General features: G+C 40.9%; 1 protein-coding gene across 1 annotated transcript; it reads left to right on the plus strand.

Annotated features, from left to right (window-relative positions):
- The first annotated feature begins 4161 nt into the window (after positions 1–4161).
- Positions 4162–58635, plus strand: Atad5 (ATPase family AAA domain containing 5). The gene is made up of 23 exons (XM_036194422.1): positions 4162–4588; positions 11234–13116; positions 15934–16042; positions 18638–18799; positions 20514–20640; positions 23173–23254; positions 29586–29770; positions 31832–31986; positions 33254–33413; positions 34187–34375; positions 36773–36869; positions 37326–37405; positions 37825–37964; positions 39145–39295; positions 44791–44967; positions 45315–45451; positions 46690–46783; positions 48180–48244; positions 50174–50354; positions 53149–53327; positions 55214–56061; positions 56838–56996; positions 57285–58635. Exons 1-23 carry the CDS (start codon positions 4523–4525, stop codon positions 57361–57363), a joined length of 5505 nt encoding a protein of 1834 aa, XP_036050315.1. The 5' UTR covers positions 4162–4522; the 3' UTR covers positions 57364–58635.
- The last annotated feature ends 431 nt before the right edge of the window (positions 58636–59066 follow it).

A 59066-nucleotide genomic window follows, 5' to 3' on the forward strand; every position in this document is an offset into this window, starting at 1 on the left:
AGCAGTGCTGGCCAGATAGCACTGGGACAGACTCGGAGATAGAAACAAAGGGGCTCTTTAACAACAAACAGAGGACTGTTGCTTGGAAGATAGGACTGCAAGCTGTAGGAGAAGATAAAGATTAAAGAGAAGGAACTGGAGAGATGCCTCCATGGTGAAGAGCATTAGCTGATTTGATTTGACTCCCAGCACCCACATGGCACCTCACAACCATCTGTAACTCCAGTTCCAGAGGATCTGATGCCCTCTTCTTGCCTCCACAGGTACATACACACACACACACACACACACACACACACACACACACACACACACAAAACACTCATATACATAAAATAAAAGCAAATAACAGATCTTAAAACAAAATCCATTACAGGAGAGCAGGAAAGACTGGAGAGCTGACACAGTGATTAAGAGCACTGACTGATCTTCCAGAGGACCCCAATTCAATCCCCAGTACCCAAATGGTAGCCCATTACTGTCTATAACTCCAGTCCTGGGAATCTGATGGCCTCTTCTGGCTTTTGTGTGCACCAGGTACACACATAGTGCACAGATATACATGCAGAGAAAGCACTCACACACATAAAATAAATTTTTTGCCGGGCAGTGGTGGTACATGCCTTTAATCCCAGCACTCAGGAGGCAGAGCCAGGCAGATCTCTGTGAGTTTGAGGCCAGCCTGGGCTACCAAGTGAGTTCCAGGAAAGGTGCAAAGCTACATAGAGAAACCCTGTCTCAAAAAAAACCAAAAAAAATTTTTTTTTTAGAAAGAGTAAGGACAGGGGCTGGAGAGATGGCTCAGAGGTTAAGAGCACCGACTGTTCTTCCAGAGGTCCTGAGTTGAGTTCAGTTCCCAGCACCCACATGGTGGCTCACACCACCCGTAATGAGATCTGGCGCTCTCTTCTGTATACATAATAATAATAAATAAATCTTAAAAAAAAAAAAAAGAGTAAGGACCTACTGGGGCAGGAGTGCACACCCTTATTCCCAACACTTGGGAGGCAGAGGCAGGCCAGGCAGATCTCTGAGTTATAGGCCAGCCAGGGATACAGACCTAGTTTCACAACAGCCAAGGCTACACAGAAAATCCCTGTCTCAAAAAACCCATGTTAAAAAAAAAAAAAAAAAAAAAAAAAAAAAGCAAAGGCCTAAGAGTTCAGGATAAGGAGTATTGCCTTAGCCAGGCATGTTGACATGCCTGTAATTCCAGTATTCAGAATGCCAAAGTAGAAGGATCAGTTGAGGCCAGCCTGGGCTGCATGGAATTCCAGGCTAGTCTATCTGAACCACCCAGTAAATTCCTGTTTCAAACAGCCAAGAGCTTTGCTACTAATGTAGCTCAGTGATAGAGGCTTGACTAGTGCCTTAATTACTGTGAAAAGACATCGTGACTAAGGCAACTCTTATTGCATTTAATTGAGGGCGTGCTTACTGTTTCAGAGGGTTATTTCATGATCATCTCGGCAGGGAAATGGGGCAGCAGGCAGATATGGCACTGGAGCAGTATCTCAGAGCTCATCTCTGATCCATAAGTTGCAGGCAGAGAGTGAGACTGGGCCTGGAGTGGGTTTTTTAAAATTACAAAGCCCACCCCCAGTGACACACCTCCTCTAACAAGGCCATACCTCCTAATCCTTCCCAAACAGTTCCACTCTACACATAATTAAGAATAGTAATGATAAAAAAAAAAAAAGTTGGTTATGGTAGCACACACCTTTAATTGCAGCACTCAGGAGTCAAAGGCCAGTGGATTTCCGTGAGTTCAAGGCCAGCTGATATATTTATATATATATATATTGAGTTCCAGGGCAGCTAGGACTACATAGATCCTGTTTCAAAAACAACAACAAACAAAAAACCCACCACCAAAAGGAAACATCTCTAAGTTATAATCTCTCTCTCTCTCTCTCTCTCTCTTTCAAGCAGGCTTGGCTGTCCTGGAATTCACTCTGCAGACCAGGCTGGCCTCAAACCCATGGAGAACCACCTGCCTCTGCTTCCCAGCTACTTTCTCGTTTGCATTGACCACTAGGAAAGGAAAATATAAAAGTGCATAGTTGTAAAGGCTGGATCATATGGCTGGCTATACAGAAGCTCACACTCACACCCAAAATGTTTAAAGAGCAAAGGGGTCAAAAACAGCAATGAGGCCTCTACTTGCTTTCCCAGTCAAGGCAACACATACGTAAACAAAAATGTGTGGCATGATGCATCAGGTACAGTGAGAGCTCTGAAACCTTACATTTAAACCACACAATTGTGACTGAGGTGGAGGAAGTAGATGTGCAGAGATTTTTGAGAAAGTTTCTTAGCAAAAGCAACCCCTAAGCTGGATCTTGTGGTTCTTTCAGGGTTGGCTACCAGTGTCTTTCTATCAAATAATAGAAAGGAATTTAAAGTTAGAATTACAAATAGGAGAAACACTGGAGAATGAGAGTATGCAGAAAGACTATCAGAGTGGGAAATTGGGAAGCAGATGGAAGAGGCGGTGTAACTGCTCATGTTAACAGAAGGAAGTTGCATCCTAATCTACAGAGAGGAACCACTCACAAGTGGGCCAACTACCACACTGAAGATGCCTGAGAAATTCAGGCTGGAAGAACCCAGATATATATATTTGAGATAGCATCTCATGGAGTCTAGGCTAGCTTCAAGCTAGCCATGCAATGGAGGATAATCTTGAACTTTGCACTTCCTAAATGCTGTGACTACAGGTGTGTGCCACCATACCCGACTAGCCCCAGATAATGCTTAGCCATTCTATTTTTATTTTTTATTTTTCTTAAACTTTTATTTATTTATTATATATACAGTGTTCTGCTTGCATGTGTCCTTGGAGGCCAGAAGAGGGCACCAGACCTAATTGCAAGTAGTTGTGAGCCACCATGTGGTTGCTGGGAATCGAACTCAGAACCTCTGGAAGAGTAGTCGGTGCTCTTAACCATTGAGCCAGCCCAATGCTTACCATTTTAAAAAACACATATATATGTATTTATTTATTTTTATGTATATGGATGCACCACCATTTTTGACTCCATAATAAAAATTTTGAGATTTATCTTTGTTGTTCATATATTACTAGTTATCTTTATTATTATTAGACAGAATTTCACGTGTACCTCTGGCTGATCTGGAAGTATGGATTTAGCCCAGGCTAGCTTACAACTCATGCTACCTCAGCTTCCCAAGTGGTAAGATTACAGACGTGTGCTATTGTGCTTACCTTTTGGGGGTTTAGTTTTGTTTCAATGTTATTATTTTTAGGGGGCTGGAGAAATGGCTCAATGGCTAAGAGCACTGGCTGCTCTTGCCAGGAACCTGGGTTCAAGTCCCAGCTCATGGCTCATAGTGATCTCTAACTTCAGCTCCAAGGGATCTGATGCCCTCTTCTGACCCTCATGGGACCAGGTGCACACTTGTTGAATATTCATACAATAAAAAATAAATAGATTTTTAAAAAGTTATTATTTTTAAAGATTTTATTTATTTATTTATTGTTTGTTTGTTTATTATTTGTGTGTGGGGGGGGGTGAGTGTGTCTTTGTGTCTTAGCACTCTTAAGCACTGTGCCGTTTCTCCACCACCGTGCTTGACGTTTTACTTCTGTGCTTTTGTTTTTGTATTATTTATTTATTTTTTCAGAGCTGAGGACTGAACCTAGGCAAGCGCTCTACCACTGAGCTAATTCCCCAACCCCTTGTGCTTTTATTTTTAATTTATTTATTTTTCTTTTTTTAAACGCCTCTCTCCCCGCTCCCCTCCCCCCAACAGGGGTTCTCTGTAGCTTTGGAGCCTGTCCTGGAACTTGCTCTGTGAATCAGGCTGGCCTCGAACTCACAGAGATCCACCTGCCTCTGCCTCCCGAGTGCTGGGATTAAAGGCGTGAGCCACCACCGCCCGGCCAAAAATATAATTTTAAAGTCTAAGTCTTAATTCGGCCACCAAATGACTAGGTAACCTTAGGCAAATCACGTCCTTAATAGTCAAACACCGGATCGTCTGTCTCCGAAATTCCAGTAGGATTCCAGGGTAGAACTGGTTCCGTCACCTGCTGATTCGCCAAACGAAGTAGTTTGGTCTTCCTGGCTCACCGTAGGCGCAGCCTCCCGAAGCAGTCATAGGCTCCGCCCCCTGCGTTCCGGACGGCGCGAAAACCCAATTGACAAGAACTCCCGCCGAAGCCCCAAGGCCTGACCAGGTTCGGTGTGCGGCGCCCACTGCGGCCCGGGGCTCGAACGCTTAGCCCGGAGCGTCTGCCTCGGGGGCACCGTACACTGTTCAGCCGCCCCGCCGTGGGCCTGCGCTCGCGCTTTCTCGACGTCTCAGTCTAAGCCTGGCTTGACGGCCCTGGGCCCAGCCTCGCACTCGCGTCTGGCTGGTGGGTTCTCGGGGACCCGGGACGGACCCCGCGGTCCCGTAGCTTGCTCCCACTGGATCGGCCGCTTCTATGGCCTCCAGCCAGGCTGGGCCGGACCGCTGGAGGTCCTAGGATCCGGGGCTCTGGGAGGCAGGGATCATGGTGGGGGTCCTGACCATGGCGGCGGCTGCAGCTCCCCCTCCAGTAAAGGACTACGAGATTGAGGTGAGGTGGAGGATCTGTCAAATTCCTGTGTTGGGGAGTTTTGGCGTGGAGGTGGTGGGAGTCCTGTTGGCTTCTGGACGGGAAAGGAGTGATGTGTTGATCCACAGCTATAGTTTTGTGCGGGATGGTTGTTGCCTCGGTGTGTAATGGTAAGCCCTCATTGGAATTTTAAGAAGATTTCGGGTTCACTGTGAGCCAGGATTTAAAAAGCACAGTTCTCGGGTCCTGAAACATTGGTGGATGACATGTCACCGAGGATCTCACGTTCAAGTTCTTTGTTCGTGATGTGGAATCATAGAAAGGCGAAGAAGATAAAGCTTTAAGTTCAGTTAGTCTGTACAAATACCTGTCCTAGGAATTCCATTTAGAATGTCACTTAAGAATCAAGTCGGTTTCTCGTGGCTGCAGAGCTTAATGTAATCTAAGTTAAGAGTCTCTGTGGCACGTTAGGTGTTCTGTATTTACCATGTTTCAGAGAATACACTAAGCTGGGGACAGTGCTTAATGTGGGAAGCCTTGGGTTCCAGAAGAAAAAATACACCCTGCAACCATAATGATATTCTATGCCGTTAAGTAATGGCTAGGATCTTATAGTATACTTATGGCTGATATCTATATGTAGATACAGAAATACCCAAGCTGAATTTGGATCTACTGATCCTTTTGTAACCATTTTCCAAGTGCTGGGATTACAGGCTTGTGCCTCTCCACAGCTGCTATTTTTAAAAGTTATTTATTTTTATTTTATATGCATTGGTGTTTTGCCAACATGTGTGTCTGTATGTATGATGGTGTCAGATCCCCTGGAGCTGGAGTTACAGACAATGGTGATCTGCCATGTAGGTGCTGGGAATTGAACCTGGGTCCTCTGTGAGAGTAGCCAGTGAGTGCTCTTAACCTCTGAGCCATCTTTCCAGCCCCTCCTATGTTTTTTTAATACACCACGTCTCAGACTAGCATTCTAATTAATGTGTTCGGGTGCTTTTGAAGTGAGTTAAGATGTGTGTTCACTTTAATTCTCTTTTTGTTGTTTTTTGTTTTGTTTTTTTTTTTTCATGGCAGGGTTTCTCTGTGTAGTTCTGGCTGTCCTGGAACTCACTCTGTAGACCAGACTGGCCTGGCACTCACAGAGATCCTTATGCCTCTGCCTCCTGAATGCTGGGATTGAAGGCTTATATCACCACCATTGGCTTGTTTTTATTTCTTGTTACATTTAACGATTTATTTATTTTTATTTTATGTGCATTGATGTTTTCCCCATATGTATGTCTGTGTGAGGGGGTCAAATTCCCTGGTGCTGGAGTTACAGACAGCTGTGAGCTGCTGTGTGGGTGCTGGGAATTACACCTAGGTCCTCTGGAAGAGCAGATAATGCTCTTAACCTCTGAGCCATCTCTCCAGCCCCATCATATGAGTATTTTTACTTTCTACTACTCTTCAGTCATTGTTGTGCCCTGATTATGGCACAAGAAATTACTGATTATTTCATTTCAGATCCTGTGTTTACAAGATCCATCAGCCATGCTTCTTCCCAGGGGAAGTTGCTAGTTTGTGTGTTCACTGCTCCAGAGTCACAGTTCTTTTGGGGTAGATCCTACTCACATAGTCACATAAAGCCATGTGAACAAACAAGAAAGGAGAATGAAAAGAAAAAAAAAAAGAGAGAAAAAGGAAGTTTCCTATCATTTTTCTCTTTAATTCGTTCAAAAGAAATTCTAACTCTTAATTTTTAGAATCAAGTAACTGTTTTCTGCTGAAGAATATATACATTATTTGCTAAATCAAGTGAATTATTTAGCTTGTCTCAGGTGTAAAGGTCTTTGGGCACTGAATTATTTGATTTTGGGATGGTCAGGTTTATCAATCTTTGGTTTGTGGTTTCTGCTTTTGGTACCCTTCTTATAATGTCTATTTTATAATAATGATATTTACTCTTTAATATGGTAAGGGCTTTTTTTTTTAACATATCTTTACATAATGACCCTATGATAAGGTGAAAGATGATTGAATTCCAGGACAGAGCTACAGTGAGACTTTGTCTCTCAGAACAACAAATAATAATAATAAGTAAAATAAAGATGTGGGCCACCATACCTGATCTATGGGAAAATCTTACATCTGGTCTGAGTGGTGCACACCCTTAATACTAGCACTCTGGGGGCAGATGCCAGTGGATCTCTGTGAGTTTGAGGTGTGCCTGGTCTACATATCAATTTCTAGGACAACCAGGGATATGTAGAGAGACAGTGTCTCAATAAAACAAAACAATTGAAAAACAGACCAAATTAATTTTGTTTGAGGCAGGGTCTTGCTGAGTAGCCCAGACAGGCCGATCTCAAATTCACCATCCACCTGCCTCAGCCTGCTTGTACTGGGATCAGAGGCATGCATCACCACACCCAGTTCATTAAGTTACACTTAAAAATAAAAAGTAATTTACTTAAGATTTCCATACTAGTAGATGTCAGGGCTGATACTTAAACTTCGATCTGACTTGAGTGTCTGTTGTGTGGTGCCTCTGACACCATCTCAAAGCTTTATAGAAAATAATAATAGATCTTTTCTAATTCACTTATTATTTTAACCTATATAGTTTTGCTTGTATTTTACCTCATTTATCTACATGCTCAGAATTTGTCCCACTATCATTTCTTACTCTTTTGCCTGTTAATTTGAATGTTATTTTTATCACTTAAATTATTTTTAAAAATTATTTTGCTACATTTGTTTATTTATTGTATGTGCAGGGGTCAGCATATGTGTGAAGGTCAGAGGGCAATTTATGGGAAGAAGTGCCCCCCTTTTTACCATGATCCTGGGGCTCAAACTAGGTCATTGGGCTCGGCAGCATGTCCCTTTGCCTGCTGGGCCGTATCAAGGATGCCCTGTATGAATTCTTAGGCGGCCTTGTCTGGTTTCGCTCTTCTGACACGCTCCGTTGAGCTTCTGCCTACTTGTGCAGCATCAGTACTATGCTTTTAACCAGACAGCTTTGTTAATTCATTTGAATTTTCTCAAAATAAAAATCTCCTTACTGTCTTTAAAAGCAGTATTTTGTTATTTTGGCAGATGTATTTTATCCAATGAACTGAGAAGTTAAAGATTGAGAGTAGGATGGAAATATGGCTGAGAAGTAAGTTTATTAGTGTTGTAAGGCTTGGGCTTGGGTAAAGCAGAAGACAGGAAGGTTGAGGGCTGGAGCAGTAGCTCTGTTGGCAGAGTGCATGTCCCAGCAGGGGGTCGGGTGTGTATGGAAGCTAATGGAGTTGTTCTTTTTTTTGAGACAATCTCATTATACAGACCAGGCTGGCCTCAGACTCAGAGACATCTGCCTGCCTCTGTCTCCTGAATGCTGGGATTAAAAACATGAGTGACCACGCCCAGCCAGTAATTAACTTTGTAACCAATACAGTGTATGCATTTTCAGTTATGCAAGTTACCGATGCATTTTCTAGCTAACTCACTTTCATCTTTTTGTTTTTATATACATATGTCTTAGTCACACTTTTTTTTTTTTTTTTTTGCTATCAAGAGATACAGTGGCCAAGGCAGCTTTTTTCTTTTCTTTTCTTTTTTTTTTTTTTTTTTTTTGGTTTTTCGAGACAGGGTTTCTCTGTGTAGCTTTGCGCCTTTTTCCTGGAACTCACTTTGTAGACCAGGCTGGCCTCGAACTCACAGAGATCTGCCTGGCTCTGCCTCCCAAGTGCTGGGATTACAGGCGTGCGTCACCACCGCCAAGGCAGCTTTTAAAAAGAAAACATTTAATTGTGGCTTCTTTACAGTTTCAGAGGTTTAGCCATTATCATGGCAAGGAGTATGGCAATACTCATGGTGCTTGGAGCAGTAGCTGAGAGTTACATCCTGATCTGCAGGCCAAGAGAGAGAGAGAGACTGGGCCAGGCATGGGCTTTTGAAACCTCAAGGCCCACCCCCAGTGATACACTTTCTCCAAATAATTCAAATATATGAGCCTGTAGGGCCATTTTTACTCCAACCACCACAACATATTTGCTTAATTTAGTGGATTTCTAGGTCAGGTTTAAGGATCTTTGTAAGTAGTTTATGTTATTTAGACTTATTTCTTTGAGTTCTCATTCCTGTAGCCCAGGCTGGCCTGAAACTCTTTGCAACCTAGGAGGGCTTCCCACTCACTGTAGTTCTCCTGCCTCAGTTTCCAAGGCCCTGGAACTATAGGTATGAGTCACCATGCCCAGCTTTTGTTTATACTTAAAACCTACAATACACACGGAAACAAAATGAGAAATAATGTCTTTCTAAAGACAGGCTTAGTCATTCTACTCTAATAAACCCAGAAAAGTAAGATATTTCCTTACTCCAGTAGCAAAGTTGATTCAGGCCATTCACACGTAGTCAAGAAAACAAATACCGGTCACAGAAAATTAGACCAGTTAATTTGCCCATGCTACCCTACAGGTTTCACAATTGAAATCACCTGTACTCTTAAGATAAACCCATGAAACCTTTAGAAGATACAGGTATGGCCAAAAATGGGATCACTGTTGTTAGTGAGTCAGCAGCTGGATGAGTCCAGTCACCAAAAGTCTGTTTGCTCTAGGGATATAGAAAGCAGCATTAAATCTAAGTGTTGATCCATGTTCAAGTATTTCTAGAAGTTGGTTATTTTTTTTTTCTTTTTTTCTTTTTTTTTTTTGGTTTTTCGAGACAGGGTTTCTCTGAAGCTTTGGAGCCTGTCCTGGAACTCACTTTGTAGACCAGGCTGGCCTTGAACTCTCAGAGATCCACCTGCCTTTCCCTCCCGACTGTTGGGATTACAGGCTTGTGCCACCACCGCCCGGCATTTTTTTCTATTTTTGACATTGTTTTTTTTGTTTGTTTGGTTTTGTTTTTTCAAAAAGTGTCTTATGTAGATGTGACTGTCTTCAAGTTCAATAAATCCACCTTGAGCTTCTGCTGCTCCTGCCTCTACCTCCTCAGTGCTGGGATTGCAGGCACGTGCCACCATGCCTGGTTTTACTTCGTGGTGGGAACCAAATCCAGGGTTTTGTGCGTGCCTAGGCAGTTATTCTCCCCAGCCTTAGTGCTGGCGATGAAAACTACACTTTTATTGATAGTATCACCTGGTTAGTGATTGTCCACCCTGAGCAGTATGCTCTCTTCCTAGCATCCAGTGCCTTGCCCGGTCTTCGTCAGCCATACGTGGGTGCATTGTAATCTCTGTTTAGCTCGCCTGGGTGTAGATATCATTGCTGACTGCAAGTGACTAACACAAATATGACCATCCTTAGTGTTATAAGCACCTTAATTCTGTGAGGGTAATGGCTACTGCAGGAGATAGTTAATGACTTGTAGAAAATTAAAACAGTAGACTTGTGGCAAGTATTCTTTTGGTGGTCCCGGGCTTCTTAAATAACTATTTCTTAGAGATACTTAGAATGGTGTATTTATTTTTAACCAAAAAAGTAAAACAGAATGGATTGTTTGTTTGTAGGGGCCCTACCCTGTGTTCGGTTCCACATTTTTATGTATTCATTATAGATTCTGTGAGATAGATGATGCTTTCTAAGGTTAAAGAGGGTAGATAGGGCATGGTGATTCACATCTTTAGTCTCAGCATTTGAGAGGCAGAGGCAGGCAGATTTCTTAAGTTTGAGGCCAGCCTGGTCTACATAGTGAGTTGCAGGGCAACTGGGGCTATATAGAAATATACTGCCTCAAAACAAACAAACAAACAAACAAATAAATAAAATAACCAGAGGAGAGTAGAAATTTGTGCTTTCTTATGAGTTTAGTTTTGTTTCAATATAAATTTTTTGTTTGTTTTCTTTGAGCTAGAGTCTCCCTTATATTCCCTAGCCTGGAGCTTGCTATGTAGACTAGGCTGGCCTCAAACTCATAGAGATCTGCCAGCCTCAGATTCCCAAGTGCTGATCAGTATACACTTTGTTGTTGTTTTTGGTTCATTTGTTTTTGAGGCAGGGTCTGGCTACCTGTCCAGTAGCCCTGACTGGCCTGGAACTCTCTCTGTTGACCAAGCTGGCCTCCAACTCACAGAGATCTGCCTGTGGCTCTTGAATGCTGGGATTAGAGGCATGAACCACCACACCTAGCAATACAAACTTACTGAAGTATAGTATATATACATATGGTATAAAGTATACAAATTGGGAATGTAACTTGATACAACATAAAATTTGATTGTAGGTTTAACATTAAAGGTCATTTTCTTTCTAATGTGTCACTTTTCACCTAAAGTAGCCTTCCTGAGCTGGAGAGATGGCTCAGTGGTAAGAATGTTTCCATATACAAGTATATGACCTGAGTTCAAATGCCCAGCAAGTCAGGTATGACTGTACAGGCCTATAACTCCAGTGATATGTGGAAGCAAAGTCAGGAGGATTGCTGGGACCTGCCAGCCACCAACCTAGCTCCAGGTATAATGAGAGACCCTGTCCCAAGGGAATAGGCTGAAAGTGATAGAGAAGGACCCCTGACATCTTTCTGCAGCCTCTGCATGCATCCTTGTACACAGATGTGTGCATATGTCACACACACTCACATGTATACACACAAATAAAGTAGTCCTAGCTGTTAAATCTGTGTTGACAGTTGATATTTCATATTGTTTTCTTGAAATAAATGTGTCCCCCCTTTTTAAATTGCTAGCCATGCAAAAAGCGGAGGACAGACGATGACAGCTCTTCCTGTGAGACAATCACCAAGTATTTATCACCAGTAGGAAAGACTGGAGACAGAGTCTTCTCGCCGCCAAAAGCCAGTAATATTCTTCATTATTTTAGAAAGACTTCACCCTCAAATGAGAAGTCGACAAAAGAGGGCAAGATAAAGCCATCTCCATCACTGCTTGTTGACAACAGCAAAGACTGTAAAACACCTTTGGAAGTGCTCTCAAATGTGGAAGTTAAGAAGAAAGGAAAGAGAGTTAATTTATCTCATCAACTGAATGATATAAAAATTGAGTCGTCGGTGGGAATTAGTGGTGATCGTGAGGAGGACTGCAGTTTAAGTGATTTTGTGGAAAGCAGCACTGATGTTTTCCTTTACAAAAAACATGTAGAGGTTCTTACAGAAAGCATTCAAGACAGCAGAAACAAGCCAGTGACCCCCCCCAAAAGGTCCCGGAAAGTATATCCTAAACAAGACACCACAAAAAATGATGGCAAAATGTTGAGAAAAAGGAAGCACAGCAAGCTGCTAGATATGTCTGAAAGTTTACCCTTGGCAGACGAAATAAGTCAGCTTAAGAAAGGTGGCAAAGACATTAAACAGACGAAACCTTCTGTGGCCGATGAAAACACGAGGACTGCGAATCATGTGGACCCCAGAGCTTGTGCAACCAAAGTAGTTGATTTAAACAAGAGTACAATAACGGTCTCTTATGAGGAATTTTTAAAAAGTCACAAGGCAGCTAGAGTGGAAGAGATACCTGACCCTGCAGTGCCAGCTTGTGTTCCTTCTGCACCTGGTGAAGCAGTCAAAAGTTCTGAAGGTGAATCAGAAAGCTGTGAGTTATCTCCACACATACACCTTAAGACAGTTACTGTTCTTGCACAGGTTCACCCTACTCCCCCCAAAAAGAAAGGGAAAATACCGCCAATGTTCTTGAAACAGAAACAGCTTGATCTGGAGAGTAGCCTCTCTGATCCAGAAAATGAGCACACAGCTCAGAAAAGGAAATCGAATGTTGTGATTCAGGAGGGCCAGTTAGAACTGGCTGTGCTGGAAGCCGGGAGCTCTGAGGCTTTGGTACCAAAGTGCAGCATGGAAGAGAGACAGCAGTTTATGAGAGCATTCAGGCAGCCGCCGTCAGAAATGCTCAAAACTGGACTCAAGAGACCTTTGGAGAAGCAGAAAGACCCAAGTGAAAAATCTGTAAATGAAGACGGTGATAACAGTTCTGAAAAAATCATAGAAAATCCTAATATCCAGATAGTTTTAAATCATGGTAGTTCACAGACACACACTGATAAAGCAAGTTTTCCGAAGGAGAAAAGTAAAAAGTCAAAGAAAAAAGATAGGAAAACGATAGGCACTAGGACCACTCCAGGTGGAAACCGAGAAGAAAACATGCAAAAGGAAAAAACATCCTTTTCCTCAAAAGATAAACCAAAACAAACTAGCCTTCGAAGGAGTTTAAGACAGAAGTCCGAAGTTTCCAAAAGCAAATCATTACTTAACAGTGAAAGTCTTGTTTGTGAGGATACAGCACACAACTCTCTAGAAATGGCTCTGTGTGACAGAAATAAATCAAGAAAACACAGCACACCAATCAAGGATATGGTCACACATTCCAAAGCTGAGCCTGAAAACAGGCTGCAGAACGTTTCCACACCCAAGCCAACCAGGAGATCTCTAAGAGGTAGCAACACGCCTGCCACAGTCACCCTTAGAGGTACTGAGTCTGAGGATGCCCAGGACACTAGTCCTGTGAAGCCTTCCACCCCAAAAGCAGCCAGCATATCAGAAAAACACAGCCTGTACACAGCGGAATTAATAACAATACCCTCTGATTCGGAGAGCCCCATTAGGTAAAATTTTGTTTAAGTTGAAACCTTCTACATGTATTATTAATTGGGAAGGGAAATTCTTCAAGCATTGTAGAGTTTATTTATTTTCTAGAATGCAGTTTATTTATAAATAGATTTTTAATATGTATACAACTCTGAGGATTGAACCTCATAGCTTAGGTAAGTGGTCTACCACTTAGCTACATCTCCGCCGTTTTCACTTGAGACAAGGTATCCTAGGTTGTTCAGACTGGTCTTGATTTTCAGCCAGGCCTTAAACATGCTCTTCCTCTCTGTACTCTCCCAAGTAGCTGGGAGATGACAGACCTGTGCCACCCAGCCTGGCTTTTGTTTTGTTTTGAGACAGGGTCTTATTCAGTAGCTCAGACTGGAACTCAGTGTGTAGCCTAGAATGCTTTCAAACTTGTGCCAGTCCTCCTGCCTCAGCTTCGAGTGCTGGGTTCTAGTGTGAGCCACTGCACACAGGTTTATTAACTAATTAGTTATTCAGACACGTTCTTGCTCTAGACAAAGTTAGTCCAGGACTCAGAATCCTCTTCCAAATGCTAGGATTGCTGGTGTGTACCCCCACACCTAGCTAATACAGCTAATTTAAAGTCTGTTTCAGAAGAGTTACAAAAACATTTGAGATGAGTTTAAACTCTTTTTTTCCTTTGGTTTTTCTTTTTTTTTCTTTCTTTTTTTTTTTTTTTTTTTTTTGGTTTTTCAAGACAGGGTTTTCCTGTGTAGCTTTGCACCTTTCCTGGAACTCACTTGGTAGCCCAGGCTGGCCTCAAGTGCTGGGATTAAAGGCGTGTGCCACCACTGCCCCAGCCTTTCCTTTGGTTTTTCAAGACAAGAGTTTTTCTGTGTAGCTTTGACTGTCCTGAAACTCACTTTGTAGACCAGGATGGCCTTGAACTCTGCCTCCCAATTGCTGGGATTAAAGGCACATGCCACCACACCACCGCCCAGCTAGTTCTAAACTCTTATTTGTTAAGTACTCAAATAGGAAATTGAAAATAAATCATAAGGTCAGGTGGTATTGGTGAAATTATTAAGGCCTCTCCACGTAGTTAGAAGGGAGGTTAATTTTGTGGGGTAACTTACAAATGAAGGGATAGGTAGGTTGTAGGGTCTGGCAAAGGTATGGCGCAGTCCAGCGGTGTTCTCTGGAGATCTCTGCTTGGTCTACCTGCAGCATCCAGGGTCCAGGAACCAAAGAGATCCCTCTCATTTGGATCCTGGGTCTTTAGCGTCCTCTCTCAGCTCCACCTTGTAAGTGTGACCGTTACTGAAGCCTCAATGGGGGTTGGAACTTCCAGGCCAAGGCTGGAATGGCTACCCACTACAAGGTGGTGGTGGCACATGCTTTTAATCCCAGCACGGATTTTTTGTGAGTTTGAGGCCAGCCTGGTCTACAGAGCAAGATCCAGGACAAGCACCAAAACTACACGGAGAAACCCTGTCTCAAAAAATAGAACAAAACATAAATATCATAAGAGTGTTTTTTATTGTTGATTTTTGTTGTTTTGAATCAGGATTCCTTACGTAGGCTCGGCTGTCATGGAACTCTATGTAGAACAGTCTGACCTCCAATTCAAGGAGATTCCCTTTCCTGAGTCTGTGGTGCAGAAGACTTGCACCACCACACCCAGCTGAGTGTTATTCCTTAGGTACTGACATACCTGGAGCATATTCTTGCATACTGGGCCTGTCTAATAGTACAGTGATCCAGGGACTAGTTTTAATTTTCTTCAAGAAGTATTGTTTTTTTGAGACAGGGTTTCTCTGTGTAGTTTTACGCCTTTCCTGGAATTCGATTTGTAGACCTGGCTGGCCTCAAAGGAAGAATTATTTTTCTCTTTTTGTTTCTGTTTTTGCTGTGCTTAGTGGGGCTAAAACTCAGGGCCTTGCTCATACTAGGCAGGTAGACTTAGCTTCCTCCCCTTTCTTCCTTCCTTCCTTCTCCCTCTTCTCTCCCTCTTTCTTTGGTTTTTTTTTGTTTTGTTTTGTTTTTTATTTTTTATTTTTTGAGACAAGGTCTCCCTTGGATGGCCTAGAATTTGCTATATAGACCAGGCTGGCCTTGAATTCATGAGTGATTCTCCCACTTCTGGTTCCCAGGTGCTTGAATTATGGGTATCACCATTAGGCTTATTATTTTGTGGTGGTGGGAGGTGACAGGGTTTCCCTGTGTAGCTCTGGTTATCCTGGAACTCGCTCTGTAGACCAGGCTGGCTGGAACTCAGATTTCCACCTGCTTCTGCCTCCCAAATTTTGTGATTAAAGGTGTGTGCCACCACCCCTGGGCAATGCTTATTGTTTTTATGTTTTGAAAGCAAGCGAGATTTTATTGAAAAGTAAACTCCACAGCATGGATGGGTGCTGAAAATGTGTTGATTAGGCTTAATATTTCTTTTATTTGGTTTATTTATTTATTTATTTCCAAGACAGGTTTTCTCTGTGTAACAGCCCTGGCTGTCCTGGAACTTGCTTTGTAGACAAGGATGGCCTCGAAATCACAGAGATCTGTCTGCCTCTGCTTCCCGAATGCTGGGATTAAAGGCATGTACCACCACCTCCAGCTAGGCTTATTAAATGAAGTAATAAATTATAAACCTTGGGGCTGGCAATGTAGCTAAGTGGTAGAATTGTTGCTCAGTATGTACATGGTTCCATCCCCAGCACCAGAATTAAATTAAAAAGTTTCACTTATTATTGAATCAAACTGATGACAATTTTTTCTTTTTAAGTTGGAATACTAACTGGTTTGTTTTTATATTTAACATCCTGTACATTGTTATGAAAATATTTATAAATGTCATTCTTTTCCAGAATGAAATTCACTAGAATTAGTACTCCCCAAAAATCTAAGAAAAAATCCAAGAAAATGTCTAAGAAATCTGAAACAACTGAGGGAGATCTCACTTCTCAGAAGAGAAAGGTAATAAAAGTACTGAAGTCCTGAAGGTGACACTGTTTCCTTAAAAGACCGGCAATAATTACTGGAAGTGATAGCAAAGAGGATTCCTATGTATTATAAGTCCATTAATTACAACCTATGCCATTTATTCTCTTGTTTCTCTGATGATATACACACACACACACACACACACACTAATAGTGTATACTATGTGATTGTATTAGCTTTGTCTGTTTGGGGGGTCAAGGGGACAGTGCTGGGATGTGTAAGACATCCTAGGTTAAGTGTTCTACCACTAAACTTTATCCTCTACCCTCTTCTTATTTTTTGACTTTGAGACATAGTCTTCATAACTTGCTTAGCTGGCCTTGAGCCCAGTACTCATAGGCAAACAGGCAGTCATTGAATGTATGATTGGCCTGCTTCAGTTTCTCTATGTGTTTTTTTAAAATTTTTTTCTTTATTTTTATTTTCTGTGTATGGGTGTTTTGCCTGCTTATATGTCTGCACCATATTTATGCAGTACCTGAAGAAACCAAAGAGGGCTTCAGATTGCCTGGGACTGGAGTTACAGATGGTTGTGAGTCACATGGGTGCTGGGAATTTAACCCTAGTCTCTGGGAGAGCAGCCAGTGCTCTTAACTGCTGAGATACCTGTGTTCTTATTTACTGAGCCGCCACTCCAGCTCCTCCCTGTGTGTTCTTAACCCCTTTTAGGAATCAAGGTCTCCCTATGTAGACCAGACTGGATTCAAACTCACAGGTGTCCACATCTACCTGCATCTACCTAGAGGGCTGAGATTATAGGTGTGCACCATCATACATGGCCCCTAGTGCTGTTCTTTTTTATTTTTATTTTTTCTGGACAGGATTTCTTTGTGCAGCCTTGGCTGTCCTGGAACTCACTCTATAGACCAAACTCACAGAGATCAGACTGCATCTGTGCCTGGATTAAAGGCCTGTGGCACTACTCCCACCTCTCAGCTCTATTCTTAACTCTTTCTTTTCTATCATATCTAATTAGATTCTGTAGAATCAATGTCCATGTATTAGATATTCTTCCTTTATATTATCTAGTGAGAGCCTTGTATACAGCATGTGCAGTAACTAATTCACCTTAGTTCATTAACTAAAATCAAAGAATAGAGCCGGGTGGTGGTGGCACAGACCTTTAATTCCAGCACTTGGGAGGCAGGGGCAGGCGGATCTCTGTGAGTTTCAGGCCAGCCTGGTCTACAGAGTGAGTTCCACAAAAGGAGCCAGAGCTACACAGAGAAACCCTGTCTCAAAACCTCCCCCCTCCCAAAAAAAAGAGAATATATTGTCATCAAGGTAGTGGGAAAATCACCCACCAATTTGAATGTAAATTGTAGACCCTCTTCTGAATTTTTGTTTTGTTTTGTTTTTGTTTTTGTTCATGACAGGGTTTTTCTATGTAGTTCTGGCTGTCCCAGAACTCGCTCTGTAGCAAACTCACAGAGATCTGCCTGCCTCTGCCTCCTGGGTGCTGGGATTAAAGGCATGTGCCACCACGACCTGGCTAAATTTTGGTTTTTAAAAGAGACTGTGTGTGTGTGTGTGTGTGTGTGTGAGAGAGATGTGTTTGCATGTACAGTAAGTACTCTTACCTGCATTTGTGGCAGTGTGCAACACCACCACACTGGAGTCAGTCCTTGTCTTCCACCTTATTTGTTATAGGATCTTCCATTTGCTACTGCATGGTCTAGACTAGCCAGCTTGTGAATCCTCCCATTTCTCTGGAGGAACATTGGGATTATCGACTGGTATATAGCAGCTACCATGCCCAACTTTATATAGGTTCTGGGTTCAGTTATTTGTTTGTTTTGGTCTTTTTGAGACAGGGTCTCACTGTGTAGCTGTGGGTATCCTGGAACTCACCAATACAGATCAAGCTGGCCTCAAACTCACTCCTGCTTCTGCTGAGACTTGAGTGCTGGGTCTAAAAGCGTGCGCCACCTGGTTCTGTCTTTGTTGTATTTTTTTTTTTGTTTTTTTTTTTTAAGATTTATTTCTCTATTATGTATACAGTGTTTCTGAATGTATACCTGCGGGCCAGAAGAGGGCACCAAATCTCTTTACAGATGGTTATGAGCCACCTTGTGATTGCTGGGAATTGAACTGAGGACTTCGGAAGAGCAGCCAGCACTCTTAACTACTGAGCCATCTCTCCAGCCTGGTTTGGGTTTATATGCAGATACACTTATAATGACAATTATAGGTTTAAAAAAAAATCAGACCAGGTGGTGGTGGCACATGGCTTTAATCCTAGCACTCAGGAGGCAGAGCCAGGCGGATCTCTGAGTTTGAGGCCAGCCTGGTCAACAGAGATCCAGGACGGGCACCGAAACTACACAGAGAAACCCTGTCTCGAAAAACCAAAAAAAAAAAAAAGAAAAAAGAAAAAAAAATTAAGACTAAGTATTACTAAATAAATTTGTATTTGGGCTCCTTGGTAAGATTTGAATAATCATTTCCTGGTTGATTATTAATGTAATTTATGTAAATGTTTTTTCCATTATGTATTTCTAGGTTTTTCTGTTATCAAATATGAAATTCTTTCTGTGATCTGAATTAATAGTTCAAATTTTTGTCTAGGCAAACAGTACTTCAAAAAATGTATCCAAAGCAAAACAACTGATTGAGAAAGCAAAAGCTTTCCGAGTCAGTGTATCAAAGGCTGAAGAAACAGTGGTCCCGTTGAGGCGTTCCTGTAGGCACCAGACACTTCCTGAAAGGGAGAAGTCACCAGAGTCAGATGTAAGTATTCCAGTATCTGCTGATATAGTTGTTACTGTTTTGTTATTAGGAGTGGGGGAAGGAAACCATTATAGAGGTGTAAGGTCATATTCAATAGCCTGGACATGGTGGACATTCTGCTTTAAAAGCCTTTGGCTCACGGGATATACTCTAGTCTCGGGTCACTCAAGGTATCTTGTAAACCAAACCGACTCTTTCCATTCCTCAAGCAGTTCTTTACCATAGTCACACTAAATTTCATTTCTCCCTGATTGTTCACGTTCACTGTCTATTTTCTTGCTTTGAAATTCACATTCCAAGTACTGTCTGCTACCTGAGAATTCTCTACTCGACTTTTACTATCCTGCTAAAAGCCACTGCCTCCTATTTTTTAAAAATAGTTTTATTGAGATATAATTCACATGCTGTACAGTTGGGCATTTAAGTGTGCAATTCAAAATTGAAGGTGTTATGGTGCATACCTGGAATTGTAGCACTGGGGAGGTAAAATAGGGGGATCAGAAGTTTGGGGTGCTCCTCAGGCTATGTGATAAGTTTGAAGGCAGCCTGACCTACATGAGACCCTGTCTCAAGAGAAAAAAAAAAGTATGCAGTTCAGTGTCTTTGAGTACATTCAGAGTTGTACTTCTACTATAACCAATTTTAGAAATTTTTCTGTTTTTGAAACAGGGTCTTAATATGTAGCCCAGGGTCCCTCAAATTCACTATCCTTTTGCCTCCGCTGGGATGGTATGTGCCACTATGTGAGTTTAGACCGTTTCTGCCTCCAAAGAGGAGACCGTTCCCCTTTGCTGCTGCTTTCCAGTCCTCCCGTCTCCCTGTGACAGCTACTCATCCTCCTTCTAGTTCTGTAGATTTTCTCTTCTGGACAGTTGATAAAATACTGTATGATATAATACGGGAGACCATCATCCACTGAGCTACAGCCCCAGCCTCTGTGATATCAATTATCCCTTTTTCCAGTGTACCATGCTCTATATGCTATCTACCCATTAGTTATTTAGTAGCCACTTCAGCTATCGGATCCAGCGAGGCAGGATTAACAGTGCTTGTGTTCAAGCGTCCTTATGCTGGATAGTGGCTCCAGAGTGTAAGAATAGTATTGCTGGCAATCTGGGGACACAGGAGAAGCAGTGGAAAGGGTGACAATTCTTCACGTAGTAAGGAAAGAAGCTGGGCATGGTGGTGCACACCTTTAACCTGAGCACCCCAGGCAGAGGCCAGTTTAAGGTTAGCCTTGTGTGCAGAGCAAGTTCCTGGAGAGCCAGAGATATACTGTGAGATGCCCTCAGAGAGAGAAGGAGGGGAAGGGGGAGGGAGGAGGTGCTGAAATTACAAAAATCTGTAGTAAGAATCCTTTATCTAGGGGTTGGGGATTTGATTTAGCTCAACTGAATCCTAGCAAGTGCAAGGTCCTGGGTTCGCTCCTCAGTTCCCAGGGTGTGTGGGGGGGAACGGGGACGGGGAGGGGGGGGGACAGGACCCTTTATCTGTGAAATTATGAAGAAAAAGGAAATTCCTTCAGTTTTACTATCAGACCTCAATCTGAAAAAGTTGTGGTCAAAGAGTGTGTTCTCAGGTATGTATGTATGTGGAAACAACCTAGCTCAGAACTGTCTGAGGCTTAGGTATTCACTGGGGTTATTGGAATCTCCTATGGACAAGGGAAAGTACTGTATTAAAGTGTTATTTTTTCTTCCTTATTTTGTCTTAGGATTCTGTAATACTAATAGATTCAAGTCCAACTTCTGTAAAGCAACCAGAGAAAAATCAGAAGAAACTTAAGAATTTGAATGATGTACTAGGAAAAAAACTTAACAAGCCTTCTAAAAATATCCCTGGTAATTGGATTTAATATGGTTTGATGAATAGTAGAGTGTTTGGGGGCAATTAATTCTGAGATTTCCGGTGCAAAGTTAATGTCATGTCCCATAAAATAGGTGTTTTGTTTCTTTCTTTCTTTCTTTTTTTTTTTTGGTTTTTCGAGACAGGGTTTCTCTGTAGCCTTTGGTCCTGTCCTGGAACTTGCTTTGTAGACCAGGCTGGCCTCGAACTCACAGAGATCCACCTGCCTCTGCCTCCCTGAGTGCTGGGATTACAGGTGTGTGCCACTACTGCCCGGCTGTTTGTTTCTTTTCTTTTCTTTGAGACAAGTTTTCAGAGATCTGTCTGCCTCTGCCTATGAAGTGGTGGGATTAAAGGCATGTCTAGCTTGTTTTGTGGGACAGGATTGCCTATCACCAGACTAGTTACTTACTATGTAATTGAGGCTGGCCTTCATCCCCTCGTCTTCCTGTGTCTACCTTCAAGTGCTGGGATTATAGTGTGTGCCACCTTGCCTGCCTAATTATTTCCATTTTGATAAGTAAAATTTTGAGGTAGAGCCCTTGCCTAGTAAGTGCAAGGCCCTGGGTCCTTAGCTCCCAGGAGGAAAACAAATTTTTTTTGAGCAAGTTTTTCAAAGAAAAAAATGAGAATCTTTTTTGTTTTGTTTTGTTTTGTTTTGTTTTTTGAGACATGGTTTCTCTATGTGGCTTTGTGCCTTTCCTTGATATAGCTTGGTAGACCAGGCTGGCCTCGAACTCACAAAGATCCGCCTGCCTCTGCCTCCCGAGTGCTGGGATTAAAGGTGTGTGCCACCACCGCCCAGCGAGAATCTTATTTTTTAAACTTTGTTTTGGGACATATATCAAATTTTTCTGTGTTCATTAAAACATTTCCTTATAGCTAGGTGTGGTGGCACACTCTTTTCATCCCAGCACTTGGGAAGCATAGGCAGATGGATCTTGTGAGTTCGAAGTCAGCCTGGTCTACAGAGTGAGTTCCAGGACAGCCAGAACTACACAGAAAGACACTGTCTTGAAAAACCAAACCAAACCAAAAAAAATTTTTTATTATTATTATTATTATTATTATTATTGCTATTATTGCTATTTTGGTGTTTTGTCTTTTTAAGACAGAGTTTCTCTGTGTAGCTTTGGCTTTCCTGGATCTCACTCTGTAGCCCAGGCTGGCCTGGAACTCACAGAGATCCACCTGCCTCTGCCTCCCAATGCCAGGATTAAGGGCATGCACCACCACTGCCTGGTATATTTCCTTATTATTTTTTTTTTTTTATTGACTGATTGATTTGTGTGTTCCCCTGTGAGGCTGTAAGACAATTGCAGGTGTGGCTCCTCACCTTCTACTGTGGCTTATACATGAGCTTCAGGGATACAGCCTGGTTTGTCACTCTATCTACTGAGCCATCTGTACAGCCCTCAAATTTTTTAGTAAAATTTATTTATTTTTTAGCTATTTATTTTTATTTAATTAATTAATTTAGTTTAGTTTTTTTCGAGACAGGGTTTCTGTGTAGTTTTGGTGCCTTTCCTGGAACTCACTCTGTAGCCCAGGCTGACCTCGAACTCACAGAGATCCGCCTGGCTCTGCCTCCCAAGTGGTGGGATTAAAGGCGTGCGCCACCACTGCCCGACTTAAGTATTTAATTTTAAAGATTTATTTATGTATTGTATGTTTGAGTGCTCTATCTGCATGTGCACCTTTATGGCAGACGAGGGCATCAGATTCCACTATAGGTGGGTGTGAGCCACCATGTGGTTGCTGGGAATTGAACTCAGTACCTCTGGAAGAGCAGCCAGTCCTCTTAATCGCTGAGCCATCTCTCAGGCCCCAACTATTTATTTATTGAAACAGGGTCTCTCTTCACATCCTACCTGACCTGGGACTCATTATGTAGAACAGGCTGGCCTTGAACTCAAATCAGCCTGCCTTTGCCTTCCAAGAGTTGGGATTAAAGGTGTGTACCACCTTGCCCAGCTTTATTTTTATTTTTTATTTTTGTATTTATTTGGTTTTTTGAGACAGGGTTTTTCTGTGTAGCTTTGAGCCTTTCCTGGAACTCATTCTGTAGCCCAGGCTGGCCTTAATGGACCTCAGCACACCACCACTGCCCAGCTTTATTTTTATTTTTGTTATGTGTGTTTGTATCTGTGTATGCATGCTACTTGTGTGTGGGGGTGAGGAGGCCCGAAGAGAGCTGCTTTCTCTGGAGCTGGAATTACAGAAAGTTGTGAGTCTTCCAACGTTGGTGTTGGTTACCAAACTCGGGTCCTCTGGAGGAGCTCTGTGTGCTCTTAACTGCTAAGCCCTCTCTCCAGCCCCTGTTTTGTTTGTTCATTTTTAACAAAAATTTTAAGATGTACATTATAGGATTCTGTAATTAAAAATGAAAGATTCCCAGGGGGTTCCAATATCACCAAGTTGATGAAACATTATACAGCATTTTTATAATTAATAAGTTTTTAAAGGTAATTGAAGGTGAGTGGGGATGCTAAACATTTAATACTAACCCAAGTATTGATTTTTCTAAGGAAAAATGAAAATTGCTCCTTTATTTCTTGCCAAAAAGACTAAGAGAACAGCCATTCCTGTCCTTGATTTGGATGAAAGCAGGTCAGTCCAATACAAATATATAAATATTTTATGGAACACAAGTTTTATTTATTTGTTTACTTTAATTAGATGTCAATGACTATTTGAAATCTCTTATTTTACATGTGCATATATGTGTGGTGTATGTATGTAGCATATTTGTGGGTATCTGTGCTAGTGTGTGCCCGTGTGCAGTTATTCATGTGTATAAGTGGAGGTCAGAAGCAGATAACAGGCGTCTTCCTCCATTACCCAGCTTTTATGTGGGTGTTGGGCATTGCAACTCCAGTCTCCACACTGACATGGCAAGTGCTTTTGAGTCAGCCTCCCAGCCCTCTGGTGAAGTTTTAAAACATACTGTTGATGATGCTTGCACTACTGTTGAAGGTCTTAGGGTTTTGTCAAGGCTTTGGGGCTATTTCACATAAAATAGCAGAAGAATTAAAAACAAAGTATCAAACTTTGTTCATGACCCTCATTCAATACAATGTCTACAATGATCAGGCACTATTTTTGGCACTAGGAATGTTAAGGGAAAGACAGTGCCTGTCCTCATGAGGCTTATAGTCTCCAGAGGGAATACAGCCTATAAACATCAACTGGTTTAACACGTGAAAAATGGATATTGTGCTAAGGAAGGGCACAAAATATTACTAGTTTATATTAGAGAGATTTTTTTCTGGTCATTTCACTCACAGAATGATGATACCTGACCTCTGAAGGAGAAGCAGCAGCTCTCCAAGGGGAGGGGAATGTTCTAGAAGAGGGAGCTCTGCGCAGTACCTGAGACTGTAAGGAGTGCGCTAAGCCCCAATGATAGGAAGAACGCTAGTGTGAGCTCAGCCCCAGAGCGGGAGCGGGATGGGAGACTGACTGCAGAACTAGGCTCCAGCCAGTAGAAGAGCATAGACGCCGTGCTGACGGGTCTGCTAAGAGTGACACCAGTACACAAAGAGATTGAGTGCTCCTGTAACAGATCTGGATTGTGAATGCTGAGTGTGCCTACTAGATGAGTCTATGACTGCACAAAGAGCAGGACACAGGTTGGTAGGGTACCTTGTCTGACATACAGGGAGCCCCAGGTTTAATTCCTAGCACTGCATAAATTGGGTGTAAAGAGAGACACTAATCCCAGCCCTTGGGAGACTGGGGCAGAGGTTCAGGGCTATCTTTAGCTACATAAGGAACTTGAGGCCAGCCCAGGATACATCAGACCCTATTTTTTGTTACTTGTTTAAGAGAGTAGAATGAAAAAGAAGTTAAAGAAGATGTAGGAGTGCAGGTGTGAGGTGGTGGAGGTAAAAGCTAGGGTGTTGGAAATGATATATGAATTGATTTTGAAAGATACATTTTTATGGGTTGTGTGTGTATGTGTTTTCTCCAGTACTAGAAATTGAACAGAGGACCTTGGACTAGGCAAGTACTCTACCATTGAACCACATCCCAGCCCTCTATTTGTTTGAGACAGGGTCTTGCTAAGTTACCCTGGTAGGCCCTTTATCCTCAGCCTCATGAATATAGGCTCGTGCCACCATAGCTGGTGAAATTTTTCATGATTACTAGGTTTGGGGTTAGGCCTGGGTACATTGTTTACTCCAGAAAAGTTATATATATATATTCTTTATTAACACTACCACCTTCATGACAAGAGATTATTATTTAGATTACTTATTCTTACTCTTTCTTAAAGATTTACATTGTCTTAGTCACTATTCATTTATTTAAAAAATGTATTTATTTACTATGTATACAGTGTTCTGCCTGCATGTATGCCTGCACTCCAGAAGAGGGCACCAGATCTCATTACAGATGGTTGTGAGCTACCATGTGGTTGCTGGGAATTGAACTCAGGACCTCCGGAAGAACAGCCAGTGCTCTTCACCTCTGAGCCACCTCTCCAGCCTCCCTTAGTCACTATTCTAATGCTGTAAAGAGACACATTATGAAAGAAAGCATTTAATTCGGGGCTTCCTTACAGTTTTAGAGGGTATATCAGGCTTTTTCTTTTGGGGCCACCGACCAGCTCCCAAAACATGACATGGAGACTTCTTTTTAGTTATGAATGGTTGGCCCAGTTTAGGTTCATTTCTGACTAGCTCTTTTAACTTAATCTGTTTCTCCTCATCTACCTTTTGCCTCAGGGCTTTTTACTTTTCTTTCCTTCCGGATATCTTATTTTCACTGCTTCTTGTGTCTGTCTGTCTGGCAGCTGCCTGGCTTCTTGCCCTAGGCTTGTCGCTCTCTTTCTCCTCGTTCTCCTCTTCCCTCTCCAGCCTAGATTTCTTCTCCTATTTATTCTCTCTCCCCTCCAGCCCTGCCTATCCTTTCTCTTGCCTACCTATTGGCTGTTCAGCTTTTTATTAAACCAAATGAGGTGCCTTAAGCAGGCAAGGTGAAACAAATGCAGCATAAACAAAAGTAACACACCTTTACATAGTTAAAGTAATATTCTGCAGCACAAACAAATGTAACATATCTTAGCCCAGTTAAAATACTATTCCACAACGAGAGGGGGAGTCCATTCTCATCATGGCAGGAGCATGGCTGCATGCGACAAGTGCTGGAGCAGTAGCTGAGAGCCATATCATGATCTGTAGGCAGACAGAAAAAGAGATGCTCTGAGTTTTGCATGGGCTTTTGAAACCTCTAAGCCCACCTCTAGTAACACACCTCTTCAAACAACCTTTCAAATAGTGCTATACCCTGGTGACTAATCATTCAAATATAGGAGCCTGTGGGGGCCAGTCTTATTCAAACTATTACACACATTAAAAATATTTTATCTATTTTTATTTATGTGTATGTGTCTGTACCTGCTTGTCTGTACGTAACATGTATACCAGTGCCTGAGGAGGTCTGAAGAGGGCATCAAATTTCTGAAGTGGAGTTACAGGTGGTTGTGAGCCACTCAGCACTCAGTGTAGGTACTGGGAACTGAGCTTGTGTCTTCTGCAAGAGCAGCAAATTCTCTTGACCACTGAGCCACCTCTCCAGCCCATTAATACTCTTATTTCTGTTAACTGTATTAGGTTTATGTCTTGTCATATGTTAGTTTTTTTCTGTTCTAGAACTGCGCATACATTTTATATGATATATATTTTTTGTGTCTGACTCTTTTGGCTTAGTACGCACACAGACACAGAGTCATGGACACAGGCATACACACATTCTCATCTCCCTTCCTCCCTCTTTAAGAGATGCCATGCCCAGTCTGGCTTCAAATTTCTGGGTTCATGCCTCAGCTTTCTGGGACTGGTAGGTGCATGGCACTGTGGTTGGCTATTCTTCTTCTACTTTTTTTTTTTTTTTTTTTGAGACAGGGTTTCTCTGTATAGTTTTAGTGCCTGTCTTGGATCTCACTTTGTAGACCAGGCTGGCCTCGAACTCACAGAGATCCTGCTGAGTGCTGGGATTAAAGGCATGCGCCACTGCTGCCCGGCTTGGCTATTCTTCATTTACATGTACCACATAGGGCAATGCATACCCAGGGTAAGTAAACAGTTTGAGTTGTAACAAATGTGCACATTTGTAATCAGCACTGCAATAAAGATAGAGAACGGTCTCATGATTCTCAAAAAAGTTCCCTTTGCTTCTTTCCAGCTAATCCTGCCCTCGAGTTTACTACATAGCCCAGGCAGTTCTGGGACTGACAGTCTTTCCACCTCTTCAGTTTGTCAGAACAATAAGTCTTTCAGGGGAGGGCACATATGTGGAAGTCAGGGCACAGCTTTGTGGAGTAGGTCCTTTCCTACCTTTATGTGGGTTCCAGGGATTGAATTCAGGTCACCAGGCTTGCATGGCAAGTACCTTACCTGCTGAGCCATCTTGCCAGATGTGGTTTTTTTCTTTTATTGAGATACTTTTTCATGAACTCACTATGTAGGCAAAGATGACCTTGAACTCCTAATTCTCCTGCTTCCTTCCGAGTGCTAGAGTTACAGACATGTACCACCACACACAGCCATAATAAAGCTTTCTGTCTTTTTTTTTTTTTTTTAAGATTTATTTATTATGTACACAGTGTTCGGCCTGCATGCCAGAAGAAGGCGCCAGATCTTATTACTGATGGTTGTGAGCCATCATGTGGTTGCTGGGAATTGAACTCAAGACCTCTGGAAGAATAGCTGTACTCTTAACCGCTGAGCCATCTCTCCAGCCTTAAAGCTTTCTTTATAAATTATCTAGATTCACTGGATGGTGGTGGCACACGCCTTTAATCCCAGCGCTCTGGAGGCAGAGGCAGGTGGATCTCTGTGATGGAGGCCAGCCTGGTCTACAGAGCGAGTTCTAGGACAGACAGTTCTGCACAGAGAAACCAGCTGTCCAGCTCTGAGGTTGACTCTTTAAATAAATAAAATAACCATTATTTTTATTTGTGTGTGTGTGTGTGTGTGTGTGTGTGTGTGTGTGTGTTTATATACTTTATGGGTGTGGGTGGCCTCAGAGGCTAGCCGAGGGCTCTTGGAACTTGAGTTATAGGCAGTTGTGAGCTTCCTGATATGGATACTGGGGACTGAACTCAGGTCCTCTGGAAGAGCAACAAGTGCTCTTAACTGCTGAGCTGTCTCTCCTGACCCAGTCAGTTCTTCTCATCTGGCTTAAGACTCATCTTCCCCTTGATTTTTACTCAAAGAAGAAAGGAGCACAGATATAGAATTTTTTTTTCCTTGTAAACCTTACCAGCCTTAAATTGTATAGAAAGTTTTAGTCCTTGGAAGGATGCATAAGCTGTGACATACCACCACACTCTTTTTATCCTTTACCACTCCAACTTCCTAGTCTCCTCTACCCTCACACTTCTCTCCATATCAGTTTAAGATTATTGTGATTCATAACCTCAGAAGAAGCCAAGTAAAGTTGAAGATCCTCAGTTCCCTGTTAATGGATACAGCACTGCTGTATTGTTATTATTATTTGAAGTCTCTATGTAACCTGCCTGGTCTGGAACTTAAAACAATTCACCTGCCTCAGCCTCCTGAATGCTGAGATTACAGGTGTGTACTACTACACCCAGCTTCTGTTTCTTTTTGTTAGTGGTGCTGGAGATTGAACATAGGTTCTCCCAGTGAGCTATTGTGTTAAGTTCTGAATGTGACACTGACTTTGATTTTCTGGTTATAATATACATGCTTATTTAATAACAACAACCCTCGTGCTGGGGGTGTAGTTCACAGGTAGAGTGCCTGTGTCATAGTATGACCCTGAGTTTGCTTTCTAGCCTCACACCAAACAACAGGGACAAGGAAGAAAACTCCCATCTGAGGAGAGTCCCAGTTAGTTAGTATTTTGGTTGGTGTCTTTTAATACAGGTTTTTTTTAATCTATACATATTTGCCTTATTTAATTTTCTAACGAGTAGATAAGCAAAAGAGAATTTTACCAGCTAATTTATTGGGTGTGCTTAATTTTGAAATTTTTTTTTTTAGGTTTCATTTGTATGTGTGTGCATGCATATGTTGGCATGGGTGTGAAGGTCAGGAAATTGTGACTTGCTTCTTTCCTCTATGTGAGTTCCAAGGATGGAACCCAGGTTGTCATGCTTGTGTGGCAAGTGATTTTACCAATGAGCCATCTCACTAGCTTGAAGATAAAATTAAAAAAAAAATTTTTTTTTCGAGACAGGGTTTCTCTGTGTAGTTTTGCGCCTTTCCTGGATCTCACTCTGTAGACCAGGCTGGCCTCAAACTCACAAAGACCCTCCTGCCTCTGCCTCCTGAGTGCTGGGATTAAAGGTGTGCGCCACCACTGCCCAGCAAAATGTTTAGTTTCTAGATATTTTGTTCTTTAACTTTTTTGCATTTATTTATTTACTTATTTGTGTGTATTTTGTGTGTGGAGGGCAGAGATTTTTTTTTTTCCCTACTACCATGTTGGTCCTAGAGATTGATTTGGATCATCAGTCTTGGTAGCAAGTGCCTTTACCTGCTGACCCTCACACTGGTCCTACATAGTTTATTCTTTACCTCACTTTATTCATTCATTTATTATCTATCTATCTATTTAATTTTAGGTAGTATCTTGTTCTGTAGCTCTGGCTCTCCTGGAGTCACTATGTAGACTTATCTGGTCTTGAATTCACAGAGATCCACCTCCTTTGGCCTCCTGAATGCTGGGGTTCAAGGCATGCACCACTACACCTGGCTATTTTTTAAGTTATTTATATTACATCTATTTATTTACTTACATTTGTATAAACACACATTCCATAGCATGCATGTGGAGATCAGAAAACAATTTGTGGAGCTGATTCCTCCACGTTGTAGGTCCTGGGCAATTGAACTCAGATTGTCAATTTATTCCATTAGGTACTTATAACTTTTGCTTTCATTTTTTTAAATAATTTTCTTCAAAGTCAAGATTCATCAGAACAAACTCAGGATTGTGATGTACAATTTAAAGCAAAACGTGATTTTCTACGGAGTGGTTTGCCAGATTTACTGAAACGACAGATTGCAAAGAAAGCTGCTGTACTAGATGTTTACAATGCAGTGAGTACCAGTTTCCAGAGGGTTGTTCATGTCCAACAGAAGGATGATGGTAAGTTTGTGTGTGTGTGTGTGTGTGTGTGTGTGTGTGTGTGTGTGTGTTTGCATGTGCATGCGTGAATGCATGTATGTTTTTGTTTATTTATTTAGACAGGGTCTCTCTGTTTAGCTTGGCTGTCCTGGACCTCTCCAGGAAGATCAGGCTAGCCTGGACCTCTCCAGGAAGATCAGGCTAGCCTCAAGTGTATTTATTTTTGAGCCAGGGGCTTATTCTGTAGCCCAGTCTGACCTTGAACTTGTGTATTCTAGGCCTGAAACTTAGCAGTACTTCTGCTTTAGCCTCAGTATAGCCCATAGTCCCACTATAGCTCCAAATGGCTCAAACTATGAAAGCTCCTGTTGTCACTTTCAGATGTTAGAGTAACAGGTGTGTGCCGCTGTACTTAAAACTTAGCCTCACTTTTACCTTGTGCTGAGGATCAAACCCCTCGCTCCCATATTCAGTTAGGTATTCTATCCTCTAAGGACATTTCCCTGTCCCTTCCTATCCCCCCACCTTTTTTTTTTTTGTTTGTTTGTTTGTTTTTTGCTTTTCGGGACAAGGTTTCTCTGTGTAGCCCTGGCTGTCCTGGATCTCTGCTTTGTAGACAAGACTGGTCTCAGAGATCGCCTGCTTCTGCATCCCAAGTGCTGGGATTAAAGGTGTGTGCCACCACCACCTGGTTGATACTCTGTTTTTTTAAACAAGAAAAGGAGCTGCCAAAATGACTTAGTGATTAGGAACACTTACTGCTCTTGCAGAGGACCTAGGTCTGAGTTCCAGAACCCACACTGAGGCTCAGAACCATCTGTAATTCCAGCTCCAAGAGATTGGGTTTTATTGCATTCAGTAAGGAAAAACCTCTCCTGTCCTCAATGAGCACCTGTACACATGTGCTATACATACATTCATGCAGGCACACACATATAAAAATAAAACAATCCTAGTATTTAGGAGATAGAAACAGGAGAAACTCTGAGTTCAAGGCTAGCCTGGTCTACATAGCATGTTCCAGGCCAGCTTAGCTACATTATAAGACCCTGTCTTTAAAAACAAGAATGAAATGCTTTTTAAAAATTAATAAATTTTTGTTTGTTTGTTTTTTATTTCTCAAGACAAGTTTTCTCTATGTAGCCTTGGCTGGCCTCGAGCTCACAGATATCTGCCAACCTCTGTCTATCAAGTCCTGGGATTATTAAAGGTGTGTGCCACCAACACTCAGCAATAAATACAAAATTTAAAAAGAAGAATGGGGTAGGTTTTCTGGTTTTATAGCATTCTTGGTGATTTTAATGATTACAAGTATATTTTACCCTTTTTTCCCTAATTCTAGGACTTGTTTACTAATGATGCTCTCATGACGAGCAAAAAAGGCCACATGATTTTTATTATCCCTTATGTCATCCTTGCCTCCCTGATATAAGGGACCTTGAATGAATACTGTTTTAATATTTAAATTTGGGCTTCTTGTAAGGCTGGATCTTGTAAGGCTAGTTCATGGCCTGTTGGGTACGTAGCAGGTTAGTGCCAGCCTGAGCTCCGTAGTGAGGCTCTAACAACAGACAAACAAAAAATCAAACACTTAGACAGACTCCAAATCAAAATGCTAAACAGTCCCTTAGTTTTTGAACCTACATACCAAAGTTGATTTAAAAAGAAATGAGCTTGCTGGTATTTGGTCATTTTTGACAAATTAAAGAGAAGATGAGGTAATTTTTATCAGCTGTTTTTTGGTGGGGGTCTTGCTATGAAGCCTAGGTAAATAAGCCTTGCTCTCTTAGTCCTGTCTCTGCTCTCCAGTGTTGGGATTATAGGAGTGTACCATGGTGTGGCCCAGCTGTTCTTACTTCTTATTCACAGTGGATTCACTTGGGTGTTTAGTATTTTGTTTGAACCATTCAGCTGCTTTCATTTGCTTGCTTGCTGGGATTTTTGCTTTTGTTGTTGTTTGGTGTTGCTGAGAATTGAACTCCAAGTCTTATATATAAGATTTGTCAGGCCTTTTCTTGTTAGCATGTTTGATTTTCCGTAAAGGAATACTGTAAATTCGGATACTTTTCTGTGTTTCTTTAGAGTATTGGTTATGGCATTTGAAGCCACCGTCTTGTCCTCTGTTAACTGAATTTAAAGAATTGAATACTAAAGTAACAGATCTCTCAAAATGTGTTGTTGCTCTTGGTGAATTTTCAACATTGAATTCAAATCCAAGAAGTAATTCTGCTGTTGTGGTAAGTTCAGAGAAAATATACATGATTTCATGAATTATTCTTTCCCAGCTTTCAGAAGAAAACACTGGCTATCAACTGTTTAGCCTAGAGGTTCTTCTTTTCCTAGACTCTAGTTTTAAAAACAAATCTAATTGAAATACAGTCTCAGCCAGGCAATGGTGGTGCACACCTTTAATCTCACCACTCAAGAAGAGGCAGGAGGATTTCTTAGTTCAAGGCCAGCTTGGTCTACAGAGGTAGTTCCAGGACAGTCAAGGCTACACATTGAAACCAAGTCTCAAAAAAACAAAAAAGAAAAAGAGAAATACATACTCTCTTTAAATAGTCATAGAGCTTTAAAATATATATGTATGTATGTATGTATATATATACACATATATTTATTTATTTATATTAATTTTATGTGCTCCTGAGTGCATGTATGCATACAATGTATGTACAGGTGCCCACAGAGACCAGAAGAGGGCATGACATGCCCTAGAACTGGAGTTAACAGGCAGTTGTGAGTCACCTAATGTTGCTTCTGGGAACTGAAGCCGTGTCCTCTACAAGAACAGAATGCTCCTAATGACTGAGTCATCTCTCTAGCCCCTCAAAGAGCTTAAAACATCAGAATAATTCATAATAGAGCCAGGCATGTGGATGAGTATAAACAAAGCACTTGGAAGGCTAAGACATGAAGATTTAAGACATTAAGATTTAAGGCCAGCTTGGGCTATATACTGAAGTCTTGTCTTTATTTTTATTTAATTTTGAGAAAGGGTTTCCAACCTCACTATGTGGCATTGGCTGGCATGGAGCTCACTGTGTAGACCAAGCTGGCCTCAGACTCACAGAGATCACCTGCCTCTGAGATTAAAGGTGTACACCCATGCCTGGCAAGACTCTACGTTAAAAAAAAAAAAAAAAGAGAGGGTTTGGGGATTTAGCTCAGTGGTAGAGCACTTGCCTAGCAAGAGCAAGGCCCTGGGTTCGGTCCTCAGCTCTTGGGGAAAAAAAAAGAATAAAAAATCATTTTAATAGAATATTAGATTATACAGCACATTTAAATACTTTGTAAGCTAGAACTAATATATAAATTATAATTAGTTGAAAGTAGAGAATAAACATATGAAATAGGTCCTCCCAAAGCTAAATTTTTGTGTTTAGTGACTAAAGCTAATATTCCATTGATAGTGACTTTCTGGGCAGGAAGCATTTGATAGTGTTGTAGCTAAGGCAATAGATGATACAGGCTTGTTACTGTACATATTGTTCTTCATTGCAGTTGATGAGGACAAGGAAGGATTTTACTAAAGAAGTAAGAAATCTTTTGCTGGAGGAAATAACACAGTCAAATCCTGAATTTTCTTTAGGAAAATATTTTCCCTTGCTTCTAAAAAAAAGAATTGAGCACCAGGTACTTTCTGAGGGTCATAGTAAACAAGGTTAGTGATAATTATTTACATCTACATTTGAGTTCTCTCTTTCTCTCTGTTTTTTTTTGGGGGGGGGGGGGGGGGGTGGGACAGGGTTTCTCTGTGTAGCTTTGCTCCCTTCCTGGTTCTCTCTCTGTAGACCAGGCTGGCCTCAAACTCACAAAGATCCTCCTGTCTTTGGCTCCTGAGTGCTGGGATTACAGGCATGTGCCACCACCACCCGGCTCTCTTTGGTTTTTTTGAGACATGGTTTCTCTTTGTAGTTTTGGCTGTCCTGAAACTCACTTTGTGAACCAAGCTGGCCTTGAATTTAAAGAGATCTGCCTGCCTCTGCTCTGCCTCTGGAATCCTGGGATTATTAAAGGCATATGCCACCACCAACCATCTGGCTTACATTTGAGTTTTGAAAAGCTGAAGACCCAACCTTTGACTCTTAGAAGTGGTTAGCACAGACAGAACTTGTCTGCCACTTGGCAAGGGAGATTGTTTGTTCCTGTTAACTTCCAGAGATCCCAACCCAGGCAGATCTAGTTATGTTAAAATGCTGATCATCCATTAATAAGCCTTAAATGAGATCATTGCAATTTATGTATCTTGTACAGAAGGCGGTCTAAATGTTAAGGTCTCCAGCTTACTCTAATTACATAACATTTGATTCTTAATTTTTCGTCATAATGTTGTAAGACTATGGGATATTTGAAAGTGATGGGAAGATTATTGGGTATTGAAGATTATTTTTGTTGATTATTAAGCACATCCATTTCTCTTAATTTCCAAAATAGCAAGTCCACAATTACAGCCTCGTGTCAGTCAAAAAGAAACCAAACGGAAATGTGTGGAAACAGGAAATCAAAAGTCAAAAAGAAAGAAACCAAATGAATATTCAGTGAGCCCAGAAGAGATAAAGGAGAAGTCAGAAGATCTTGAGAAAAGAATCAATTCTTCTGGGATAAATCTATATTCTGCCAAAGGTATATCTCTAAATATCTCAGGGAAGAAGCAAACTGCTGTAAGGATATGTAAATCGAGACAGAAGCAGTAGAAGATGAGGACAGAGTCAGTAGCAGAAACACTGTCCTTTCCTAGTAAATTGGGTATTTTCTCCCTCTCCTCCTAGAATGCTTGTTTTTTTAACCTCTCAATCTCCATCCCATTTTGAGACAGTCTTATGTATCCCAGGCTAATCTCAAACAAAGATGACCTTGAGTTTCCTGCCTCAACCTCCGAAGCCTCAGGATTGTGAGCATGCCATATTTATGCATATTGCCTGGGATTAAAGCCAGGCCTTAATGCATGCTAGGCAGATATCCTACCTACTGAGCCACATTGTGAACCCCTAACCTGTCATTCTTACTTACCTCTCTCATTTTTTTTGGTGGGGTGTGGTTTTCAAGATGGTTTCTCTGTGTAACAGCTCTAGCTGTCCTAGAACTTGCTTTGTAGCTCAGGCTGGCCGCAAACTCACAGAGATCCACCTGCCTCTGCCTCCTTAGTGCTGAGATTAAAGGCACACGCCACCACTGCCCGGCCCCCACTCTCCCCACTTTTCAGTCTTCTGATGGCCTCCCAAATAGTTGTGTTGGCTCACATAGAAGCTTATTAACACATAGGTGTGTAATTTATGGTTTTATTCAGTTCCTCTATATACACGTGCTTTTTTGTTTTCAGACACAAGGTGCTGCTGTGTATTCCTGGCTGGCCTTGAATTTAGGAGTATTAGGATTGTTGGCAGCCACCACACTTTCCTTCTACTTCTGTTTTTTAAGCCAGAGATAAGCCAGACCTGGTGGTGTAGGCCTATGATCCAAGTTACTCGGGGAAGTGGAGTCAGGAGGATCACAAGTTTAAAGTCTACCTGTGCTATAGAGTTGAGTTCAAGGCCAGCCTGAGAAACTTAGTGAGACCTGTTTCTGGGACTTTGGCTCAGTGGTAGTTCCATCCCCACTGAAAAGGAAGGAAAGGAGGGAGGGAAACAAAGCCTGTAATCATACTGTTTATATTGATTTTCAGTATATTTTGCCTTTGTACACATTCTTATTCTATTCAGCATATATGTATACACACACAGACATCTTGTCCAAGACATTCTATTCAGTTGATTTGTTGTTCCTTGAGACAGGGTTTCTCTGTCTTTACTGGCTGTCCTGGTACTCACTCTAACAGCAAGGCTGACCTTGAACTCAGAGATCCTCTTGCATCTGCCTTCTGAGTACTGAGATTAAAGACATATACCACAGCCAGGCAGTCGGTGGTGGCGCACGCCTTTAATCCCAGCACTTGGGAGGCGGAGGCAGGCGGATCTCTGGTCTCCAAAGCGAGTTCCAGGAAAGGCGCAAAGCTACACAGACAAACCCTGTCTCGAAAAAAACAAAAACAAAAAACAAAGACATATACCACCACACCAGATTCTATTGAGTTAATCTATTTTATATAAAGTTTATGAAGTGTTTTAATACTTGATATGGCATGTCACCTACCATTTTCTTTAAAACATTTTTTATTATTTTATTTATGTGTATGGGTGTTTTTCCTGCATGTGTATCTGTGCATAACAAGTGTGGATGGTGCTAGCCAAGGCCAGAAGAGGGCATTGGGTCTCCTGGAACTGGAGTTACAGATGTTTGTGATCCACGGTGTGGGTATTAGAACAAACTTGTGTCCTCTGGAAGAGCAGCCAGTGCTCTTGATTTCCAGAGAGCCATCTCTCCAGTCCTCTCACCTACTGTGAGGGATATTTTTATGAACTGATTTCTTTAAGTATACTATCAATTTCCTCACCTGTATAAATCCCATTGAGGTTTTGAGTTTTCATTGGTTGGCATATTAGTTTGGAGAGAATTGCCATTTTGATATTCTTCTCTGTTAGAGGTGTATCCTTTGTCTCTTTATTCAAATTGGCTTCATAGATTAGAGCTTGCCTTTGTTCTTTAGCTAGCTTACTGTTTTCTATGCTACACACTATTCATAATGGTTCATAGTGTCAAATATGGTCATTTAAAATGTAGTCATTAAAAGTTGTAATGCACATACATTACTCCATTTTTAATTTTTTTTTTTTTTTTTTTTTTTTTTTTTTTGAGACAGGGTCTTACTATGTAGCATGGGCTAGCGTGGAATTCACTGTGTAGATCAGACTAACTTGGTCTAGATTCAGAGATCTCCATGCCTCTGCCTCCTGAACACTGAGATTAAAGGTGTGGGACTGGTTTTAAATGTAAAGTTTTAAAAATAAATTTTTGCATTTTATGAATAAGATTATTCCTATAGCTTTTTAAAAATTTCAATTATAATGAGGTAAATGTCTAAGAATGTATGCTTATGTCAAGGAATGAATAATACCTTAATGTGTTTTTTAATTTTTGCTTTAGGTTCTGGAACTGAAGACATGCTTTGGACAGAAAAGTACCAGCCTCAGAATTCAAATGAACTCATAGGCAATGAGTTAGCCATAAAAAAGTTATATAGGTTGGTAAAATTTGTAAAAGAATTAAGAAATAGTTTATGAATCTAGTTTTGCAAATTAGACTAAAATTTGGAAACTGTAAAGTAATAATATTACCTTTTTTTTTTTTTTTTTTTTTGGTGTTTCAAGACACGGTTTTTCTGTGTAGCTTTGGAGCCTGTACTGGATCTCACTTTGTAGCCCAGGCTGGCCTCAAACTCACAGAGATCGGCCTGGCTCTGCCTTCTTAGTGCTGGGATTAAAGGCGTGTGCCACCACTGTCTGTTTTTTTGTTTTAATATTTGTTTGTTTTTTGGTTGTTGTTTTATTTTTGTTTGTTTTTCAAGACATGGTTTCTCTGTGTAGTCCTGGCTGTCCTGGAACTCACAGAGAGCCGCCTGCCTCTGCTGGGATTAACTAAGTATGCAACTACTGCCCAGCAGTTCAGATTCTTCGAATTAATATTTCTTTTATGACAGTTGGTTGAAGGACTGGAAAAGAAGAGCTGAACTGGAAGAAAGACAGAATTCGAAGGCGAAAAGAGATGAAAAACAGGAAGGTATTTTGAGTTATAGTTTTTTTTTTTTTTTAATTTCCTTGAACAATTTTTGAGATAAATTGGCATAAATTTAAGGATTAGTATATATTTGATTTTTAAAAATTGTTTATTTATTTCTATTTTTATTTGCACTTTTTTGCCTGCATGTATGTCTGTGTGAGGTGTTAGACCCTGGAGTTACAGACAGTTGTGAGCTGCCATGTAAATGCTGGGAATTGAACCTGGATCTCCTGGAAGAGCAGCCAGTGCTCTCACTGCTGAGCCCTCTCCCCAACCCCATATTTGATTTTTCTACTCTGAGAATTCACTTTATAGTGTTTATTGGCAAGAAATCTGTGGGGTTTAATTGCCGTGTTTCATGAGGTAAAAGAGCTACCCAAGCAGTTAATCATTTTACTTGTATTTGAATAATTTTTCAGATTTGTCGGATAGCATGGACTTTAAAGGCAGTTCGGATGATGAGGACTGTCATCTTTGCAACACTGTTCTTATAACAGGGCCAACGGGAGTGGGGAAAACTGCTGCCGTGTATGCTTGTGCCCAGGAGCTCGGGTTTAAGGTTAGTAGTTAGCTTTGATGGTTGTTAAAATAAGAATAGAAAAACTTGGCAATGTTCCTGTAGTCTTAGCATTAAACATGGAGGAGCAGAAATCCAAGGCCAGCCTATGTTAATGAAGCCCTGTTTCAAAAAGAGAAAAAGGTGATGTGGAAATGATTCAGTTGGAAAAGTGCTTGGAAAAGGACTGAGTTCATATTCCCCAACACCTGTGAGAAAGCTCCTAAGCAGTACATACCTGTTGTCCCAGTGTACCCTAATAAACTTGCCTGAGGGTCAGAGGACAGCCACTAGATTAGACACAGAGCCAGGCAGTGGTGGCACATACCTTTAATCCCAGCACTTGAGATCTCATGCCTTTGCTGGGAAGCACACAGGCCTTTAATGCCAGGAAGTAGTATGGCAGGACAGAGAAAGGTATATAAGGCCTGAGAACAGAGGAGCTTGCTCTTTCATCTTTCACCCTGGTATCTGGCTCAGGGTTTCTTATTAAAAGACCATCTAAGACATCCCGGGGCTGGGGAAGTGAAGTTAGGCAGATTTCTGGAGCATACCTGATGGTCTCACCAGCCATGAATATCAGGTTCACTAAAAAACCCTTTCTTTTTACTTCCCTTCCCTTCCCTTCCCTTCCCTTCCCTTCCCTTCCCTTCCCTTCCCTTCCCTTCCCTTCCCTTCCCTTCCCTTCCCCTCCCTCTCTCTCTCTCTCTCTCTCCCTTCCTTCCTTCCTTTCTTTTTCTTTTTCTTTTTCTTTTCCTTTTTCTTTTTCTTTTTCTTTTTCTTTTTTGTTGTTGTTGTTTGAGACAGGGTCTCTGTAGACCAGGCTGACATGGAACTTTTAGTTCATCTGCCTTCTAGTGCTAGGATTGCAAGCATGCTCCACCTCACAGGGATCAAAAGACTCTTTAAAAATCAATGTGTGGAGAGATTGAGGAGGACACCCAAGGTCATCCTCTGGCTTCCACATGCACACACTCCCACTTGCTGTGTGCTCGGGAGGAAGGAGGTGTAATGGTTCACACTTGGAATCCTAGCACTCAGGAAGCTGAGGGCTGAGGCAGAATTGCTTTACATTTGAGCTCAACCTAGGTTACAGTGTGAGACCTTGTCTCGAAAAGAAGAAAGGAAAGAAAGAAAAGATAAAGTCTATTTGCCTTTTTAAATATATATATTCTTCTTTTAGATATTTGAAGTGAATGCCTCTTCCCAGAGGAGTGGTAGACAAATCCTGTCTCAGCTGAAGGAAGCTACCCAGTCCCATCAAGTAGATAAACAAGGTGTAAACTCCCAAAAACCCTGCTTCTTTAATAACTACAACCTTGGCAAGTCACCAAGTAAGTAACTTATTCCCTTGAGCTACAGTGACCTTTGGAAAAATAAAATCCGAGGAAATAGTTCTCATCAACACGTGCCATTTTCTTTTTAGCCTTTCCTGCACATAAACATATTTTTGTTCCCAGGGCTATTTTGAAATAAAATAAATCTAAATCTCATAACCTAAATCTCAAGACCATTCTATTGTTCTAGTCCATATGTACTTCAATTTATGTTTCTAAACATTAAGGGCATTTAAAAAAAACATAGTAGAATGGGCTGGAGAGATGGCTCAGAGGATAAGAGCCCTGGCTGTTCTTCCAGAGGTCATGAGTTCAATTCCCAGCAACCACATGGTGGCTCACAACCATCTGTAATGACATCTGGTGCTCTCTTCTGGCCTGCAGGGACACATGCAGGAGAATACTGTATGCATAATAAAACAAAAAAACATAGCAATAGTATCATAATCAAACCTAACAAAATGAGGCTTATTCCTTGCTAAAAATAGGCTGGTTTCAGTTTTCTGTGATTTTGCATGGTTTTGTTTTTGTTTTGTTTTTCAAATCAGTATCCAAACAAGGCTCACATCTCACATTTGATTAGTGCTTGCTTCTTAGGTTTCAAATCCCTTCCTTTTCTGTTCCTATCGTTTATGTGTTGAAGAACTGAGTCCTTGTGACACCGTGGATTTGGCTTCTGAGTATATTCTCACTGGATCTATCAGTTACCATATTCCCCTTCCCCACATTTCGTATAAGCCGCTTGTTATGGACTGTAATAGATTCTTTTCTATGGTATGACTGAAATACAGGACTAGAGAGGCTTGTTCTTCCTATGACATCATGAAGGAAGACCTGTCCATGTCTAGTGATTGATGAATGAGTTCAAGTGTTTTCATTCATTCTGGCTCACTCTGTCATATCTTCAATGTTACTGTACAGCCATTAATCATTGTTGTCTAATAGAAGATGTCTCACTGCTTACCAGATTCATCTATTTCTCAGTTGTTTACTCCTTGCATTTCCGTTTGAATAGTTACTGCCACATATTCAAGTTTGTGGATGCGTTCTGTAGTTTCTAAGAGGCTTTCAGTGCCGTCAGCATAGTTTTCATTTCCAGAAGTTTATGTGGGTCTTTTTTTTTTTTTTAATCCTTCTGTGTTTCTAGTTATCATATACCCCATTTTCCTACAAATATTTGATCATGTGGAATGTGATTACAGCTGTCTCATTGTTCTTGTCCATGTTTCTGTCTCCTGTTTAATTTCTGAGTTATTTTTCAGCTTTTTCTGTCTTACTTATAATTTTTTATTATATTTTATATATACATATATATATATAATTCTTATATTATATTCTTCTGTTTCTTTTGATGGCTGATGCTTTTTTATTTTTTAGATTTATTTTTACTTTTGTGTGTGTGTATGTATGTCTGCATGAGTTCATGTGTACCATGCATGTGCAGTGCCTGCAGAGGCTGCAAGATGTTTGATCCCTGAATTTTGGAGTCACAGGCAACTCAGATCTGCCTGATGTGGGTGCTGGGAACTGAACCTGGGTCCTCTAGAAAAGCAGTAAGTGCTCCTAACCACTGATCCGTTGCTCCAACCTGAAAGCCTGATACTTTTAATTGCCTGTCAGACTTTGTACAGTTTATCTTGTTAGAGCTGGGTATTTCTGTCTACTGTAACTGTCCTTGACATTTGTTCTGAGTTTGTTCATTTCAGGTCTGTTAGGCTGTACTAGACAAGATCATAGCAGCATTTAGACCTGGGTTGATTCTGCTCCTCTACTTGGTACTGCTTCTGAGCACCCTTGCTAGTCTCTCATCAGTGATGACGTTTGTTGGTCTCTCCAGTGAAAAGAATGAATTCAGCCAGGCATGGTAACACATGCTTTTAATCCCAGCACTTGGGAAGCAGGTTGATGGATATCAGTTTGAGGCCTGCTTTGTTTACATAGTGAGTTCTAGGCCTAGGTAGTAAAACCTTATCTCTAAATCAAAAAATAAAACAAATAAAAAAGGATGAATTTGCCATTCCTAGATTTCTGTTTGTTTCGGGATTTGTTTCCTGTGGCCCTTCCATCATGAGTATTGATTTTAGATTTGGCAAATGAGGATTCTGCAGACTTCAGAGCACTCTGCATAGCTTTCTCAATTTGTGTATTCTCTCTTATAGGCTCTGTCTGCCCAGATTTCCTCATCTCCTGTCTAGTCTTAGACTTAGGAAAATGTGGGCTGGGTTTTTCTTTCCCAGTGTGGCTTAGGAATTCTCTCAAAGCAATAAGCTGGGCAGTCTTTGTGTCTTGTCCCTCGGGGATCACTGTCCTTTGTTGGATGGTAGTCAAAAACATGAAAAATTTTTCATACCATATGTCCATTTTGTTGTTATTGTTTTGGATGGAGAAGTAAAATCTAGTCTCAGATCCTCTTTCTTACCCTGCCTAGAACCAGAGTCACGTCTTTTTTCTTCTGGTGTTTTATACTCCCCTCTCTCTGGCAAGGAACTGTCTCAGGTACTCTGTATCCTTTTGATGTGGCCCAGGAGTCTCTATCATCTTGTTTTCTGGCGTGCCAATTGGCCCTATACTTAGAGTTGGCTGGAGGTGATTCTTCTGTTGGAAAAGTTTGGGGAATGATTTTTTTTTAAATTTCAATTTGAGTATCTTGAAATTAAAGATATCATATAATGCCAGGTATGGTAGCTCACACCTGAAATATGAGCATATAGGAAGCTGAGGAGTGCCATGAATTCAAAGCTCCCCTTAGTTGCAGAGTGAGAAATTGTCTCATAAAAACAAAGAAGCAGGCCTGGAAAGATGATTTAGCTGTTAAGATTACTACCTGTTCTTCCAGAGGTCCTAGGTTCAATACCCAGAACCCACATGGTAGCTCACAACTGCCTGTAATTGCAGTTTTGTTGGATCCAACACTCACACAGATACATATGTAGGCAAAACACCAATGCTTGAAAGTAACAGTAAATTAAAAACAAAACACAACATCAAAAAAGAAGTAGACAGACTTGTGATGTAGCTCAGTTGATAAAATGCTTGCCTAGAGTGTACTGAACATGATGGTGCATAACTCTAATCCCAGCCCAGCAGCTCAAGGTCATCTTGGGTTCTATATCCAGTTTAAGGCTAGTCTGGGTAACATGAAACCCTATTTAAGGAAAGAATCAAGCCGGGCGGTGGTGATGCACGCTTTTAATCCCAGCACTGGGAGGCAGAGCCAGGCGGATCTCTGTGAATTCGAGGCCAGCCTGGTCTCCAAAGTGAGTTCCAGGAAAGGCACAAAGCTACACAGAGAAACCCTGTCTCGAAAAACAAAAAAAAACAAAAACAAAAAAGAAGCAGTAGTATTTCAAAACTATTAATCCTTTGTCTATGTCAAAACCAGAAAAATAAAACAAAGTAGTTCTTCTGCTATTTTTTTATATAAAGAAATGTTCTAAGATTTTACATCTCTTATCTATGTTATTAAAATGTTCTATTTAGATTTATTTTATTTTATATGAATGTTTTGCCTGCATGTGTGTATGTGTACCATGTGTGTGCCTAGTTCCCACAGAGAACAGATGCATTCCTTGGATTCCTTGGAATTAGAGTCCTAGATAGTTGTAAGCCATTATATGGGTGCTGGGAATTGAACCAAGGTCCTTTGGAAAAGCAACAAGTGCTCCTTTTTGTTTTTTGTCATACCCCCCACCTCATACCCCAAGACAGGGTTTCTCCATGTGGTTTTGGTGCCTGTCCTGGAGCTCCCTCTGTAGACCAGGCTGGCCTCGAACTCACAGAGAAACACCTGGCTCTGCCTCCCGAGTGCTGAGATTAAAGGCATAGCCACTGCTGCCCAGCTGCAACAAGTGCTCTTAACTGCTGAGCCTTCTCTTGGCCCCAGAATATCCTGTTTTTTAATAAAAATATAGTGTAGGGGTTGGGGATTTAGCTCAGTGGTAGAGCACTTGCCTAACAAGCTCAAGGCCCTGGGTTCGATCCTCTGCTCAAAAAAAAAAAGAAAAAGAAAAAAGAAAAAGAAAAAAAAATACATATTTTAGTGTTATATCTCATTCTGTTTACTAAACACCTCTGATATGCAAGTGATAGGATAAAATCCATAGCTGTAGTGGGAACAAACATAAACAGGGCTTAGTTATGGAATTAAGTAGGGTGGTAACTCAGGAAGATAGGGCTCTACTGTATAATTAAGACATGTAGGGACTAAAACAATGATGAAAGTTCTGGGGGAAAAAAATTCATGCTTCTGTAGAGTAGAGATCACCTCTTTATGTTTTGACTTGGTATCCATCCTCCAGAACATCTTTGGAAACACACACTACTTGTTTGTAATACTGATGTACTATAGAGCCCAGTGTGTGCCTTTACCAGTTTTCTACCAGTATCTTCTGATTTCAAGCAGCGCTAGCAAAAATAACTGAAGGAACTGTGAATGTTATTTCAAAATCATGTGTTTATAACAGGTGTTTGGTACATACCTGTAATCCCTGCATTCAGAGGGCAGAGGTAAATAGGATTGCAATGTTCAGCATAGCTTCAGTGATGGACCTGGCTGGGGTGCTGAGGGAATGAAGAAAAAATTAAAAACACAAGCCCACAGAAAATCTGGGATTGGTGGGCTGGGTTCTTTGATGGAGAAACATCATAAGCTCAGTGTGTTTATTAAATAGAGTTGAAGAGAAGCAGAGTTATTGCACCCAGCTGCAAAAGGAGATGGGGTTATCGTATACAGATGAACAAGGAGGCAAGGTTTATGGTATATAGCTGACCAAGGAGGCAGTTTTAGCTCATCTAGGTAGGAGCGGTCTTCAGGCTGTAAACATGGGGAGGGAGAGGCTATAACAGATATTTTCTGCATGTACCATCAACATCTACACATGGAAGAAAGGAGGCTTTGCCATCACTCTGAGCCTGGGGGAGTGGGTGCCATTTTCTGAGACTCTGGGGTCTTTGACATGTCTGTGCCCATGTCAACAATACACATTTACTCAGGCCTCCACTTAACTCAGGGTTTCATCCACAGAGCCCCCACAGAGGCTCAGAAGCTTGAGTTCTATGAGTACCATAGAAAGACTTCTTCAAACAGTCAATCAGAGAAAAGTGTGTATTTTTTGAAAAGAGCATCTTTTCCAAATAGTTGCTGTGTCCTGTCCTTCTGTTAGAATATATACAACGGCCGGGCGGTGGTGGCGCACGCCTTTAATCTCAGCACTTGGGAGGCAGAGGCAGGTAGATCTCTGAGAGTATGGGGCCAGCCTGGGCTACCAAGTGAGTTCCAGGAAAGGTGCAAAGGGAAACTCTGTCTTGAAAAACTAAAAAAAAAAGAATATATACAACAATCCAATATCTATATAGAATATTTGCATATAAGAATGTAAGAAAATGTCTGCTTTTGGTTTTTATTGTGTAAAAGTAGAAATACACTGTGGATAATTTTACCATGCCATTAGTATAATTTTAGAATGTTCTTAAATGTAATTTGTTTTTCATAGAAAAGTTAAATTCCCCTGGGAAAGTTGTTATATCACCAAGAAAGCTTCCTCCGTCATCACCAAAAGGAAGTGGGCAGAAGCGAGTGCTTCCCCCTAAAACTTTGGCAAATTATTTTAAAGTACCCTCCAAATCCAAAAATAATGAAGAAGTAGGAGCACTCATGGGAAATAATAAAGGTAAAACATTATTTTAATAAAGTAAATTAACCTTGTTGCATGAAACTGTATTTCATGTGGTCCTCTGCTATTTATTAAGCCTCAGTTATGCTAGTGGTCCTAAATATAGAAGTGTCACTGTTCAGTAAAATTTGATATGGGAGTTCAGTTTGTTGGTACACTTGGTGTTTTTTAAAAGTGAGTTTTGTCGGGCATGATGGCACTCTCCTTTAACCCCAGCACTTTGGAAGCAGAGGTAGGTAGATCTCTGTAAGCTCAAGGCCAGCCTGATCTACACAGTGAAACCCTGTCTTAAAAGAAACAAAAACATAAGTTTTACCTAAAATGTTAACATTGTATTTTTGCAGGAATCAAAAATTCTTCTTTGGAACAGAGGCAAATTATTCAGACTAAATCAACAAATGCAAATAATTCAAATGTTAAAGAAATCGGAGCTGAAGAATCCAGTAGAAAGAATGCAACATCTCTCATTCTCTTTGAGGAGGTAGGCTTGCAGAGGCATGCATTAATCTCTGAGTAGAAACATTTTAACGATTAGTTTTCTTATAAGGAATTATAAAACAGTAAGTCCAACTTTAGAATAATATTTCTCTTTTTTTAAAGAATGGTAAATTTTTTGTAACATTTTCTTTGTATTATTTTATGTATGTGGATATTATGCCTTCCTGTATGCTTGTACACCATGTGTGTGCACCACCTTAGGAGGCCAAAGGAGGGTGTTGGTCCTCCCGGAACTGGAGTTAAAGATGGTTTTGAGCTGCTATGTGGATGCTGAGAATCAAACCCAGGTCCTCAGAAAGAGCAATTAATGCTCTTAACTACTAAGTCATCCTTCCAGCCCTGTCTAGAATAATTTTAAGATGATTAACATAATTCAGTATACTGATTATTAACTATAGAAGTTATTATGAATCATATCTACCCAGCTATTAGTGATTGTGTTTTATTTAGTTTTTTGTTTGCCTGGTTTGTTGCTGCTTGTTTGGGGGTTTTGTTATTGTTGTTTTGAGACAATGTGACAGGGTTTCTGTGTAACAGCCCTGGCTGTCCTGCAACTTACTTTGTAGACCAGGCTGTCCTCGAACTCACAGAGATCTGCCTGCCCTGCCTCTCGAGTGCTGGGATTAAAGGTATATGCCACCACCGCCTGGCTTTTATTTAGTTTTAATGTTTACTATATTACCATATTACCATCTTAGAAATTCTTTTATGGTATAAGACATAAACTTTTTACCAGGCAGTGGTAGTGCACATCTTTAATCCCAGCACTTGGGAGGCAGGTGGATCTCTGAGTTCAAGGCCAGCCTAGTCTACAGAGCAAGATCCAGGACAGCCAGGACTACACAGAAAAACCCTGTCTTGAAAAAAACGAAACAAGGGGCTGGAAAGCACTGGCTGTTCTTTCAGAGGTCCTGAGTTCAATTCCCAGCAACTACATGATGGCTCACAACCATCTGTAATGAGATCTGGTGCCCTCTTCTGGCCTGCAAGCATGAATGTAGGCAGAACACTGTATACATAATAAAAATAAACAAAATAAATTAAAAAAAAAAAAGAAAAAACAAAAAAACCCATAAAATTCCAGCAGTGCTCAATTCATACTTTTCAAAAATTAATCAGTGTTGATTCTGACATAGTATGTCTACTGTGTATATCTATAACTGATCTGAATGAGTGTATTGTTACTCTCACTATATTAATATTCTCATGAATGGTTTGTAGGTTGATATCATTTTTGATGAAGATACTGGGTTTTTGAATGCAGTCAAAACATTCATGGCAACAACTAAACGTCCAGTAGTTCTTACTACAAATGGTACGTAACAATGATTTCAGCACAGTTTCTTTTCTGTTGAAGTAGTTTGGAAGAGCTACTAACTTTAAATGTGAGTTTAGAAAAGCATGGTGTGGGCTGGGGAGATGGCTCAGCAGGTCAAGGCCCTTTCCAGACAAGTCTATTCATCTGCATTTGATCTTGAAACCCACATAAAGGTAGAAGGAGAGAGCCAGTTCCACAGGGTTGACCTGTTATTTTTAAATGCTTATGTATACACTCACACACAAAACACACACAGACAATAATAATAAATGACATTTTAAAACAAATGGTAAATGGGGGCACTGGAAGGGTGGCTTAGTGGTTAAGGGTATTTATTGTTCTTGCAGAGAACCTGGGTTCAGTTCCCAGCACCCACATGCAGCATACTACTGTCTATAACTCAAATTCCAGGGGATTTAATGTCCTCTCTGATCTCCTCAGGCACCAGTTACTCACATGGGACACAGACATACATGCAGACAAAACACTCAAACACATAAAATAAATAAATCTAAAAAGCTTTTTTTTTTTTTCCTTTTCAAAACACAGCATAGTGTGGTCTTTAATTCCAGTACTCAAGAGGCAGAGGCAGAAGAATCCCCACAAATTTGAGGCTGGCCTGATGTTTGTAATGAATTACAGGCCAGCTAGTACTATATAGCCAAATCTCTCTCAAAACAAAACAAACAAAAACAATCAGACACCAAGGCTACACTGAGAAACCCTGTCTTGAAAAACAAAAACAAAAAAAATGAATGAAAAAGAAAAGAAAATCTTAATAATCATAGGTTAGATAATAATTTATTTAAAATGCAATAATTACTTTAGATCAAAATAGGAAGTTCCTTCATGAGTTATTATCTGCATGATACTGTAGTCTCCTTTCATTTGAGAGGGATACTTCCAAGACTCTCCCCATGGATGCTTGACAGTTCACATAGTGCCAAACTGTATATATACCCTTTCCCTATACATACATACTTAGAACACTTGTAAGAAATTACTAGTAAGAATTTAACAACTAATCACCGAGAGAACAGTTAAAAAATTACTAACAATTGTAAATGTAAGGACCTGGAGAGATGGCTCAGCCATAGAGCACATGCAGTTCTTACAGAGGTCACTGAAAACCAGAAAGAAGTATCAGATCTCCTGGAGCTGGAGTTACAGGCAGTTGTGAGCTGTCTGATACAGATGCTGGGAACTGAACTCCAGCCTTTACAAGATTAGACTGCACTATAGCCACTGAGCCATCTCTGCAACTTCCGTGTTTGAATTACCAATGAAATGCCTGAGTTTTCCATAGAAAAGTATAACTGGGAAAAGTTATTTAGTGGTCTCATGTTTTTGTTTTGTTTTGTTTTTTAAAAAACATTATGTCATTTTCCTATAGATCCCACATTTAGTTTAGTGTTTGATGGCTGCTTTGAAGAAATAAATTTCAATATTCCTTCCCTGGTAAGTTTTGAGTTTTCATGATCACAGATTATGTGTACCACAATTATGTAAAAGATATCTTTTAAATTAAATTTATATTTTTCAAATGTGCTTTTTAAAGGCAAATGTTAAAGCTTCTGAGTTTTAGGAAACTTGTGGTTATTTCTTCTTTTGCTTTAAAGGTACCTTATTTAAATGACCACTACTACAGGGTTTTGTTTTGTTTTTCAGACTACACTCACTCTGTTTTTTTGTTTTTTTTGTTTTTTTGTTTTTTTTTGGTTTTTCGAGACAGGGTTTCCCTATGTAGTTTTTCACCTTTCCTGGAACTCACTCTGTAGACCAGGCTGGCCTCGAACTCACAGAGATCCGCCTGCCTCTGCCTCCTGAGTGCTGGGATTACAGGCTTGCAACACTACCGCCCAGCTGGGTTTTTTTTTTTGTGTGTGAGATAACGTCTCTCTATATAGCAGTGACCTGTTGTTGGCTTTTTGTGGTTGCCTCATTTTACTCAACATAGGTTTGTTTAGTTTGTTTGTTTGTTTGTTTGTTTTGAGACAGGGTTTCTCTGTGTAGTTTTGGTGCCTGTCTTGGATCTCGCTCTGTAGACCAGGTTGACCTGGAACTCACAGAGATCCCCCTGAGATTGAAGGTGTGTGCCACCACCGCCCAGCTCAACATAAGTTTGTATATGTTGTATCTGTGTTGGCTTCAAAATCAGTACGTAGCTGAGGATGACCTTGAATTCTTGATCTTCCTGCTTCTCAAAAGTTTGTAGGCTGGGATAACTGATATATGTCCCTACACTTGGCTCTTTTTTATTTCTTTCTGATGCTTTACTTGTTGACGAAGACATCAGTGCCACACTAAGTGGAGGTGTTGGCAGTGGACATTTGTAGCTGTTTATAGATGAGATAGACTATAGACAGGAAGCGATCACTATTACTATTGGCCACAAAGTTAGCTGTAGACTTTTGTTTTTGTTTTTTTGTGCATTTTTGTAGGATTGAGGATATTCTCTATTAATTGATTTTAAAATAATTTTTTTTATAAAGAAGTGCATGATTTAAGTTGTATTTTTTTGTTTCTTTTGGTGTTTCGAGACAGCATTTCTCTGTGTAGCTCTGGCTGTCCTGGAACTCAGTATTTAGACTAGGCAGGCCTCGAACTCACAGAGATCCACCGCCTGGCGTATTTTTCTATTACTCTTGAATATTGCACTGGTTGCATGTGGCACAGGTTTCATTCTGAGTACCCCATACAGTTTTGGTTTACAGAGTGAGTACCAGGACAGCCAGGACTATGTACAGAGGCCTTGACTCAAAATTTGAGAAAAAAAAAAAAAAAAGGAGGGGTGGGGAAATAAAGATTTCTAAAAAATCCTGTCAAGTGTACCATTTTACTTAACTCATCTCTATAAAACTGCCTGTTGTGTTCAAGTTATAGAATTTTGTGTAAGTTTCCTTGCCAGGCTGAATGTGGTGGTACACACCTGTAATCCCAGCATCCAAGAGTCAGACTCAGTGAGGAGCCTGAGTTTGAGGTCTGCCTGGGCTGTGTAGCAAGATCCTGCTTAAAACAACAACAAATCAGTATGGGGGAACATGCAAGTAATCCTAGCACCTGGGAGGTGAAGGTGGGAGACTCAGAGGTTCAAGTTCAAGGCCAGCCTGGCTTGTATAAGATTCATACACAGACAAACACATACAGGTTTTTGTTGTTGCTGTCCTGGACTATATACAATCAACACAAGAAGAATATATAAATGCCTTTAATTTGGTGGTATATGCTCTTGTGTTTTCTAGAGAAATTTCATTCTCAATAAGTTTTAAGATATTATGGAGTTTAACAAAATTCTTGATCAATATTCAGAATTATTACTCCATTTCTGTGAGTTACGTAACTAACTGTGTCTTTCTCTCCCCCATATCTTGTTTTTCTGTTTTTAAGCTAAATGTTGCTAGCTATCTCCAAGTGATCTGTTTAGTTGAAAATTTCAGAACCGACTTAAAAGACTTTGTAACCTTGTTGACTGCAAACGCTTGTGACATCAGAAAAAGTATCCTGTACTTACAGTTTTGGATCAAGAGTGGAGGTGGAAATTTAGAAGAAAGGCCTTTGTCACAGTGTCGTAAGTAGTCCGTCATGAGGGAATGTTCTATAGAGCACCATATTCTTATATTTAATCTACTCTATCAAGATATTCTTAAAGTTGCAAATTCAGTGGCTAGCTATTCTGATTTTTAAAATACTTACACATACATCTGCTTTTTTAAATAAAGGTTTTAAATACATTAAGTGTAAGTAAGTAGTTGGGTGTGGTATTGCACACCTGTAGTCCAAGCAGTCTAGAGACTGAGGTAAGAGGATCAGAAATTCAAGGCCTTGCTTGTCTGTATAATAAACTTAGGAACAGCCTGGCTACATAACATCTTCTCTCAAAAAACAAAAAGGTGCAAATGGATTGAACTCACAAAAAGAAGAGGAAAAAAAATTTCCAGGGCCCAGTATTGTGGCCCATGCCTGTAATCCTAGTTCTGCAGTCTCAACAAGGTGAAAAGAGAAACAGGATGGTCCTTAGACTTGTTTGTTTTTGTTTTTTTTTTTTAATGACGCTACTCAAGCTCCCAAAGTAAACCTGAGATGAGTTCTGACAGTACTTGGGGGATGGAGGCCAGAGGATCAAGAGTCGAAGGTCATCCTTGTCTCTATAGCAAGTTTAGTTAGAGTAGTCTGGACTGCATGAGACCCTATCTCAAAAACACTGCAAACTATTGCATATACATTTATAGACATATAGTTTCTTACTGAGAGAGCTATACTTACCACTTTACCACTTAGCAGATTCCTTCTTTCCCTTATAAAAACACACTCCGTGTCAGCTGTGGTGGCACACTCCTGTAATCCTGGTACTTCATAGAGGAGGCAGGAGGATCAAGAGGTCAGCCTAGGCTACAGGAGACACGGCGTTGACCAAAGCAAACAGCGTATTAGTGACCTCTGTATTGATGTAGCTGTATCTCATTCTTTTTATGTGATTCTATTTAAGTATAAGTTCCTGGGGGTTTGTTTGTTTCTCTTGTCTGTGAGGGTGGTATATGCATGTTTGTGTGCACCTGTGACTTCCTTAGTCTCTCTGTTATTTTAATGCATGTGCTGCTGGACTTTTAAACTTAGTCCTCGTGTTTGCAAGCCTTTTACCCACTGAGCCATCTCCCTAGCCCTTTATTTTTGTTTTTATTATTTTATTTTTATTTTTTTATTCATTTGTTTTTTCTGTATAACAGCTCTGGCTGTCCTGGAACTTGCTTTGTAGCCCAGGCTGGCTTAAACTCACAGAGATCCTCCTGTCTCTGCCTCCTAAGTGCTGGGCTTGAAGTCTTTGTATCACCACCATCGACTTGGTTTTTTTGGTTTTTTGTTTGTTTGTTTTTTTGATTTGTTTTTTGTTTGTTTGGTTGTTTTTTGGTTTTTCGAGATAGGGTTTCTGTGTGTAGCTTTGTGGCTTTCTGGAACTTGCTCTATAGACCAGGCTGTCCTTGAACTCACAGAGATCTGCCTGGCCCTGTCTCTTGAGTGCTGGGATTAAAGGCGGTCGCCACCACCGCCCAGCCTCACCAACTTGTTTTTCTGTCTTGTTACATTTGTGAATTTGCATTTGTTATTGGTGGTGTGGAGATCACTTCTGAGGACACTTGTAGGGTCAGTTCTCTTCTTCTACCCGTTTGGGCCCAAGACCTGAGCTCAGATTGTCAGCTTGGCAACAGTAGCTTTTCACTGGCCCTGCTTTGATTCTAGACAGGATCCCACGCAGCCCAGGCATGCGCAGCCACACCCAGCTTATTTCTTTGTAGCATATTAGTAGTTTATAATTCTAATTTTTCTAAGAACTTGGTTTTAGAAATATTTTTTCTCACAGGAATATTTTTTATTTTTTATTATTTTTATTTTTTTGGTTTTTCGAGACAGGGTTTCTCTGTGTAGCTCTGTGCCTTTCCTGGAACTCGCTTTGGAAACCAGGCTGGCCTCGAACTCACAGGAATCTGCCTGCCTCTGCCTCCCAAGTGCTGGAATTAAAGGCGTGCCACCACTGCCCGGCTTCACAGGAATATTTTTGCTTTCTACTGCTCTTCAATTTATTGTTGTGACCTGATTACGGCACAAGCAATTACTGATTACTTTCTCCATTTCAGACCCTGTGTTTTCAGTCAGTCAGCCATGCTTCCCAGGGGAAGTTGCTAGTTTGTGCAGTGCCTGCTCCATAGTCACAGTTCTGTTGGGGGAGATCCTACTCACACAGTCACATAAAGCCAAAGGGAACAAAAGTAATATGAAGTTCAGTAAAATTAATCCCTTATCATTTTTCTCTTTAATTAGTTTAAAATTTAAACATTATTTTTCAAAATAGACCTAGCCATATTTTTTCATTCAGTGTAAGCTGACAGCTTTAACAAACTTTCAAAAGATCGATATGATAAATATGGAAAAAATGTCCCAGTATGTGCGTGAGATGGCGCACACCCTGGGGCAGCGGAGTCAGCTGTTCAAGGTTACATACTAAGGAATGACAGCTGAAGTTGTCCTCTGGCTACCAGACACAGAACTTCAAGGTTATCCTTGCCTATATTGCAAATGTGAGGCCAGCCTGGGCTAAATGAGATCCTGCCTCCATGAAATAATAAAATAAAGTAGCCCTGATATAAACAGCAAATAATAATAGTAAATAGATAAAAGGCTTAAATCATTTCAGTTAGGTATTTTTCAAGTAATGAATTACATTGTGCTTGTAATGAAGTAAACACGCATGTGGAGGACAACATGGAGTGAGGGTCAGAAGGTGTCGGGCAGGAGCTCCTCTTCAAGACTTGTGCTCTCTCTCATACAGTTCACTTAAAATGCCATCCGTCATCTTTCTTCATTTTCAGGAGGAAATAGCAGAAATGTACTGATGTGCTCTGAAGATGGCACTGATGCAAAAATTAACTCTAAAAACAGCAGAAGGAACCGTGTAGCCCTCCCCAAATGCGACACCGGCTGTGCAGAGGCTTTGTTTGGACTCACGAACATTGCCTCTCCATCCCAAGACTTATTTTCACTTTTAAAGGTATTTTCCATGTCTGTGTGGAATGTTGAATTCCTGTTCTTGTCCATGTTCTCAGTACTTACCCTGTGTTTTCAAATTTATTATTCAAATTATTACTATTTTGAATAAAAAATTTGAATATTTGAATATACTTAGCATTTCTTAGACTTTAGATGTGAGATATTAACTCATTTGACTTTATTGATAAATGGTGCGTAGGCATAGCTTTAAAAGCATAGTGTGGCCAGGCGGTGGTGGCTCACGCCTGTAATCCCAGCACTCAGGAGGCAGAGGCAGGTGGATCTCTGTGAGTTTGAGGCCAGCCTGGGCTACAAAGCAAGTTCCAGGAGAGCCTCCAAAGCTACAGAGAAACCCTGTCTCAAAAAAACAAAAAAACAAAACAAAACAAAAGCATAGTGTGAAGGGGCTGGAGAGATGGCTCAGTGGTTAGGAGCACTGGCTGCTCTTCCAGAGGACTCGGGTTTAATTCCTAGCACCCACAGAGTGGCTTACCACCATCTGTAATAGCATCTGATGCCCTCTTCTGTCCTAAAGGCATACATGCAGATAGAGCACTCATATACATAAAATAAATAAATCTGAAAAAGAAAAAAACATACTATGAGACTCAGATTAAATTTAGTCTAGATGGTATTGGTGCTCACCTTTAGTCCCAGCACTGGAGAGGCAGAAGCAGATGGATCTCTGAGTTTCCAGTACAGCCAGGGATACACAGAGAAACCCTGTCTCGAAAAACCAAAACTAAAGAATTTAGAAACTTTTCAGATAAAAAGGGTCATTTAGTAGCTGGGCAGCAGTGGCGCACACCTTTAATCCCAGCACTCAGGAAGCAGAGCCAGGTGGATCTCTGTGAATTCCAGGCCAGCCTGGTCTGCAGAGCGAGATCCAGCACAGGCACCAAAGCTACATGGAGAAACTCTTTCTTTAAAAATAAAAAAAAGTCATAAAACCTGTCCTGGAACTCACAGAGATCCGTGTGCCTCTGCCCCTTGAGTGCTGGGATTAAAGGTATGCGCCACCATCAAATAAATGAGACTTTTTTTTTTTTTTTTTTGCCAGAGCTGAAGACCAAACCCAGGGCCTTGCACTTGCTAGGCAAGTGCTCTACCACTGAGCTAAATTCCCTAACCCCTTAAATGACCTTTTGATACTGAATTGGGATGTGTGCTAGATAAAGAACACCAGTTCTGAATCGAAATCTAATTTTAGACTCAGAACTTTTCCCTCCCTGGTATCTACCCCTTTCTTTAATTTTTTTGTCTCCCCCCCCCACCAGCCCTGGGGATTGACCCAAGGAGCCTGGTGCACACTAGGCAAATGTTTTACCACTGACTTACTCCCAGCCTGTCAGTACTGTTTTGATGTGTAAAATATAATCTAATAAAGTGACAAAGGGTAGCTATTTGGTACTTTCAAGATGGACTAGGTGGGCAGGGAGGTGGCTCAGCAGTAAAGGTGCTTGCAATCCAGCCTGTGACCTCAGTTTGATCCTAGGACCCACGTGGTAGAAGGAGAGAGTTGACTCCTACAACTTGTTCTCTGACCTCCACATGTGTCCTGAGGCACCCCTCAAAAAAAAAAGAAAAAAGAAAAAAAGTCATCTATCTAAAAGATAGAGAGAGATGAGGGCTGGCCAGATGTCTCAGAGGTTAAGAGCACTGGCTGTTCTTCCAGAGGTCCTGAGTTCAGTTCCCAGCACCCACATGGTGGCTCACACCCATCTGTAATGAGATCTGGCGCCCTCTCTTGCAGATAGAGCACTCAGACACATAAATAAATAAATCTTTAAAAAAAAGTAAAAGATAGAAATACATAGGGACAAGTCTAAGGGTGGGGATATGTCTCAATACTCGTAAAACATCTCTTTACTCAAAATCGCTTTTCAGCACAAGGTCACAACAAAGGAAGAATGGCATAAACTCATCCAGCTCCTGACAGAATTCCACATGCAGAACATCGATCTGTTGTATAGTAACCTTGAGTTCATCCTGCCATTGCCAGTTACTGTCATCCCAGAAATAAAAGATGCTCATGGCTCCCCAGTGACGACAGAGGCCAGTGTACTAGGAAGCAAGGAGCATCTTCCCAGGAAGCAGTCACAAGACCAGCAATTTAAAAAATCACAGAAAAGGAAACGGAGAAAGATAGTGACCCTAGATGACAGTGACTTATTTGACACTGGACTGGACTTTCCTGATGAACTGGCTGGCTTATCTCCGGTGCCTTCTTTGGCTTTAGAAGACATCACAAGCAGAGACAGAGAAGGCAACCCAGAGACACAGACACAAACCAAAAGTTTCACGTCTGACTCTGTGCCTCAACCTCCTAAGACACCAGCAGAGAAGAAGTGTTCTGTGCTCGTTTCCCACTGTTTAAATTCTCTCACTGAGTTCATGGAGAACATGTCCTTCTTAGATGCCCTTTTAACAGACCCCGGGGAACAGAATGAATTGAGTAAAAATCTTTTTCACTGGACAAGCGGGAAGGTTAAAAGCGGACTTTGTGATGAGTTTAGTATTGAGAGTAGAGATGGGTGGCCTCCTCAGAGCTCTGAAGAATTAAAAGCAACTGCAGAAGCTCTCAGCTTTACTAAATGTTCTTCTACCATTTCAAAAGCATTGGAGTCCTTGAATTCATGCAAGCACTTAGGGAGAGACTCCATGAATGGGCTCACTTTCTGCGTTTCACAAAGGTGCAGCGATGTACGCTTCCGCCAGTCAGCAACTAATCTAGAGTGAGTTTTATTTGTTACCTTTGAGTTTCTCAGTAATCAGTGGCAGTCTTTTTCACTAATTTTAAAATGCTGGGCTATTGATCATGGGAAACAGTGTTAATATAGCTTCTCATATAAGTTAAAGGAGATTATTGAGAAAACTCGATTGAATGAAATTTGGGAAACCTGAGAGAATGTGGTGGTGCACACCTTTAATCCCATCACTCAAGAGGCAAAGGCAGGTAGATATCTGAGTTCAAGGCCAGCCTGGTCTGCACAGTGAGTTCCAGGACAGCCTAGGGCTACACAGAGAAACCCTGTTTGGGGGGAAAAAAAGAAAAAAGAAAAAAAAAATTGGGAAACCTTTAGGTAACAGAAGAGTTAAGAGTTATGAAATGTAAAAGGTGGTCATTAAGATATTTCACTATGACACCAGGCATGGTGGCACATGCTGGTAATCATAGCACTTGGGAGGCAGAAGCAACAAGAATCAAGAGTTTGAAGATAACCCCAGTTACATGAGATCCTGTCTCTAAACAAAAGTTGTCAATATGAAGTTGAGGGTGGTGGTACAAGGCTATAATCCCAGACTGGGGTAGGAGACTGAGTTTGAAGTCAGGCTGAGCTATGTAGAGTTCTAGACCAGTCTGGGTATATATGAGAGTGACTGATACCATTGACAGGAAATTAGAAGTGTCATTTGGTCTAGACCAGAAGCAGGAACCCTGGTTACATTTGGGGTTGTTACATTTTTATGTATAAAATACCAAAAAATAATGCTTACTCTTAATTTGTAGCAATGCTGACAAGAGGATGGCAGTCATTAAAAGAGTGTTTTCTAGTCGGTCTTTTCTGAACCTGGGTAATAAGCAGGCAAGTATACTTGACTACCTGCCAACTCTTCGGAACATTTGTCGGACAGAGAAGCTAAAAGAACAAGGGAAAAATAAAAGAAGGTAAAGTGTGTAAAAAAAATAATATTTTACATAGCCTTGTCAAATTAATAAATATGTTCCCTGGGCGGTGGTGGTGCACACCTTTAATCCCAGCACTCAAGAGGCAGAGCCAGGTGGATCTCTCTGAGTTCGAGGCCAGCCTGGGCTACCAAGTGAGTTCCAGGAAAGGCACAAAGCTACACAGGGAAACCCTGTCTTGAAAAAACAAAAATAAATAAATAAATAAGTAAATAATTATGTTCGTGGTAATGAAAATGCTCAATTAAATTGTTTTTGTAATTTTGACAGGTTTCTGCACTATTTTGAAGGAATTCATCTTGATATTCCTGAAGAGGCTGTGACTGCTTTGGCAGCTGACTTTCCTTGATGTCCCCATCTTCAGTGCCCTGGACGGATGATGGTGGTCCTTAAGACACACTAGATTATGATTTTAAAGAAGAGCTTATTTCTCTTAATGTAAATTTTTAAAAAGACTGTATTTTTGTGGTTCAAGTATTTAAAATGAAAAATTTGGGTTACAAACTGTATATATGATTGTGGCATACTTTTTCCTGAATGTTTTGTATTATCTATTTTTGCTTTCTGTATGTGTAGACGGTAGTGTTCATGAAGAGATTTCTAAAGCAGTTTCAGTGTTGAGCTCATCCATAATTTTCCCTTCCCTTGGACCCTCCCTCTGCTCTCCAGCATCAGAGCGTGCCGCCACCTGCAAGTCCCTAAAGCTAGCTGCACGGCACAAAACAGTTCCAGCATTGAGCCATCCATGTTGGCGAGGTAAAGTATCCTGAAGTCTAGTTTCCATAAACCTTTCTTAGCACCCTGTGTAGGTAAAGTCTTATGCATTTTGCCAACTCAATCATTTGTGCATTTTCTGGTACCTTTATATCATGTTTTCTTCATAAATATAATGACATTAATTTATCTATTTTGGACATGTTGTTGATGGTTGAAGAAATAAAGGATTCTAACATGGGGTTTCTACCTAACAGCTATTTCCACTTAAGTTTGGTTTGGGGTTTTGTGGTGCTTAGGATTGAGGTCTTTTGTGTTATTGGCACATGTCCTATGTCCTTTGTCTTAGTAAACACAGTCTTGTTTTTGTAATTATTTATGGTGCTACAGATCAAACCCAAGGACTTGTGCATTCCAGGGACACGCTTAGCCATTGAGCTAGAACCCCCACTCTGTCTTTGAGACTGGGTCTGCTTATAATGCTTTGGCTGCCTGTAAACTCCTTCCAGACTTACGTGAAACTCCTCAGCTTCTCAAGCACCTGGGACTACAGGCACGTGCTGCCACACCCAGGAAGGCCATGGGTTTTGTTTGTTTATTTTTGTAAGTACCTATTTTTACATTAGTAGCAAGATTTTAAAATGTCACATTTTATTTAATGTTATTTTTCTGTCTCGGATAATCAGGAATGTTTAAAATTGCTTCATATTACACATATTTGTATAATAACATAATGTTCAGGTACATTTTCTGATGAATTGTATTTTTAACTCAAAAGCTAAGGATCCTAGTTTTGTACTTTTTTAAAGTATAGGTGCATACCTGCTTACAATGTGTGTGAAGATGTTTTTACCTTTTGTTCAACCTACCTTTTCTTGTATTAATTAGCAAATTGATCTAATTAAAAGTTAAAGCTAAAGGTGTTTAAATAGTGTGATCATCTTAATGTACATGTATATTGAAGATCGAATACATTTGGATAAGTGCTACAACTTAAGAGATTTCTTTGCTGAACCAAAGAAAACATGGTCAAAGCTTTTTAAAGATTTGTTGTTTACATGTATTAATGTTCTGCCTACATGTATGTGTGTGCATCACATGGTTGCAGTGTTTGAGGAGGCCAGAGGTGGCCCTTGGATACCCTGAAACTGGAGTTAAAGACAGTGGTTGTGAGCTGCCTACCATGTGGGGGCTGGAACTGTACCCTGGACCCTGCAGGGGCAACAAGTGCTTCTACCTGCTGAACCCTGTCTCCTAGTCATCTGCCCAGGTCCTGAGGCTTCTAAGTGTCCCTGTCTGTGCTTCCCTAATGTCTACTGGAGGTGCTCAGCTGCTGGT

The sequence above is a fragment of the Onychomys torridus genome, chromosome 8 (assembly GCF_903995425.1).
Source record: "Onychomys torridus chromosome 8, mOncTor1.1, whole genome shotgun sequence".
Classification (NCBI taxonomy): domain Eukaryota; kingdom Metazoa; phylum Chordata; class Mammalia; order Rodentia; family Cricetidae; genus Onychomys; species Onychomys torridus.

Bases quoted from the DNA above. Each gene is read 5' to 3' on its own strand.
- Atad5 (XM_036194422.1), top strand. From the start codon at position 4,523: ATGGTGGGGGTCCTGACCATGGCGGCGGCTGCAGCTCCCCCTCCAGTA. The intron at 46,784-48,179 runs GTACGTAACAAT...ATTTTCCTATAG, and splicing joins AGTAGTTCTTACTACAAATG to ATCCCACATTTAGTTTAGTG. The intron at 50,355-53,148 runs GTAAGTAGTCCG...CTTCATTTTCAG, and splicing joins AAGGCCTTTGTCACAGTGTC to GAGGAAATAGCAGAAATGTA.